Genomic DNA, 72,089 nt, shown 5'->3' on the forward strand with positions numbered 1-72,089 from the left:
CAATACAAATAGATGTTTTAATTTCATTTATGGGGAGGCCCACGTTTTACTGATGACTGATTAAATGTGGTGGTAAAAGGTACAGTCTTGTGGATCTCAGTACACTCATAACATCCTTTTGAGCAGAGAGCACTTGCAGGGTGGAAGTGATGCATTTAGGGAGAAGCTTGGTACAGGCTGATTCCCTTTCTATCTGCTCCCCTGCAATAACTCAGTTTGCTATTATTTAGAAGAAAAAATAAAAATCAGCTTATGTGTTCTGTTCTATAAGGAGAGATTTTTTTTTCCTGTAATGCAAATACACTTTAATGTCAACAGGAAAATTACATGCAGGGGGAGAAGGGCCAGAACAGTCATCGACTAATTCTATGGCATGGTGGGCCTCCCAGCTCCCATTGGTCTGCCCTTCTCCCTGTTGCACCTTGGAAGCTTTAATTGAAGTGAGTGTAGTTTATTGATTTTTAGCATAAGGTAATGTGTTAATAGTCAGAGGAGGTCAAACTAACTTTACACCAGTCTAGAGAGGATGTAATGAGACATTAAGGATGTGTAGCAGATTAAAGATCTGATTGTGTTTTCAGTGAAATCAGAAGCTCCTTTGATTTTAGCATCAAATGTCCTAGCCTTAAGAAGGGAAAAGTGGACTATTTCTTTATCTAAAGACAAAATTATTGTCTTTAAAAAAGAAAAAGCAAGGATTTGAAAAGTCAGCACATTAAAGTATTATCAAACTCTGGTTTTATGAGATAGTAATTTTTTTGTCTTATATAATTGCATTTGGCTCAATTAAGCCATAAAGGCACAACTTCAGTGGGATGCTGAAGGAGCAATTGTATTCTAAAGCAAAGTTTGAAGGACTTCAGTCCATGGAAAATAATAGGCTTGATTTGGCTTTTTTTTTTTTCTTTTAGCCTTTTTAGATCCAGTAAAAATGAAGACTACAAGGCGATCACAAAGTTTATAACAAGAAGTGTTCCTGTAGCCTGTAGAGACGTCTGAGAGCCGCTCCTGCTATAGTCCAGCGAGCAAAATATTTTCTGTATGATTCCTTAGTTCTCCTGTGAGGGGTAGTACCACAATCCCACTGTCTAGCATCTTCATAATTTTCTTGTTGTTGCAGGTGACGCTTATGTGAGTCTGAACTGGCAAGAGATCAAACTGTTCAACTGAATTTAGCTACATTTAACATACTCATTTACAGCAGATCTGATGCTACATAGCACTATGTGCTGTGGTCAAAATGGGTATTTAGAGCAGTTATTCCAGAGGCTGGCTCCTCTCCTGTGTTCAATCTGTAGTTATATTCTAAGATTACACTATTTTATGTAAAATACCAATACTATATAGTATTATGATGTCCTGTTGGCTGTAAGGATTCCTAACAGCTTTCTGTTGCAATGAAATTCTATAAAACAAAGATGAAAAATTATGCTGTATTTACAATCAATAGAACATATGAATGCTTGCTGTTTGGTAGCATAATGAAACTGCTAACTCAGGGTCTAAATTTGCCATTCCAAACAGAGTGAATGTACTATTACTGTGTGATAATAATGCAAGATATAGCTTGTTCTTGGCTGAACTTGGCTGTACTGTCTGCACATTTTTTTTCTATTTTTTTCTGAAAAGAAGACAGATATTTTTGCTATGCGTATTCATAGTTATGTGCTTAAATATTTTATTGAAAACAGCTTAGTCTTTAATATTTCCAAGCCCTTATAGTCCATCCTGTCTGTCCTCCCTCCCTCTTTCTTCTTCAGAGACAAAGAAATACATCTTTGTGTGTACTGCACATATATGTATGAAAAATAAACTTCCTCGCTAGCAAGTTAACCCAAGAACAATGTTGGTAGCAGCTGTTGTGCTTAAAGCCCAGTTGAGAACACTGTTCCATTATGAGCTCCCAATGCTCTCCTCAACATCAGTAATCAACATGCCAGGACAATGTATTGTAAACCCAAATGCCCAGGCCAGGAGACCACAAAAGCCCCTCTGTCTTTTGCAAGGGAACTGAAAAGAGGCTTTCACAGTGCTGCAGAATATGCTGGCAGACTGTGTCAGTTCAGAGCCCTCAGTGTTATGGAAGATGATTATGTACGAGGAGGGCAAATCTTGTCTATTCCTTGATTAAGAAGTTACTATAACTGTTATTTTTTAAAAAATGAGAAGAATCATATGTATGTGTTGAAGACAACCATAATTACAGGCTGCTCAGCAGCTGCATGAAGTGCAGTAGCTGAGAAACTGAAAAGGTCTTTGTGCTCCTTCCAGTAGGAAAAGGACATCTCCTTATCTACTCTCACCAATAAAAAGCAAGGCCTATCCTTTCAAAACAAACATACAACTTTATCCTCCTATTTTATAAAATAATCATTTGTATAGTCAATCATTTTTACAAGCAGAAAGTTAAAAGCCAAAGAGTTTGATAACAACAATGGTAGTTTTTCGAGAAGATTAAATCACAAGCTAATAAGCACCCAGTTCTTTGATTTTTCACTTAGGTTTGTAACTTTCCAGTTGTGGGGAAGAGGTGATCCTCCACTGGGTAAAATGGCACCAAAGTAAAAACAAATAACTTCACAATGCAGTGTTCATCTAAAAAGGAAGGTATCTGTAGGGTTTTTTAGGATGTTTTGCTCGACATCAGCAGAAGCACAGAGCAGCAATATGTCAGAGAGAGGAAGATCAGCTCAGCATATAGAATACTGTTTTTTGTAATTTTATTTTAAATGAAATGACATTCAGATACAGCCCAGTCATATTAGCAGAGATTTAAGCAAATGTTTAAAGCTAACAAACTCCTATAATTAATCTCTTAGCTTCACAATTCTTTTGTCATTGATATTGATTATGAGCTCAGACTAAATTAGCTCTTTTGCATTACCCAGATTCAAAATCACAATCATGTTAAAAAAATACAAAAATTTCTGAAATTTCGCTTTCCAACCTAACTGATAAGAACAAAAAAACCATTGAAATGCCTTCATTAAAAAGCCACACTGACATGATTTACAGCTGTACAAATTGTTGTTTAAAACAAGCATTATAGGGCAAGTCATCAAAGCAGTGCTAAAGATACGAAGCAGAGTTTTTCCCACTGCCCTTACGTAGACTTTTCTGGCTAAATTACAAATAAAAACCACTTTGAAAATGTACTCTAAATTCACCAGAATAAAAAAAGCCTAAATAAGTGTGTCTGAGAGAAAAGAAAAGGCCATATTCTATGGTGTGTACTCACACTCCGAATTCCCAGGATGTAGAATGCTACTAAAACGAGGCATTTACTTGCACTTGATGTACTTGATATTTGACTAAGACCTGCATAGAAAATGAGCAGAAACACATCCTGCACCTGACAAGGTGAGCTGTCTGCACGCTGGAAAAGCACTGCGTACTGCTGAGTAAGGCAACCAAGACAAAGTATGGCTTAAGTGCAGTCTGGTTAAGGCACAGTATGTATTTTTGAAGCTGTTACTTCTGCCTCCACTTAAAAGCACTAGTGCACTAGAATGTCTTTAAGAGCTTTGGTTAAAAACACCTGGTGGAGCTGGAGGTGGTTCATGGAGATAAATCTAAAGAAATTCATTACAATGAGCTAGACAGTCCCTCAAAAAAATCTTTGTCGAATTAATACTCTTACAGCCATTCATTCTAAAGCTCCTATGTACTAACAAGACAAGCAAGCACGTTAGGCACAGCTTTCTCAAAGTACCCATCCTTTGTTTGCCCCCTGCAAGACACTGGATCAGGCATCGTCTGAAATTTTGCATGAGTGAGTGTGGCAGTATTTCGGCCTAGTAAGTAAATCATGTCCAGTCCTACCCTTGCAACAGATGCAGAATTAGTCCTTTATCAGGCCAAATTCTGCACAATATTACACTGACCTTGATCTAAAGGAGTTTCTATGGCATTATTTTGGGTTTTTAAGTGCAGGCAGAAACTGGCCCATTTTAGCACATTCAAAGAAACTGGTCCACAGCTTCTGTTTGAAGAATCAGCAGATTAAACAAAGTATTGGTAGCACTTTCCATATTTACTATCTGAAAAGCCCCACATACCCCATTTGACCAGTTTACAGTTATCATTTATCCTTTCCAGTGCTAAGAACGTCTAGGCTATTTGCAGAAATATACCAAAGCTCAGGAAACTGTAACAACAGATACATCATATTGTTGCATAAGCCTATCCTTAAAATACTAGAAAGTAGGTGGGCTCTGGTCATTCTTTGGCTTGAAGCTGAAGTCTCCCTGGATAGATCAGTTCTTCCATTTGTTGGAGTCCCAAGCCAGGAACCAGCCTGTGAATGTCGGGGGTTCGTGCCCCTGCTTTACAATTACAATGGGGGTCCCCTTATCTCTGCCAGAAGGATCTGTTTCAATATAGCGTTTGGCTAAAAACAGGAAGGAAATAAAACATGTAATATATTAGTTCATTCCTTTGGTATTAAAAAATATGCTAAAAGCCCCAGTGAAAGAACCCAGGGCTACTATAATACAGTTTTCAATTAAATTACTTCAAAGGCAATGAAATGCTCAGGTAATTGCTGATTTTCCCAGCTGCCAGTGAAGGAATTTTTGGGGAGGTTAGAACAGCGGGATTGTTGCTCTGATCAGTTCATTGCCATACAGCTGGGTTTTCGCTGTTGAACAGGAGAAAGAATTTGCTGGTGCTATGCAGGTGTGCATATGTAAAAGCCAGTATACTTTCCCTTGACGTCGCAACATGACATCAGTACCTATTGGAAACACAGCTAGGTAACCCCAGCTGCTCCAGGGAAATATCTGCAAGCTTTTTTAGCACGAACTTTGTCAGAACGGCTCAGCTATGTGAAATCACACCAGAGATGACACATGATTTTGCAAGGAGGTGCACTCTACGTGATTTGTCTTGATTTGTTCTGCAACTGGAATTACCTCCTCTGAATTTAACTCAGTGAAGTATGGCAGTGTAAGATTTGTTGGCATTCCTTTGACTATATACATTAGCGTGGGGTCCAGTTCAGTAGGTATCTCCTTTTAAATTCTTTCTCTTTTCAGTGCAGTTTCTTTTCATGGAGCTCTCCTATACATTCTTTAAGAAGCTCTGCAGCCTACTAATGCTATCTTGATTAATTTTACCCTTCATAAACTTACAGATAAGAAAGATACAATGAGTTTTAAAGCACATTTAAAGGAGAAGATAATCTTCTCCAGGATTAAATCCCAATAAGCTCGGTAACCCTTTTAAACACTGTAAACATAACTAGATTTTTTCTATGTCATCTTTTTCACTTCTTTAAATAATATTGATGCTACTTCACTCAGAATTCTGCCAGATTTATTTGATATACCAGATTTAATGGATTCCTGTCGCTCAGTTTCATTAGCATCCTTCCCAATCCAGACAAAAACCTGCAAACAGAAAAGAGAAAGATATAGCTCCCATGTTGTTACAAGGATGTTGTGTACAGCAGGTAGAGTACAAAATAGATGATTCCACTAGGAGAAAGAATATACGCTATGAGAAGACTGCAGAGGTACCACAACTGATGATTTTTTTTTTTCCCGTGCAAGAGACTGTAGTTCTATGCTCTGAAATCTCACCACTCTCTTGACACTGGAAGGCCAGGCCTTTATGTATTCTGATGAAAGGAACTCTAATTGCCTTTTCCATGCATATATTTTACAGTTTGCCAAGGAAATTGCTCTTTTGGTGCAGGTAGAAACACTGAACAGGAGCTGCCTCTGGTTTGAGCTCTGCGTGCACATCAGCGCTTGTGCCCTCTGATCAGTGCTACCCTGGGTAACTGCTAGGTGACGCACTGAATACCCAAACACCAGAGCCTCCATCTGCAATCCCCGCATTTTTTTTTTCTTTCAAGGATCTTTTTGGAAACCAGCTACACGTCCCGGACTTCCTTCCTTCTTACCTGAGTCAGTATGTCCCAACTACTTTCTATCCAGCTTCTCCACCCACCTTCCCCCCATCGGTCTTTCCCACATGGACCTTGGATGTTTCTTCTTGTTTCCAAAACCTCAGCCTTTTTTTCCTGAAGGGTTAGGCTGAAGAAGACAAATGAAGTGTAGGAACTGTGGCCTTCTTCCCCTGTCCCTCCAAGGGGAGAGGAAGGGTAGAGATAATACACTGTGAGAAACAGATATGCCCTCGGCACCTGCAGTAAGTTTGCCTGTCATCCAAAAATCTCTCAATATTTTTAGTTTTCAGTGAACCTGGGAAGATGATGGAGATTGTTTCTGCCACCCTTCACCCAGTTCTTCTGAAGAAATCTGTATAAGGGTCTAGTGTTTTTCCCCTTCTCTAGCAAGGCTTTTTTAGGTGCTGCTGCTGCTATGTGGATTTTGTGGCTTCTGAATACCTTTTATGCAATAACTTTATTTTTTGAAATTAATAAATTGTAGTGATAACGTCAAGAATATTATTGATAGCCTTTCAGAACACTGCCAGGGCTTGCAGCCTCCATTGGTTTTAATGGGAAGTGCCTGACGTGGTCTCACATTATGCTTGGAAATTCAGTTGTGTATGTTCACACTAGCACATCATATAGCTCAAAAAATATAGCTCCCACTGGTATAATTTAAATAAAACAAAACCTCTTTCATTCTCGCAAAGATGATTTCTTATCTTATCTGAAATCTTATTATTTCAGTGGTTAAGAATAAATTAGCCTTGTTACCACAAAAGGCAGTGGTCAAATACACAGCTTACCTGCTCCCAAGCATCCAGCAACATGACATCATCTTCAGCCAAATCGTCCTGAGTGAATTCTCCTGGGACCTCCTCAATCTAAAACGGATATTAGGGTTTGGGTTTTGGGGGGTTTTAATGATATTTTAAGATACTCTGATTTTGCACAGACCTAAGATATTTTAAAAAGGGTAAGTCCAGAAGCTGGTGTGCAATTCTTTGTGCTCCTAAAGGGTCAAGACCTAAACTAATTTGATGAATGTGTCAAGGGTGTTTCAACTGAAAGGAAACAAATCACATAGTTGCATGTCCTATAAAAAGAGCTCTCAGTTTGTCAGAATTGATAGGATATCCTCAGGAGAGGCAGAGGTTTACATTGTAATTGTGACTGTTGTTACGTTGGGACCGAGGTCTGCCAGTAGAAGGGTACAGGGAAATTTCCATAGAGCACCTTATACCAAGCAAACTAAATCAATCTGCTGTACCAGCTGATATATTCATGCAGCTGACATTCATTAATAAGGAAAAGAAACTGCTTTGGCTTGCAGTATGTGAGCTCAGCTATGAAATACACACCCAAGCAAGCTTTCCAGTCACTTGTCAATGGGGCATTACAGTCGACTAACCCATCAAGGATTAGTCACCAAAGGAAAGGCAGACTGCTTCCTTCTTCCAAGGACGTGCAGGCAGATAGAAAAGCAGTTTAATGCTATTCTGTATGAGGTGGAGAGATAATAATGTAGCTAGTGGTCAGCCCTCTACTTCTAAAGGACTGTCAAGGGTTTGGCTGTGCTTGTTCATGTAGGAGTGCTAAAGGGATGGTAAGCAGATGGTGCAAAAGACATTCCTTTTCCCCACCCTGTGTTGGAAGCCAGAAGGTCTGAGTGATTTGACCTTCCTCTTCTGGAGAGCTCTACCAGTGGTGATTCTGTTACTAGAGAAATGCTGCAGGAAAGAGGGGATTTCACAGAATTTGGAAGGAATTTAAAACAAAAACCAAACAGTTACATAGCTCCCAGCAGACTGTTATAGAGAGGCTGGCTCCTATTACTGTATTTCACAGAAGTGTTTTAGAAACTTTTTAGAATAATAAATTTTGCTACTCTTCTAAGATTTTAAAGTCCATATGAAAGGATCCTATTTGTTTTATCCCTCTCCACATGAAGGGGCTGTGCCTTAAGGAGACCACAGAGATGGTAGACAACTATGTCCCCTAGCTAAGAATTAGTGCGTCCTTGCCAAACAGTGACACAGCGTTGCGCTCCCAGAATACGATAAGTAATTAAGCCTGAATCACAGGCTTAATACCCAGCACACAGCTCTGGGTATTTCTGGAAATAGGTCTTCCTACCTCCTTGAGCACAGGCCAATACCTTAAAGGCATAATTACATGTCTTAAATCTCTATGGAAAATTTCAGACTGCTAGGGCTTTTTGGCAAGGGGCATTTCTTTTCCTCACCACCACTATCAAACATGTAAGGGGCAAGGCACTGACCTGCACCTTCTCAGCAAAATGACAGCAGCCTGGCAATGCTCTGCAAGTACACAATTGCTTTTGACTGGGCAAACACCTTATCTTTTTGCATCTGCAAGCCTCGAGTCCCAGGCTGGAGCAGGCTCTGTGTGCAGACATCTGCAGTATTAATTCTTCTGTCCATCCTTTGCATTTAAAGCACCAAACTTCAACTCTCTAGTTCTTGCCAAGCATGGCTAATTAAGCCAGATCCCCAAACTCATTTAATGTCTGATGATTCCCAAGGCAAAATATACCAGAAAATATGTAATTAAACAGAGAGGAAAGTATGCTTCGTATACTCACAAGAAATCTGCCAGTCTTATTAGAACAACCATACAGGCGAGGAGGATGATCTTCAGCCTTTGTCAAGAGCTGTGGTGAAGTCTGATATTTTTTTTTACCTCCAAGTGCTTTCCAGAATTCCTCTGAAATACACAATATATAATTCATTCAGCAGCGGATTTAACATTTGATGTTTTAGCTTGTTAGATACTGTTTCAAGAATCCCCAAACAATATCTTCTTTTCTGTCTCAAAGATGGGTGCATTTTCTTACAGTTCTTCCTGCAGTTTGTCAAAATAACAATAAAGATATCACTTGCAGACCTAGAAGGAGCAATGTGCTATGTCTTTCTCCCCTCCTAGGTACTCATGGTAAAGAAAGGACCACATTCCTCTGCAGCTCCCGCTACTCTCCTACAGGCTTCCAGGGCATCGCACTGCTTGTGCGTCAGCCAGTTCTGGATAGATCTCCATAGTAAAAAGTCAGGTTGGCTTTTCAAGGGGAGAGAGTGAGCATATGCTTCTGCCTACAAAATATATGATTGCAAAAACCATTTAGGCTATATTTCCATGCAGTGCTGTGTATTCTCAGCTGTGTATTAGCAAGCACATGGCCTCATACTAACCTGGTTCCTGGCCTTCATTAATCTTAGCAGTCTGGCATTTGAGAACATTGGCAATGTATTGAGCTCCTTGTTCCTCCTCTTTGTTTGCTCCTTTTCCTACCCAGGTGTAGCCAGAGTTGTTTGGCAGTTTCAGAACAAAGACATCATTAGAGTTCAGTGACATTGTGTCAGCATCAACCTAGATCAAGAAAGAAATTGTTTTATTCTTCAGATTTTCAAATAGTGTGATCACTGTTTTGCACATTTATATAAAACGTGTAGATAGATGTTAATCAGCTATGCTTTTTTTTTTTTTTCAATTTTTCCCTGGAGTTATACAGATATAAATTAGAGAACTTAACTTGAGACAGGGAACTGACTTGCAGGGCAAAGTTAGGACTACTCGGCAGTAGGAAAGACCGTCTCTTAAGGGTTGCTGATTTCTTGTCTGTTCTTTGTCAGCTGTTTACTGTGTGTTTTCTTACAGTATCCTCTGAAAGATGTATATTGGTTGCAGCCAGTTATGGCATATTCTCTGTGATTTATTAGATGGGTTGGTCACATAGAGCAGTGGATATGATTTGGAGTTCTGTGTTCCTAGCAGATGTGACTACCCAACAAAATTAGTCGGAGAGGCTCACGGCAGCTATACCATTTCCCATAGGGAATAGTTGCTAATACTTAGCAGGTGACCTTACCTCTGCAATCCTGGTAATGGCTGCCAAGTTCCTGCGGATTTGGAAGAGTCGTGTGGGAGGAGGAGGTTTCTGACCTCCCTTCTTGGATGTGCCATCCTTGTAGACAATAAGTGGTTTGTTTTTGAACAAGCTTAGCAAATGTGCAGGCTCTTTGCCTTGGCTGACTCGGATCTGTACATATGTAAAGAAATGCAATAAAAGAAGTGGAAGGACAGAAGTAGTTATTTTTGGTCTTTGTTGAACAGCATAGGGGATGTTAGCCAATAATGCTAAGTGTGTTAGCAAGAATGAGAAGTGGCAAGCTGAGAAGATCTAAAAATATAGTTCCAGACACATTAAATTTAGAGCATTTGTGAGATTTTTTTGTCAATCACGCTGACACAAAGACAAGATTCAAACTTCTAACATATTGTTTAGCTGATTAAAATGGCTGCTATCTACTTTAATAAGAAAATTACTCTTTTTCAAAAGAACTGTCATTTCATAGAGTTTTATAGAGCGACTTAATTCCCCGAAAAAACTATCTTGGAAGTTTAGGTGCCTGGTATTTAAGCAGAAGAGAATGGTTATTCATCCTGTTCATTATATCTATGTGTACTTTACTTGCAAGCTGATGATAAAGATAAGCATAGATCTATCTTGCAGAGGATAACATGGATGACAAAAATGAACTTCCATTACGGATGCGAAAGATGTTACTGCAATCTCAGAAAAACATTGAGCTATGAAGAACGACTGTTTTTAGGTTAATGTATGATAAAAGTTATTTGTATACAACCGTTTGTTCTTCCTTTATAACAGTACCACCCGCCAAGGTGGAAGGCTGCGACTTTCACTCCCAAAAAGAAAGGGAAAAAAAGGGAGTGAGGCATGCTGCGCAGCCAGCAGAGGAGAAGCGGAGAGCCCCAGCCCTTTAGCCCTGCCCGGTGAGGCGCGGGGCAGGTGGGAGCCAGGATGCCGAGGAGGTGCGGTGGCAGCCGGGCAGGTGTTTTGACTTATCTCACAGCTGGATAGACTGGCACAGTTGCCTAATAACGATACCCTAGGACACCTATATGGGTGCCAAACTGCGGCAGGATTTTACGTATGCACATATGTGATTTTACATACGTACAGGGGAACGACTTTTTAGTAGTAATTTGTATTGTAGTGCCATCTAGTGACCGCAAAATAGTATATTTAAACCTTTCAAAAAATGCTAATACAGACGTTAAGCACAGGTAGTATATTCTAGGTAGCCGTGTATATGCATACAAATGCACACATGCATAGAATCATAGACTATCCTGAGATATGAGTGTGTATATATATTCCTAAATTCGTTGCAGGATAAAAGTACTTTTAAGTACTATGTCCACTGCAGTGAGATGGATCTCCTTCAGCTTTAATAAAAAGGGTTTTTATTATTGCAGCTGTTAGTAGTAGTATTATTATTACTCTAGTATTAGTATTGGCTTTAGTTATGAGGCAGGACCATATGGTGTTGAACTCTGTCCATATGTAGAACACGCATTAGGAATATTTCAAGGATATTACCTAGAATTTATTACAAGAATATTACCTAGAAGTGTTCTAATCCTTCCTTAATGCCATTTCAATCATAAATCATAACTGATTAATAGCTAAAAGTGTGGTCTGCCATCTAAATTAACTGTACCTTAGTGAGTGGGGGAAGCCCTTTACTTTGTAATTAAGAAATGGGAAACACAGAATTATGTCCTACTACCTAGAAGATCTCTCCCTGTCCCTAGTCATCTTCTAGCTCTAGCCTTTCTGTGAAAAGAGACCTTTCACCTCTCCACCTACCCACGGCTCTGCACGAGCGATAAAAGGAGAGCACACATTCTAGTCATGCTAGGACCAGCTCATCTTGTCGCACTTTTCAGTTGCCGGTGTCCTGCACCCTGCCCCGCACACCCCATTTCTGCAAGTGAGGCTGTGTATCCTGCTTTCACACAGCTGCAAGCACTATGGAATGTGAGAACCCCAATTAAGTTCCTTACTGCGGCAGGGACAAGGCAGACCCTGCGGCACAGTTCCTACAGGCTCTCCCCTTCTGGCTGTCATGTGGCTTTCATGTCTCCCAGTTTTGGCCCTCTAAAAGTCAGATGTCATGTCTGGACTAAACATCACAGCTTCCTACGCAACCAAAAGGAGACAGCGGAGCTCACGCAGGGCTATCACCCTGTCAGACGCTTGCTTCAGAGTGAGTTGCCCTGGGTGGGTCTTATCCTTCGGTCTCCACTGACCATGTACAGAGTTTGCAAGGCTAGGCAGGACTAAAACCTAATTTTTAGACAGCGAAAGTTGAAGGAAAGACCAGGCATGTTTAGGTTGTGCAATATCTGTGGTTTTTTGGACATCTACATTTAGAAAGGATGATTCAAATGGGAAATCTCCAGTGACTCTAAAAAGGCCCATGGTGCTTGGCTCGATACAGACCATGAGCAGTTGATATTCCCAGTCTTCAAATGCTACCTCCTCCTTTCAGTTCTCACTGACATTTGCATATACTGCATGCTCTGTTGAATTTTATCCAAAAGACACTAACCTGCACAGCCTGACCGTTCAATAACTGATCCAGCTGAACAGTCAGAAATGCAGATGCAGTCAGTTCGTCTTTTGTAGCATGGGCTCCTTGCCTGAGGAAGACAAGGAGAAAGACAATGGTTAAGTCCAGTTTCAAAATAATCCAGACCTTACACTGCATGACAAATGCACAATAAACAACCTTGCATTTACACGTGGTTCTACTCAAAAGGACATGAAGTTAGCATAAAATAATATCTACATGCTGGAGGTCTGTGCAAAGCCAACCAAACATACCATGTGTAGATGATCTGCCCTTTAGGGTAAGTGTAGAGGATAATGTAGCAGTCACCACCATAAAACTGCCCATATGTCTCGGGTCCCACAGGAACTCTGCCGCTGCTTTCCACACGCCAGATCTGGGGAAACAGAGAAATCACTGGAGAATGCTGAACTTCATCCTGAGACTCTTCAAGAAGCAATTTATTGTGTCATCCCATGAGTGACCTGTGTTTCTGTTCCCAGTGTTATGGAACAAAACCAGGAAGAATTCTTCATTAAGTAGATACACCCTGCACTCACTAAATGAATGAATAATGACCATCAACAAGCCATTGCAGTACACTTTGCTTTGTCTTGATGCTTTAATGCCACATGATGACCTCATAATGCTATGTTGAACTTACTGTCTTAATGTCGTAAGATGATAACGTGATATGAATGCCACAACATTATGATTCATCATAGAACTATCATATTATTTGGGAGAGGCACACTGTAGTCAGGTAACACACTGTTAGGCAGATTTCTTCCTATTTGATTCACTACAGCCCAGTTCAATTAACAACTGCTCTCCAAAAGCATACTGCTACAATTATACAGCAAAAAATGCTTCTGATCTAAGCTGTTTTGGCTCAAGCCGACAGACCATCCCAAGCATGAGGGTAGAAACCTAGAAAATATACCAATGAGACTGTAGGTATTTATATTTTTCTTCCAGAATCCCAACATGCAGACCTGTATTCAACAGGCTGTGTTGGTACAATGCCAGACCAGCCCTGTGTAGTCCAAAGATATTCCTGAAGTGGGATTTGGATAGATCTAGAAAGTCTGTACAGTCAGGCATCTTTTTCTCTCTAAATCCAGGCTACCGGAGACACACACTGAGGACAAAGAAGGTTCCTCTAGAAAGCAGATTGGATACATACATAATGACATGGAACGAATTTCTGACTCCAAGGGCAAGTTCTCCCATTCCAGATTTCAAGCTGATGTGAGATAGAAGTTTTCCTTTAGGCTAAGGATCACATTTAAAGTATATCTTTAAGAAGTATTGTGTAGAAGGGGAAATGTTTCTGCTGTTTGATTTCTATTGATGACTGGTACAACATCTTTCATAAGCACCAAAAAGACATGACAGCTGACAAAGAGATTCACTTTCTGCCTCAGAGTACCTTTTCTGATGGCAGAAGTAACACTGCCGCTAATGTGGTGTTACTCTACACAACAGTCTAAGTCACAAAACATAGAATAGCAGCTTATCCCATAACAGAATAAGCTAGGTAGGTAGAATACAATTTAATACAACAGAAAAATTACCTCTACTTTCCCTGAACCATCATCTACCATGTTATGCTGGGCAGCCATTTGTGGAGACTCATGTAACTTGGTAGCATCAAATTCAATCTGCTCAATTTTAGCCACTCTCTCTGTGACATATACTTTGCCAAATCCATCACTTTGATCTTTATCCTTCCAGTCTTTAAAAAATTGTTTGAAAATTGGTGTTTCACCTCCTTCGGGAAGGACTTGAATCTGAAACGAAGCAAGACACATGAAATGGAAGGAACACAAAACTGACACAGTTACTCGAACAAAAACTTTTCTGAATTATCTGTTAGTGGAACATTGCCCTTATGTCTTATAAGCCCTTAAAAATATTTTTTTGCTTATTTACAAACAAAGTTTTTAACAGAGCTCATGCCCTTCTGGTGTCATCTCATAAATAGATCGCACCTGTGTGTTGGCAGGATAATTCATCTGCTGTATGAATTGTTCAGCATTCTTCATGGCAGCTTTTCTCTCCTGTGGGTTAGCATCTTTGCCTGGTTAAAACAGAAGGATAGCAATACATGGGAAAGGACAATAAGCTCACAGATCCTGCAAAAACAAGATGTCCTTGAGCCAGGTTCTCTTCAACATTGCTCTTGCCTCAGTCTTGAACAAACACAAATGCTGGACATAGCACAAGCAATAAGATTCGCACAAAGTTGAGTGGCCAAAACAGCACCTCAGTGTCTTTGAAAACAGTTAAAATAAAAGAAAATTAAAATAAGGGGGGGTGGGGCATTGGTTTTTGCTTAGTGTGTGTGTTTCTGTCAAAAAATGCTGTTCATAATATCTGCTTGGTTCAAGGTAAAGAACACCCTGGCTCCTTCTCTGAATCTTCCCTTGCTGGGCTGCAATGTGCTAAATAAAGCTCCTGTGCAGAACTGCCTTCACTTCTTCAGGCAGTGCCACAGTCAGAGTAAAAGAAACTCCCATTTTGTCTGGCTGGGTTGTGCAATTTACCACCACCCTTCCCCATCCATTGCTCCTTGTTCAGCCTTGCTCAGTCTTAGACATCTCTGAAAGTCCCTGTGGGATGACATTGTGTATCAGATCTGTGTCCCAGCTGGCTGTCAATGACTATATTCCAAAGACCTCTTAGTCTAATAAGATGCTCTGATAAGCTATTCATTGTATTCCATTTTGAATGAGACTATTCGCGAAGTAATTCACACTCCTCAGCTTAGTGGTGTGAAGATTTCCAGCAGAGATGATAACTGCAGCCTCCGGGTACAAGGGTGGGACTCACAGACTAAAGGGATTTTTCCACAAATTATTCATACCAACAGTAGCAGAGTGAGGATGCACTGAGGAGCACACAGGGCCACGTTCAAAGGACCTAAATTGTATTTTATTTGTTTTATAAATCCTGATCCTATTGGCTTGGTTCTTCTAGGACCTGCTAGGTAGAGAGTGCAAACCAGGAATCAGGTGGTCAGGTAGACCTTAGCCCGTCTGAGCACAATGCTTCAAAAACGCTCTTTTTTAAAGGATGCAGTTGCACCCTTTAAAACTGCAAATGAAGTTTTCAAGCAAAATGCTTAGAGTGCTTCCTGGACTGACTTCAGCAGTTTGACAACTGCATCGATTAATTATTTCTATTGCATACAGTAAAAATAATATGCAAATGCCACAGAATAATTAATACACTGCCTCAGACAAAAAAGGGGCAATACTCAGCACTGGATGCAATGGCAGCACCACAACAATCCAGGTGCAAGGTGTCCAGGCCTAATTCCCCAGTTGTCGTCTTCTCCTCGGAAACTCTCAGTCAAAGCAATTGCAGACACTCCTACAACCACTGATGATACCACAGAGTAATATTCACAAGAAAAAAAAAAGCGTCAAAGTATTTGCAAGCTTATGCTTTTAGTTGATGCCTGGAACACTCACCTTTCAATTTCAAACCTCTGTGGAGCAGTGTATGGAAATATAATATCTACGTATTATCAAACTTCCAGTGTCCAGACTTTTGTCCCAGACAATAGGGATCTGATGACAATATACAGAACTTGTAGAATTCTTTATGTTTGCTTTGTAATTGCCACTTAGATAAGCATTTAAACACCCAAGCTTACAGATACCCCAAAAATATCCAGGATCCGTAGACAAGGTTTGGTCTCGAGCCCCTTACCCTGGTGAGCCATCCGTGTCCACTGACCACACCAAGGAAGAACTGTGTGCAGGGTACTGCATCCAGCCAGTATTAAATTCTTGTTAGTGTCCCGAGGGTGTTGTGTCAACTCCTTAGCTATATCTGTGTAGCTTCTGCATTTGCAACAGAAGTGATCTCTTACCTTTCCACACAAAGATCTTCCTTGCAGCACCGTTGTCCAAAATGAAGCACTCCTCAGACAAAAGCATAGCCATGGAGAAGGGGTTTTCCTCTGCTACCACAGACACCTTCATGGATCCACTTGCATCTGACACCTAAGAAAGCAATAATTCCAAATTTAGATCAGCTCTGGCTTTTATAACCAAATGAATTTCTACTCTCAAAATTACTATAAAAATCAGTTACCATTCCTATATAAATGGCTGTAAAGTAAGATATGCTAATGACTAATTTTTTGTTTCATTTCATTTTACATCCATTAGAGGGAGATGTAGTGTTAATTTTAGTGAGTTTGCTGGATCTGTGTCTCACAACTTAAATCGGTTTCTCTTCCACTTTCAATTCAACTTCTCATTCAGCGAACACCTCACAATTAAAAATCTGTATTTTCTTCAGCTCTTCCGATATGCTCAGCTGAACTGGTGGAGACCCTAGGTGTCATCTTCTGCTACCAAGCAACCCACACTGAAGCCAAAGGTATACATACATGCTGAACAAAAGCATTTGAAATGATAATAAAATAGTCCTCCACTGATATTAACAAGTGAAATACCTACATTTATAACCTACAGTTCTTAAACTGGAAACTGTAATACAAGACCTGTTGCAGAATCTGCTTTGTAACCTCTACCACCACTGTAAGTTCATGTAAACCTTTAAAACTTTCTAAAATTCACTCCTACATGGCTGAAAGACCAGTTATTACTACTGAAAATAAGTTATTACTATTGTAATAACTTTTCTAGTAGTCTTTATTTCCTTTCCTATAATTAAATATTAATTTTAAATACACCATTATATCTTCTATTGTATATTATGGAAGCAGAAGATGGAAATTACCACTGCATATAAAAAATAAAAATCAGCTATTATACTTACTGTGAGGGCTCACCGTAGACCTGTCTCCTGACTCTGACACTCACTGTTACATTGCAGCATGTTTAAATGTAGCTAACAGAGCTCTGTTAGCAGGACCCGTGTACTTAGAGAAATTTATTAGATATCCACAGGATTTTCTGAGAGTCCTTAGGATTCCAAAATTCACTGGAAGCACTTTTCTCTAGTATTGTCTTACTACAATGGTCCTGCTCATACACGCAGGCCTTCTTTTTTCTTCCTTTTGTTTTTTCCTTCTTTTTGTTTTTTTGTTTTTTTGTTTTTTTTTTTCCCCTAAAACCCTGCTATAAAGATAAACGTGTGCAAGATTTTTTGGCAAGAATGGCATGATTAATGGGAACTAAACACAGCCTTGTAACAATGATTACCTCATACAGTCTTCTTGTAAACCCCAGCCACACATACGGGTAGGGGAGGAATCACGTAACAAGCTGTAGTCTGTGGGATGCGGGAGCTGTGGAGGGAGTGACCCACCCTCTCTCATACGTCACAGCAGCTTTGATGCTACTATAGATGGCACCTAGAAGGTAACACGCGTGGGGATCCAGTAGCACTTAGTGCTGTCAGAGTGTCACTTGTTGACCAAACCCTTCTTATTAAGTGGCAACAGGGAAGGGAAGAAAGTACATTATATGCCACTGACAGATTCTTTTGTGTCACACAAGGCAACCTCATTGCATGAGCCAGAGCACAAAGTGCTGGAGATAAAGGTCCAGATCTCAATGCTAATGAGAGCTTGTAAAAAAAAGTACGCTTCTTGCAGTCTTCAGGAGAAAATAATCTCTTTTTTTTTGTTGGGAAGGGGAAGGATAAAGTCTTTTCTAGATTTCATTAAAAACATCCCCCTTTTCCAAATATTTTCGCACTTCTTGTCTCACATGGGAGAATATGAAAGAAGGGGGAGCGGGGAGGGGGGAAGAAACAAAATACAGGCCTAGAAATAGTTGGGGTGTTTTTTCAGAAAAAGAAATAGTTGTGTAGCCATGTACATAGGTAAGGTACTGTATTGTTAGTTCGAAGAATCAGTCCCATGCCTCTTCTAGGAAAGACCAGTATGCCTAGCATGATGTGAGGAAAAATCATAACTTTACTGAACTTAATCATAAAACTCCTACTGATTTAAATGGAGTAAATATTTAATTCATTTTTTTTTATAGGTAATTTTCCTGGCAGTGGCATGTCCGAGTCAGTGTTAAGCCATCGCAGGCGAGGAAGGAGGGAAAGCACGTTGCAAAAGAAAGGAGTTCTGCATTCAAATTCCTTTGAATTTTTATATAAAATATAACATAACTGTCCATATCTCAAACTCTGCTAAGAGTATCTAAATCATATATAACTACTAAAACTGTCACTGTTAAAATCAAGAAGGCAGGAAATATAATTTGGTTTAAGACCAATTAATCCTTCTTTGACCTGCACTGGCCATGCTTAACTTGTTTCCTGAGTAAACAGGACTGTAATCCATTTTTTAACCCTCAAATTACCTGGGCTGTCTTGATTGACATCCTTTGAGAAACTTCTCCATTGGCTGCAAATCAACTAGCACAACTGCAGTCCTGTAACTGAAGCCAGAACTCCATATATGAGGGATGAATGAATGCATGAATACTGTCGAGCATACCTAATTAAAATAAATAAATAAATAACTTACCATATATAGCTTAGCGCTTCTCCTGTTTGCAATATCAGCCTGCTCATCATCACCATCATCATCACACTCGGGAAGCACTGGCTTTCTCCCTAAAACCTGTACAACAAGAGAATAACAAATTCAATGCAGAGAGAGAGTAGGTGCTATAGTATAAATACCTAAACGCTGTAATGTGTTGTCCCAGTAATGGATTAATTGTGATCATCTTTACATATAATCCAATGTAAACCCAAACGGATGAGTGACTTGTTTATAAACACGTGGATAATTTTAAATAACTGTGTCAGATCTCCAGCAGCTTTAGATCTTCATGCTGTCTTCCCTGCAGGCCAACTTGCCGGTCGTCTATAACTAGGACAGGAAATGTTATGTAGAGAAAAGCTTCAAAGGATACACACACACACAAATACACAGAACAGAAAGGTTTACGTGATCGTATTCCATGTGTGTGTTTATACGTCTGTCTTCCCCTTTTCCTCCCAGTAACTTCTAAACTGTCCACAAGCACATCTTAGAATTTTTGGAATTACATTACTCTCAAAACATTTAACAGCACTAAAATTCAAGCAAAGTGAAATATAAGAGTTGAAATTATCTTTTAAAATATTTCAACTGACAATATAAAAGATCAGATTATGAGTTCAAAAATCTTAAAAATTACAGATTCTTAATCCCATTTTAAGGGGGGAAATTTAGTTAAGGTCTTGAAAAAAATTTATGGGGTGAGAAAATAATTTTCTTGCTCCACCACCAGAACACCAATTTTAACACTGTGATTGTTTTACATCAGAGTAGTTTCACACCATGGGTAATGTTATAGCAACTATCCCTACAAGAAATTTACAGAAGTTCATCAAGAACATGTTATGGTCAGGTAGTCATTATTAGATCCTAGTCACTCTTTCTTAATCATCTTTACTTAATGATTAATATATGACCAGATCCAAATGTTACATACAGAGTATTGTGGATTTCTATAAAATTACATCCCAGAGTGAAGGTACTAGTAATTGATACATCTGAGTAACTAAGTATTACCATCAAGTACTAGGGCAGTCCCAGCCTTCCTATTGACACAGTGCATTTGCACATAACATGGAGTCACATGCAATAAGACTGTAAATATTTGGTTACAGGGAAGCCTGACTAAGCATACAGCTGCAAAGAATTTGGCAAAAAAACAATATAGCTTAAATATTTAATACAAATTTACCATCTGTGGAGCTTCCTGACCTGGTAAAACCAGTTATACGGTTAAAAAAAAAAAAAAGCGCCTTGTTAAGTGTGATTGCTGCAGTTTAAGCTAGAATATTTCACTTGTGACTTGTTGAAGGCAAGAAAGTAATGCCCTGAGTGCTTAAGAAAGACGTTACCAGTAGCTCTTCAGTAGCTATTGGTCAGCATTTCCTGAATTTATGCTACATGGCTACAGATTTACTAATGTATAGGTCAAGTAGGGCTACTTGTTCATAGCACAGTGCCACCATGCTGGTGAATGGCTAAAAACAGTGGGCATATGTGGCATATCGACACAAGGTTTCTGAAAATGTTTCCCATCCTAGATTTTCACACTAACCAGCAGCCTGCACACAAGCCATAGAGCACCAAGAATAATGTTGTCTTTGTAATGCAAGGGGCAAAAAATTGCCAAATAACAGGAATGTATTTTACCTGAACAGACACTGAATAGGTTTGAGGATTTTACAACATTTGACTTTCAGTAACAATTAAGAAGGTACAAGTTTTATTAATAAAACTTCCAGAAGTCCATATTCACCTGCTTCATTAGGTATTTCCAGCAAAAAATAGACAAAAAAAAAACTACAAAAATTGTGATTCCTGGTACAGTTAAAGTCACCATTTTCCCTTGCTATGCATATAGAAAACCTGTGGCACCACAATTATTTTGCAGCTTTGTTTTAAGTTGCTAAAAGTGATATAAAATAAACTGCTTGCCCAGGGGTCTTTGAAAACTGCGCAAGTACCACTCTGACTATTTTCAAACAATGCTAAATAGTGCCTGTTGGTGTTTGTGAAAGCATCTTGACAGAAGCAGCCTCTCTATTCACAGCACAGTCTAGGCGCTCCACTCTGGTGGCAATTAAACAAAGCAACCTCTATAGTTTAAAAACTGGGCTTTAAAATTGGCCCCAGCACAGTTTAGATTGCTGGCCTGTTGGAGTCTTAAAACCGCATGTAGAAATGCTTTCCTGAACTAGACAGAGAATTACTGTCAGACTCCCTAAGTCTTACCTTGGGAAATCTCAGTTCATCAGTACTGGCACACAGAGGGGTCAAAACCTCCTTTGCACAGGTGCAGTTACAGGTATGAGATGAAAAGCCCTGGAAAGGGCAGAGACATTCTGGTTCTGGGGAAATCCATTTGCAATTCACTAAACAGCACCTTACACAGTAGCTTCTCCGGCTAAAGCTAGCCCTGTGCTTCAGCACAGACGAGCAGAAAAGGAACATTACTGATTTTTGCAGTTCTTCTGCAGTTTCTCAGAGGAGCCCAAAAATAAATGGAGAAGGGTCTTGAGGGTTCTCCCTTCTCCTGCATTTGAAATCACAGTTGCTTGTAGATCCTGGCATTTTGGTGGCCCTTGTTAAGAAGGGACAAGATGTGCTTCTCCTCCCACCAGCTAACAAAATCCAGGACTTGTGAGGAGGGCTGTGCAGCCAACACAGCTGTTAAAAGAAGCCTTGAGCTGAATCACTAATGGGTACGTAACCTCTGTGTGTTGGTATCAAAACCAGAAGATGATACTAGGCTAAAATGACCTAAGGCATGTGAAGACACCAGTTGTGAAGAGATGCAGTGTGCACTATGTATACTCAACATAAGAAGTGATACAGTATGAAATGCATACAGTCAATACTCTTGTATTGCTAGGAACAACTTACATCATTGCCAACATGCATTAATTTCAGCCAGTTGTCATATAGATTGGAGGATGAGAGAGATCACGGAAGGAAAAATTCTGTGCATAAACAGAAAGCAATTTATGCTGAAAAAAAATGTTCTGTCCCAAAGAAATCCCTTCCAGAGAAGTTGTCTTTCTTCCTTCTAAGGTAAACTCCAGTGCTACAGCTGAGTCCACAGGCGGCCACACATATGCCTGGATGTTATCATAACTGATAACTTTATCAATAAGATTATGAAGTGTGTATTGAACAACAGCTAACTGCTATGCTGGAATTGGGTGGTATTGTTACCTAAGCATATGGCTGGCTGAGTTGGGGCTCTCCAGGACACCTCACCTTTATACAGATAATTGTCATGTGATGCATCAGAAAGAAGACCACAGAACCATAGAATCATAGAATCATTAAGGTTGGAAAAGACCTCTAGGATCATCAAGTCCAACCTTCAACCTAACACTACCGTGTCTCCTAAACCATGTCCCAAAGTGCCATGTCCATGCATCTTTTAAATACCTCCAGTGGTGGTGACTCTACCACCTCTCTGGGCAGCCTGCTCCAGTGCCTGACCACTCTATCAGTAAAGAAATTTTTCCTAATACCCAATCTAAACCTCCCCTGATGCAGTTTGAAGCTGTTTCCTCTCATTCTATCACTAGTGACATGGGAAAAGAGACCAACACGCACCCCACTACAACCTCCTTACACAGGTAGTTGTAGGGAGCAATAAGGTCTCCCCTCAGCCTCCTCTTCTCTAGACTAAAAAAACCCAGTTCCCTCAACCTCTCCTCATAAGACCTGCTCTCCAGACCCTTCACCAGCTTCATTGCCCTTCTTTGGACACGCTCCAGCAACTCAATATCCTTCAAATCATGCCAGCTGAGGCTACTGTCAAAGGCTCCCGAAGCTTTTCAGTAAGCTTCCCCAATAAAATTACTTAAACCAACTGACAGTTTAAAGGGCATTGACTCTTCTGATTCTTATCTACACATACTCTTAGTTTCACACAGATCCTGTGGTAGCTATATACACAGGACCTTGCTCATATAATTCTCCCTGTAGAGATAGTCAGGCTGCTCCACTGGGTCTTAACATCTTATGATCCAGTGTACTGACAGCGCTAGGCTGGCTCTTCTGGGCTTCTCTGAGCTTCAGGACCCTGACTCACAAACCTGCCAAGAATTCAAACCCACAAACTCACCCTACACACCTGAAAATAGCAATGCTCTCCTGGGAATGCAAAAGAGCCTAGCCATACCTTTCCCCGGATGTCCAACCGTATTGGCAAGTTCAGACCATGCCTCTGATAAATACACAGGTGCACACACAGGTTTTGAAGCCACTTTTAAAATCATTACTATTATTATGCTTTACTGCAGTGGAAATAATCTAAAGAATAATTAGTGGCCCTGAAAGCATACCCATGGCCCAACTTCTTCTTTCTTTGCAGCTACTGATTTCAAGACCACAGAGACTCTTCATATCCCTTCACCTAACCTGCCTTTGACAGATTAAGGCATCAAACCACCCCTCACTCTCTGTTGCTCTGCCACGGAATGATGCTTATTGTCTCCCCACCATTGCTTCCTGTGTGCAGGTTTATCAGAGTCCTGGAGAAAAGCATGAGCAACTCTGGCCTCAGTGAAGGTGCACTCAGACGTAGTGCCACTATTCTGCAGTGACCGCTGGTGTGCACAGTCTAACCACACAATATACGTGAGGTTGTTTAACCGCTTGAGGCTTAGGCTGCTTCACATCTATCTCAGAAGATGTGCCCATAGCTGGCTACAGCAGAGCCTACCTTGCTTTACATGGCTATAGCCTAATGCTGGCTTATCTCTCAATGACAGCATCGCACTGCCGAGTTAGCATTGTTTTAGTGAAAATATTCATTAACTCCACACCTTTAGATCTTGTCTATGGGTGGTATAACAGGAAGTCAAACTGCATTAATTTTAAAAGTTTTGGGTTTTTTGAGTTCTGTTAAACCTTTGTGTTGACACTCTTAGGTTAGCGCAAGAATATCGTAGTAGAAACCAACAGAACATCAGTTCCTCTACAACTGCACAAGTTCACCGTTATCTTGTGGTAAACGCAATGTAGCTTACCCTGCCTGCAAAACCATAATCCCTGTTCATTCCCTCATGTGCACGAGCTCTTTTCTGTAAATATCTGCACCCCCTCAGAGAAGTGCAAAATAAAGAGCCAAACCTTTTACTGACAAGTGAAATTCTGCTCTGTTGCCCTTAAAAAAGAATAGAAGATATCAGAGACAAAAGGTTTCTAATCTGTCTGAATGTGACAAAGTAAATAACTTAAAATAAACTCATCAAAAGAAATTCAGCAAACATTGTCTTCCTAACTAGAGAAAACAGCTCTGTATCATAAAATAGTTGATATTGATGAATGGAAGCAAGAAGCTTGAAGAGTTCAGTGAGGCTGAAAATCCAACTAGGAAAACAATACTTGAAGAACACGTAAGGTGAAGGTTAATTAAGACAGAAAACCAGTTTTGTACAGTTTAACATGTGTACACTAGCACTGTGTTTGTGTTTCTTCTTACCATACACAGTTTGGGTTAGGTTTCTGGGTCTGAAACTGAACCATTTGTTGTGGCTGTGATCCCAAGCGTCAGGTCTCAAAACCACTCAAATTCCCTTCTTTTTATGCTAAGAGCAATAGAGAGAAAAGCAAGACATTCACATACCTTTAAGCTGTCTTGTGGGCCTGACATTTTATTACTAAATACTTCTGGAAAACAATCAGGATTAGTAGCTCATCATTTACTTTCTTGTACTCTCTGACATAAGCAAGTATATCCTGCTCCCGCAAACTCAAGGTACATGTGTAGGCTGTGACAGAGAATAAATCCTCCGTGCAGGACAATAGGTCTGAACTACAGGCACAGCATGAATTCATTGGTAAAGGCTTAGATTTTATTAACCTTCAAAGCAGAGAAAAACATTACAAGGAATGTGTCTCTCAAATAAATATTGCTTCAAATATCACTCTGGTAGCCAGTAAAAGGAAAAAATCCGGCAGAGAGAGAAAAGGATGAACATGTTGCAGGCTAGTAACCACCTGGCCGACCCTGGGTACCAGTGCAGACATACGCCCAGAGGATCATCAGGCAAAGGTAGCTTCAGGGCTTCACTGCTGAAGTAACCAGCCACAGTTTCACTTCTAATCATTTTGGCTTACTGGTTCTCCTGACAGAGCACAACCACGGCAGAGGAAATTCTGGTCCAGACAAAAACAACTTTTGACATTGGTCAGACTATGAATAGCTGAATATGCTTATTTCACTGGTCATTGCAACCTAGAACTCTTTCCATCAATCTGAGCAAACGTTCAGAGTCTTACAAAAAATTACACTCCCAACAGGCAAAAAAAAAAAAAAATTCTTTCACAAAACTGCTTCCAGGTTGCTAGCAGGACTTTTGCCTAAAAATGCCTCTCACTAGCAATTCCAGCAACAACAGACGTCACTACATGCTCACCTTGAGCAGACGACCTCCCACCTGCCTGAACAGAGACTGAAAATAAGGTGGAGACAGCCATAATGTAGTGAGAAGCAGGCACGAGGATGTTTTACCCTAACAAACAGTTCTGGCACGTTGTTAATTTGTTTTGGTTTTACCATGTAATTTATCAAAAGGACTTTCCGGTACTAAGGTCTAAACCTGATGTGTATGCATTCGGCTTGCTATAAAATAGCAAAACGCATCAGTTGCTCATGGCACTTTTGATGCATAAATTATGGCCCACATTTTTAGCCAGTTTCTGTCGTCTCAGGAATTTCAAATGCAAAACATAATTTTATTCATAGCTCTATGCTTAACTTACTAAAAAAAGGGCATTAGGCTTTGGCGTTTTTTCATACAATATTTGCAACTTTGCATACCTGTCTGGGATAATTTGAATATAAAGCCTTTAACTGGTACAATAATAATATTCTAACATTAACTTTCCTCTCTGTGAAACAGGCCACAGATAACATGTTCACAAAAAAAAGTATCTAGATCAGTCCCGAGAGTACAAATTCAATGTTTTTCAATAGTTTGCCTCCAAGGTAAAAGAAGATACCTTCTGTCCTGCTGGGACTGCACAGCTGGCAGTATCTAAGCTAGCTATTTACACTGAGATCGAGTATGCACAAAAGGTGTTGAGGAAACCCCCAGCCTATTAGTTATCTTCAAATGTCTGGCTTTTAGGATGCTTCCAAGATGAACAGTGATCCCACACTAAAGAAACCAGGAGGGTTGATGGCAGTAACTGTGCAAAAACAGCAGGCTTTTTGTAACCATTACTACTGCTGAATATTGAGAATTGAGCTGTTCAGCAACCTGCCTACCTGCAGCACAATTAAAAATACAATAAGTAATCACGCCTATATTTTTTTTACATTTTTACTCATCCTTTCTACCCAATTTTTAAATCTTATTCCTTTATTACATCCTCCTCTGATACCAGTAGAAGCATTAGAAATGAGACCCAAATCCTGCAGACCCTTGCACATGTGCCTGAGATGCCTGTTTTATCTGCTTTATTGAGACATAAAGTTAGGCACATACTGAAGTCTTTGTAGCTTTGCAGGTCTTGGTTTGAAAGCCTTGTGGATAAAAAAACTTATGTGCTGCATCACAGTGCATGCTTAAGTGTTGGAAAATAATGGAAATAAATCAGTAATTAATGCCAACAGGGAGCCTCAGTCCAAAGAATATGTATCTGCTAAAACCCACAAAACTCCCAGGTTTTTGTTCCTTAAAACACGTCCACTTTTGCAGCAGAGCATTTGCAGTGCCACCACACAGGCTGGTCCTGAGGCTGTGGCAGGCTAGACCATATCAATATTGGGGTAAAAAGAGGAGTATTGCAAATATTCTGTGAAGCTTGAAGCGGCAGGGAATGAGCTGGAGGCAGCCGCAGGTGATGGGCAGCCAGCGAAACCACTAGAAAACCAGTGTTCCCGGGGGACCTATAGTGGCTGGAGGGAGAGGCAGGCAGCCGTGATACATAGCAGCGCTGGGGCAAGCAGAGGGAGCTGTAGCAAGGTGTTTCCGCATTCAGTCCATGAGATGGGAAGGTGGAAAAAGGTACCCAGGGCACTGAAGCATTCTCCCAGTGCACCACTGGCTCAGAATTTCCAGTCCATACAGCCCAATAGATCAGGTATGCCAGGGGACCCTCTCTGGTATGACATCCAAACTCTGGCATCCAAGTCAGAGCATAGATTTGGACTCTAATGTCTAAGAAAGCAAGTCAGCGAGTATTTTGATAGATTTTTCCCTAATGCCTCCAGCTGAATCTTGAAATAAATATTTATTAGGACAGAAAAAGAGACAGAGCAAGAATGTTTCTTTCTCCTGGTTGTATAAGAGGTACATCCTGCTTAGTTCTTTGAAAATCATTTCGTCCTGCTATTTTAGGTGCCCTCCACTAACTGATTTCTGTTTTTAAGTTCCTACGTATCTCCTCAAATTTTGTGTAAAGGAGCCAAAATGTTCAACAAAGGGACTACGATTTACAGCTCTTAAAAATTAGAAGTTGCAGCATGGATTACTGCAATATTTAAATCCATCTTATGTAATTTTATCTACCTCTTATTTTACAAACAAAGCCAGATAGTATCAAAGTCACAGGCAGTTATGTAAGCAAAAGACCTGGCCCTTATAACCTGCTTTGCTGTAAATACAGTAATTATATTTACATATTTCTTCAGCATTACACGCTCGGTGGTGCTGGAAATACTGAACTGATCCCACAACACATAGTACAGTTTCTTCTATGTAGCTGTTCTTCGCCCTTGCCCAGATGTGAGAGGTCTTTTAGTCCAGTGTTACGTGGCCTGGATAGGAAACGGTAATCTCTGCATATGCAAACTCCTCTGAAAATAACCTACAAAGTTTTCCTCCCTGAGCCCTTCCTGCGCTGCAGAACTTTCACTAAAGAAAAGTCAAAGGCAACCTTGAGGAGAGATCCCTTGAGAGTTGCTCTGTACAGGGGTTGGGATGAGGCAGACCTGGTGAAAAAAAAAAGGGGGGGAGGGGGAATTCTTTTCAAGGTGTATTTGTCTTGGGGAGATGTAGGATTCCAGGAACAGCATATCTCTGAGATTTTTATACAACAAGGAAACTCTGCCTTTCAGTTCTTCTCCATGAAATGCCCCTGTTGCTAGAAAGTACATGGAAATAACTGCTAACAACTCCATGTGGAGATAACTGCTAACAACTCTTTCCTCTGGCCTTGTCTTCTTAATTATGCTCATTTAATAACTGAAAATTATAGTGGTTTTTCATCAATAGATTTCTTGATAGTCTAGCACAGAAAGGAAAAAAGCCATTACAAACTCCATTAATGTTCTAACATGTAATTATACAATTATAATTGACTCACGTGGTAACCCTGCAAGCACTACAGCTGAAGAAGAAAACAGAACAAAGATATGTGGTTTTCTCACTCACAAGAATGCAAACGAGACATGTTATGATTTAATTGCAAGCACTTCCAGAAAATCATTACAATTTTAGAAATTCACTAAAATATCTAGTATAGAAGCATCTTTCCTAGCATAAGAAATTGGGTTTTCAACCATCTAATATTAGAGCTGTTCATAAATGATTTAGTTCATGCCATGCAGTACAATATATCTGAACATCTTCCAAAGTAAATTTCTAATGCAGGTGCTGAAATTTGTATGTGGAGACTTAATTAAAAGCCTGAGTTTAAGATGTACTTGGCACCTGCAGCTCCTGTTCAGTTCACTGTCATTTAAGTACCTGGCTTCAGGCAGCCAAGATTGAAAACTGCAGCCTGAAGAACATTATGGGTAACTCGCAACATTGCTGAAGAGTCCTCCTACTACCCTCTGCCATTCTTGGGCAAATCCCTGCTGATTTTCTACCTGGGCCTGGGGAAAACACTGGGCCAAATGCTCAGCTGGTGTAAAGCAGCTAAGCTATACTGAAATCCAAGCCATGTGTTTTTTCTCTGGGTACAGGTCACATAATTAAGTCCTTTAAATGGAAGTTTGCATCAAGAAAAAGGATGGTCCTTAATGAAGGAGATACAGTCAGTAATTAGAAAGAAAACAGGACGCCTGGTTTTGACAGCTTGAAACCAGCTCCCTGCAGAGCAAGGGGTTTGTACTTTGTATCCACATTCATAGCCCATCAAAAATTTTAATTAAACAGTGTAATGATTAATAAACTTCCACTCCTCAGATTGGACAGATGTTGCTGTGAAATGCACATAAGCACGTGTTGTATTTTTCCCCCTGGACTATTTTGAGTTCATACCCTACAAACTCTTACTGTTGAAAATGTAAAGACCCAGATTGTGTTCTTGCCAACACCTGCATATATCCAAAACCATTCCAGTGAAGAAGTGTATTTATTTTCCTCAGGGGTAAATTTGACCCATAGTTTCAATGCAGCCTGAGAAAGCTGTCTGTTCGTCTGAATATCTTATGCAACTACACCTAGTAATTACAGCTAATAGTTTTGCTATTTTCTGCCCATTAACTTTCTTAAGTCTTTGTGTTCTCATGAAAATATAGTTACCTTCTCTGTGCATGTCTGACTGCATAGTTGATACTTTGCGTTGGGAACTGGTACAATTTCCATTGTCCTCATCCCTCTCAGTGCATTCATTTTTCTTTTTATGTGACTGTTAAATACTGCCTCTGCCCTGGGACTGAAATCCATTTCTAGTATTTATTTCACAAAACTCCCTGGAAGCTTGTCCATTTTCTGCAACTGTCTCAATTTAGATAATAAAAGATACTACCTTGGCTTACATATTCCCAAAGCTATGCATATTGTGGCCCAATGTGACTTATTAGTATATTTTCTTATTGGGCATTTTCTTGCTAGTGAACAGGTCAGGCTGGACCATAAGAGTTACACGCAGTTCACAGCATATGAATTCATAACATGTAAAACTGTAAGAAAACATGTAAAAGCAGAATAAAACTGTGTACAATCTACATGATTAAACAATTGTTTAATCCCTAACAAATGCCTGGAATTTGATTACCTCTCCTCCTCTTCCTGCTGCGTCGCCCTCACCCCCACTGTCCTCCACTCCTCTGTATACAAAACAAATAAACTTCTCCTTAACATGACTTGAAGTCATAATACAACCAAAAGCACGGGAATGAGAAGAAATGCAAATGTTACGAGAGCAGCAATAGCAATTTTTGCTTTTACGGAGTTGTGAAGGCAGATCCTACTCTTGCTGGCTCTGGGAAGGGAGCAGGGATGAATCTGGTGGGGCATGCGCTGCTCTTCAAGCCTTATGCAACGATCCATGTGACAGGACCAGAGACCGCAGGAACCTGCCTAGCTCCTTCAGAGAAGCATGCCCTTGCACTGTCAAACCCATTTATGCTAGTCACAAGTCAGAGCAAGCCTTCATTTTCCCCAGCTACCTCACTGTGCTCTGTGCTTCCCTTGGAAATTATCCGTGTTCTATTAATTTTTAGGGGCTTGAATTGAACAAGAAAGGAGAGGGTGGTCCTTCTCTCCTGTCCACGTGCCCAGACACTTATCCAGCTAATTTAAGGTTTACCGGAGCTTGACATTGTGGTGATGTTTGCATTATTTAGGTCTCTAGAGAAGCAGCCTCAGTAACTTTCATTTGGGATGGGCTCTCCTTATTTTCTGTGCTCTTGAGATTTTATCCACGTGCCTGAGTTTGCACTGTGTACTGCTACTGGTCTCTTTCCAGTGACAGAGGTGGAAAGGTGTGACTGGCTGGAATGTGATAAAACCATTCCCAGTCCTCCGTGCGTAGTATCTATTTACACCACAGGCAAAAACAACCATCACTGAACACAATGGCATTCAGGAATTCTCAGTATTAAGCTTTTCTTAGGAGCTTGAAAGAAAAAGGACGGAGGAGAAAGGCTGTGTCATTGCGAAGGAGGAAGAGGTTCCCTCTGTTGCTCAATATTTAAACTAAGTGAATATTTACACAAGTATTTTATGATAAGTGAATTTGCATTCACCTGTTGTAAGGCCACTAGAATGCTAACAAACCCAGGCACACGACAGCTACAAATGCTGAGTAAACAAAAGTCGTGGCATTTTTTGCTTAAAAGCAGAAGAGTAATTTCAAAGATGTGTACTAACACGATACTTCATTTTCTTGCGGTTTTAGACCTCAGCAGTCATGTGTCTCAGGTTTCGTTGTTTCAGCCATGACATCAAAAACCTTTACAGAAATGAAACAAAAGCCAAAAGCCTCACCGTAAAAACTGCAGCAATCACAGGCTACCAAGAGATGAAGTTTTAAGGGAGTCATTTGTGGGGAAACAATGAAACAGTCCTAAGAGTCAGACTGTTTCGTCTGCATAGACAAGAAGAACCTTCCTGAAAAGCGTTAGCTGAACACTTCACGATTAAGTAGAAGGGACAGATGCAGGCTCAATAATTAGTTTAGTTAAAACTCAGTTTATCTTAGGTTGTCATTGGATCTTATACCCTGCAGACAGACTGCACAGCTGCCTGAGATACTCAAAATCAACCATGGGGAGATGAGTCTGGAGTCAGAATAGTACTGACTATTTTGACTATTTTGACTGACTAAAAGATCTATAAATCTTTTAGGGTATCTAAATATTTCAAATTACACAAATACAATAAAAACAAATAGACTAAGACTTTACCTTCCTCTTCTGCTTTATCTCTAGAGGTATGATACCAGATCAAGGTGTTGGTGCACTACACATGGAGGATTGGATGCTTTGCATTTTCCCCTTGGGTGACTCAGAACTGAATTTCTGTCTCCTCAATTACTGCAATTAGCTTCATCTTCCCAAACAACTAGAAAACTTCACAAAACCAGGCAAGATACCTTGTTTCTCCAATCTACCATTACTCTGAAAGCCGAGGCATAGCTTACATGCTCGCTTGCCAAACAGTGGACAATAACTTCACTGGAGAAAGGGAACAGGGTACCTCAGTCATTCACTCATCCCACTCAGCATTTCCCACAATGCTGAATAATGGGTTATGGAAAATTATTTTTAAAATTTAGCTTCCCTGATGTGGTCCTCTCTTTAGAATTGGAGCAGAGGTTCCAACTACAATTAGAAAATTGTCCATCTGGAGCATGGCTACCTGTTACTGTGGCTGCTCTCTCAGACCCCAGCAATATCAGTTTATCTCTTGGGTATACAAACAGGGTGCTGTGAGATCTCTGCTTCCCATTGCAAGCAGTCGGAAGGACAAGCGTCAGTGTCGGTGCGGTCGGCCCAAGGGGGTTTCTGACCGGGCTAACAACTGCCCATAGAAGATTTTGCTCCTACGTTAGCTTTGAAACCATATATTTAGTGTTCCTTTTGGTTAAAGGAACAAAAAGAAGTGTAGTTAGCTCTAACCCTAATGTGGTCACTCTAAAGCGACCAAACTGACTCAAGCATTGCTAAGACCTATTTTTGGATTGGTCCCATGCAGATTAAAAACTTCCTGCAACACAATTTGAACATTCAGGCCTAAGATTCAGCTGAATGAGTAACTCTATTCAGCTGCTAACCTGTGAAAACCAGTCAGTTACCGAGCAGCAACAGCAGCAATTTGTCCATGGTAGTCAGTTTATTTTTTAAATTTCCAAGGCAGCACTGCTTATTGAAACCTGCCAGTCAGTACCTCATCTAAAGTGCAAACACGGAGGTGAAACTAGGTAGATTAAATACCTTTGACGTGCTTGCACAGGAAGTTTCTGCCTTGTCTTTGCAGTTGATGAGTTCTAGTGATTCCTGCAGCATCCTATGAGACCTTCTGTACACCCACTGCAGGCCTGAGCTTTCCAGACACGCTGTGCTTCTGGACCGTGAGCACAGGACAGTCACTGTTTGTTCCCAAGTTGCCCCTGGTCACTACAGCAGATGGAAAAAGGGCTTGCCACTGTCAGAACCACTCACGCACCCAGCTTCTAGCCACTCTCCTTTCCTAGGGCGAGTAAGCTGTGTCATGCTGGCCTGCCACACCAATTCATCCAGCCCTACAGCATGCTCCAGACAGCTCTCTCCCAGGGGCAGATTGTTCAAGCAGTGCCATCCTGTTCCCAGGTCTTTGCTAAAAATGGTAGTTGGGAGCAGGCAATCACTCTTGTCAGACTAGTTCACCTCACCCGCAGCTCCCCAGCTCCCAAGGGGAAAGCAGGCTGGCCAGGAAACACCAGCCGCAGCAGGAGAGAAGTCTGGCAGGGTTTGTTGAATCAGGCTGCGTGTCTTGCCTCGGTGGTGGGGTGTAGGCACACAGCAGTCTTGCTTTACTGGCTGAGAGCCACAACTCTGTGCTTACAGAGCAGGGATAAGATCGGTTTCCTCTTTATGTTGGTACTCATGGTGGGCACGTCAGCCCCTGCCTGGTGAACACTTTTCTAGCAGTGCAGCATGAGCAAGTTAAGCCACTAATACTAAAGTAGGTGTATTTCTAGTTCATGAGAGAGGAATTAACTCCTTTTTCAGAGGAGATAATTTTAGGAAATCACATTCTGATTTCAGTGATATACCAGGTGACAAAATGAATATTAAAAGTACATACTTCTTTTTGCTAGAGAATAAATCTAAGAAAGCTGGAGATGGCAAAAATCCATCCTTCCTGATGTGGAGGGAAGAAACAAGCACAGTGCTAGTTTCAGAGCAGTCAGCCTCAGCAAGTGGTACAGCAAGAGACAATTTTGTAGCAGCAAGGAGAGATCAAAATGAAGAACACGAGAAACTGGACACAATTTGAACAGGAATAGGGATTAACAGTTTTTATATGTTTGTGAGGTAACTACCCTCCTGGTTTATTAGCAGCACATTTCAGAGCTTGGACTGGGACAACTACAGCTGAGCTGCAGACCCCATTGCATGAGCAGCACTTCCAAAAGCAAGGCTAGAAGGTAAGCCCTGGCTGCTGACAAACTCACTCAAATCAGGCTTATTACAGTGGTGGCAATAAAAGCCATGATTCTACTTGCATTAACTACCCATTTTTCTTCTTTCTATATTCACAGTCCAAAAGGAAAAGCTTCTTTACTTCTTTATACACTGCTGAACAAGTGAAGAAAAGATTTATTCCCTGATACAGTAACAATGCACTACCGGATCAAAATGCAGCCTTGGCATTTTTCCTGCTCTTAATCATGTATCAAGGTTGCTACAAAACAACAGTTGCACACAGCTGAAATAGTCTGGCAAACAAATGCAGGGGCGAGGCCAGCATCTCCCTGCCACTCATAGCCTGTCAGGAGGAGGAGGCAGCCGGCTTCCTGATGGCCATCCCGGTGGTGGGCCTGCGTCCTTGCTGCGGTGGCACAGGAGTCTGACTTCGCATCTGCACCTTAGTCAGATAAGAGGTGCAAAGTGCAGCTGTTCCCAACTCACACGTGAGCTTATCGGAAACCCCGTGCAGAGCCTCGAGCAGTAACCCTGGAATGGGCTTGGCAGTAGGAGGCTGCTGCCACGGGACCCTGCCATCAGGTTCCCACGGTGCCACCCAGCCGCGGCCCGCAGCAGGCTGCAACCCAACACCGTGATTCAAATAAGGAGCAGGAGGTTGGTCTGTGATTGTCAGCCTGTACTCTTTCCATAGAAGTTATAGGTGTGAAATACATGCCACATCAGAGCTGGTGTGAGAAGTCTGTACTTGGAAGTAAAAGGCCAGGGATTGGTTTTTTTTTTTTCCTTCAAAAATCTCCAGTGCACTGGGTGCCACCTCCCCTACTCCTGAGCACAGCCACATCTGTACTCACACCCGCGGCCAAAAAGTCTTTGCAAACAGATGGACAAATCACCCAAAGGCATCACCACTGCTAGCATGGCCAAGGGCTGGTGGCTCAGCACCTGGCACGATTTGATGCTTAGGCAATAATTAGTTATACTCCATGTGACAAAACCAAATGTGAGCACCATCAAAAATAATGGCATATCTGCATGCACCATTAGCATTACTTCCTGAAGTTTATCTGAAGTACAAGTTAATATTCTAATTGTACAATTCCCCATTTTTCTGAAGCACTGCTTATAACCCTGCTTCCCTCTTCCTTCTTTTTAGAGAATGAATGGAAAAAGCTTAATTTCGCACGCAAATGCCAAGTGACAATGCTTTTATTAGTATGTGGCCTCCAATGACTCAGTGCTCGATAATTTTTTTTCGAGATATGAAAACTCCATAAATTGGGAATTTTTTTTTTTGCACTCTGATCAGCTCAGTTCTGAAATCTGAATTCTGTTTTTTGAATAAATGGTCAAACTTTCTAAACATATGAGGAAGGGTCTCACTAGGGTTACTAGAGACTAGGTGCGTAAGAGTTTGTAGTAGAAGTGGTGATGCAAAGCAGGGTGTTTGGTCCCATGCATCTCCATGCACTTTGCTACGTTTGTTGATATCACAGACACGGTAATTCTACACACTTCCTCTTGTTCAGTGCTGTCCCACCTTGATGCTGCTCTTCCCTCATACAGAACTGCAGATAGTGTGGTTAATTCAGTCACCCTACAGCTAATTCAAAAAAAGTAAACATTTAGTTCTTAAAAAAGTATTCTCAGATGATTGATTATCTCAGATTTTACTTCCCAATAAACGTACTACTGCTTGGATAAGGAGGGAAAACAAGTATAAACTGGCCTACCCTAACCTAAATCTGATTTACTGGAGTCCCTGAAGAACATAAAGTTTGAGCCCAATCCTATTTAGTTCCTGAGGTATAAATGCATTTTGTTCACAGCTATGTCAGTAACTGCTGCACATATTACAATACCTCTATGAGCTGGTGTGGTTCACTCCCATCTTCCACGGTAATTAATTGAGACCTCCCATTTCGTTCATTGTCCCGAATGCCAACAGCAACTTGAGTAGCCTTCAGACGTTCATATTTATTGCATGATGAGCCACACCACTGATAGATTTCCTAAAATAATTAAAAGCACACACATTAGCAATAAGATTCAACAATGAACAAAATTATGAAATTATTATTTTAGTAATAATTGTTTTTGCACTTAAACCACCAGAACATCAGTGAAGTTACATCTTTCAGAAATACTTTTCAGAAGAGATTTGCTGCATCACCTAGATATTTGTAATATGCAAGATATTTATGTAATGTAATTTAGCATCCACATATTAGCAGATAGCTCCATCTCAGAATAGTCAGAGTTTCGGTTTGACTGAGTTTTATCCCAAATACAGATATATCTTCAGCTAAGGAACCTGAAACGCCTCAATTTCCTACTGCAAATTGTTTTTATTTTTTATCTGCCAGTTGCTCTCCTATGCTACTTCAGCAGTGCTGGTTCTCATTTGTGGCAAGAAACAAAGTAATTTCAAAATCTCAGGGAAAACCCTGACTGTATCTGCTACTAAAAGGTAATGTTAGATCTTTCAATCCAGTTTTCATTTTGGTGACTTTTTGCTGTATAATGATATTGTCACGCACTCTGCTGCAGCAAACAAAACCAGCTCGAGTGCAAACAGATGACGTAGGCATTTATAATAAAAACTCTTCTTCACTGGAAGATTCTTCCTCAGTGTAGAGCTGATCCAATGCTCATAAAAGTTTATTAACCTCTGATTAATGCAAGCCCTTCCAACTGTAGTTAGTACAAATGTCTTTATAAATTACTTCTAAAGATTTACAGATCAGGAATACGCAGTTTTTCTGGTCAGTTAAACCACCAAGTTTCTCTCCAGCAGACGATGAACATGTACCTGGTGCTGCTTCCTGCCGCAGTAACTGACTAAAATTTATACAGGCAAGAGACACATCTGTAAAAGATGCCTCCATTCAAGAAACACAGCAGTTAGGAGTAAGCAGCTGCTGCAGGGGCTATCCACCCGGCAGTGGTTGCCACCTTTACAAAGAGTTCCTCGGACAGCACAGTAGCAGCTCTTCATGTAGATGAGCAAGCACTCTGGTGGCAGTAGCCCACTCCTAGATATCATCTTACAGGCCGTCAAGGCCTTCCTCTCATCTGGCTGAATGGTAGTGATTGCGTATGCCCTGCACATGTTGGGGAAAGCACAGTTCAACAAGAACGGAGCCTGTTCCCAAGGAACTTCTGAGGAAGGAGCGCCACCAGAACCAGCCTAAGACAGGTCACCTAATCCAATCACACCACAGACCAAGGACCCCCAGTTTTGGCAAGTCGCATTATTCATCCTGAATGCACAGCATTTCAGAATAAAAAATGTCTTGACAAGAGCGTTGATGAGAATTACTAAAAAGAGGCAGAACATAAGCTGCAGAGCCACTAGAGGCTGAGCTGGAAGGAGCTACTCAAAGGAAATTAGTCAGCTTGGCTGGCTAATTGCTTTTTTCTCTCCCTCCCTTCTTCTGGAGCAAAGTAATTTGATTCTGCCTCACATGATTCTATCAAATAGCCCAAATAGTACAGCAATAAAGGTACACAGTAATTTTCAACTTCAAAAGAAGTTGAACTGGTTTGTGTTCATCTACAATGCAAATGACAAGGATTTAATCAGAGCCCTCCCTGAGTAAACTACAGGGGTCTTATTTTTACAATGTATATACAACTGTATAAAACTTAGATTTTGGATGAGAACATGTTTCGTTCAAAAAAGCTTTTTAAGCCTTTTCTGCTGACCACTATTGTTATTTAATAGTACAGGAAATGGTGGCTTGAGACAAGTGAGAGATGAAGTACAGTTTCTCAGCACTAGCAGATGCAGACTTTCAGAAGGCAGCTAACGATGCCGTCGGCATGTGGAACAGTGCTAGGTAACCTGATACTTTTCACCAGCTTGGACAGAAAAAAACCCCAAACTCAGTGGTCTCACAGCCAAGTTCCCTTCTCTTTGGAAGCATCCTTCAAAGACAGATTTTTAAGCTTACATCAGGATTACACAGATTCCCAGACCTGGATCCCTTTCAACTTGCATATGTCATGCAGTGAAAGCTGTGAGGTTTTCAGCTTGCCTTTAGCAACTTGACTGTAGGCTTAAGACAATTAAAAAACAAATCTGCTTCCAAGTTCTGGTTTAAATACTGTCGGCTTCCTAAGTATCCAGACTCTGGAGACATACTTGGCTTCAGGTCTGAACCTTATCTTAAATTTGACTTTCAACATTTCCACAGGAAAAGAAAATATCTGTGCATACTCAGGGAAACAGAATTTTCTAAAGAATTAAGAAAGACTGCCTTGAGTTTGTAGAAAGTAAAAACTTTCAATTTGAGCTGATTTTTGAATACAGTTATAGCCATGCACTGCTTCAGCCACCCTCTCCCAGGTTTGGGGAGACTTCCCAAAACACAAACTCCTCTAATTTCTGAGAATTTTAGCACTCAAACTTACCCATTCTCATATTGTCCTACCTCCTATTGAGCTTATTTGAAATTATGTGAGAAAGCAGGCATCACTAGAGATACAGCAGCAATAAATTGGAATTCTTCATTTCCCACAGCCTATAGAAGCAGAAAGGAAGAGGAAGAAGACACTTATAGAGAATTAGCTGAACAGGTTGGCAGCTATTGCCTTATCTCAGTATGTATGCTGCTGTCGTAGTTTAAAGCCAGCAGGCAGCTAAATGCCACACAGCCGCTCGCTCACTCCCTGCCAGCGGGATGGGGGAGAGAATCGGAAAAAGAGGTAAAACTCATGGGTTGAGATAAAGAGAGTTTAATAGAACATAAAAGGAAGGGAAAGTAGTAATAATGATAAAAGAATATACAAAACAAGCGATGCACAATGCAATTGCTCACCACCTGCTGACTGATGCCCAGCCAGTTCCTGGGCAGCAGCCCTGCCCTCCCAGCCAACCTCCCCGTTTTTTTTCTACAGCATGATGTCATATGACATGGAATATCCCTTTGGCCAGTTTGGGTCAGCTGTCCTGGCTGTATCCCCTTCCAGCTTCTTGTGCACCCCAGCCTCCTTGCTGGCAGGGCAGTATGAGAAGCTGAAAACTCCTGACAGTAAGCACTGCTCAGCAACAACTAAAAAATCAGTGTGTTATCAACATTATTCTCATCCTAAATCCAAAACACAGCACTATACTGCCTACTAGGAAGAAAATTAACTCTATCCCAGCCAAAACTAGGACAATATGATGATCTCCAGAGGTCCCTTGTAACCCCTACCATTCTGTGACTCTGATTCTGTAATATCCACTTCTTATTCTATACCATCTACGTCATGCCCAGGTCGCACACTTTCCAATACATCCCCATTAATCACCACCACCTTTCCTGTCTGTTGATATATACACACAGATATCATTCCCTAAGTCTATGGGCCATCCCTCTAAAATGTCTGTTAATTCAGTCCATGACTTTGGGCTCCATCTGTCATAACAGTCCTTCAGGGCAGGAGAGATGGTGTGCAGCGTTGGACTGTTGCGTACTGAAGCTAGTTCTGGTTCCATCACCACTGCAGTTTTCTGGGTTTCATCAAAATTCGTCATTATTTGGGTGAGTCTTACTGTGATACCATTGATATGGCATATAGCAACCATGGTAGTGATGACATACAGTATTATATAGCCATTAACAAAATACAGTTCAAATCATTGGCTATTCTTACCCAAAATCAAATGCTTTTGAGGTACACATCAGAATTTCACATCCTTCCACGTTATCTACCAAGTGCACCCAGGTCCTTGAGCAAAAGCACAGATGGGTTTGCCTTTGCCCGAGGCAGGAATAACCCAGACTGTCTTCCCCAGCATATTTTTTATGTGCACTACAGTGACTTATCCCCTTCCGCAGTACATAAAAGTTTTGACTGGGCAGGGCCAGCTCAGTTGGCAGATCCCCTAGTGTTGACTAACCAGGAGGTTAGGCTGGAGTTGGCCAGCCAATTCATCCACCACTTGTCCATCTCCATCTTTCCAGGTCATTACTGCCAGTGAGTCGGCATATGACGATGGTGCACTCCGTACAAACTTCCACCACGTCGGTTGTGTGCACTTGACTTCAGCTGATCTTTAGATAACTGCTTGATGTCCAGATCATCATAAATCACCTCCAGCATGGCCAGTTCCTTTAGGTAGTGGATACCTCTCTCCACAGTAGTCCTCTTGGCTGGGTGACATATAACACCTACCTTGAAGGGATACCTTTCCTTCACATCTTACAGGAGTCTCCTCCAGAGGCTGAGGGCTTGTGCCCTTTTTCCAATCACTTGCTAATGCCCCCTTCCCTAGAAAGAGATCCCAGCTGCTTGGCTTCCCTATCTAATTCCAGGCCACTCGCTCCGTTATCCCAGCACCGGAGCAGCCAGGTGACAATGTGCTTGCTGGGATGATGGCTGAAATCTTTTCGCCTGTCTCACAGCTCACTCAGGGATAGGGATCACAGAATAGAATCATAGAATTTTTTAAGTTGGAAAAGACCCTTAAGATCATCAAGTCCAACCTAGCACTTCCAAGTCCACCGCTAAACCACATCGCTAGGCACCACATGTATACATCTTTTAAATACCTCCAGAGATGGTGATTCAACCACTCTGCTGGGCAGCCTGTTCCAATGTTTGACAACCCTTTCAGAGAAATTTTTCCTCATATCCAATCTAAACCTCCCCTGCTGCAACTTGAGTCTATTTCCTCTCATCCTATTGCTTGCTACGGACACCCACTTCACTGAGGTGGTTACTGCATCATTTGAAATCTGCCTCTTCCTCCTCCTCTTGTGATGGCCCTGCTTCAGAGTAGCCTGCCTTGTCCACTCCTTCCCCCTTCCTGTTCTTAGTAGGAGTTTCTTCCTTTACTAAACAAACTGACTTTGGCTTCCAGAATTTCTTCCTGTGTATAGGGCAATGGATTCCAGCACGGGTTGGTTCTCTGGTTCCGCTGCAGTGCCTGTCTCTGGGGTTGGAGTAGCCACAGTGCCTGTCATTTTGTCACCAGATCCAGACACCTTCTCTTCCCCTCAAGGGTTCTGAATAGTGTTGAGCAGGGCTTAGTAGGCGGCGGCCAGGCCCCAGCACATTGCAGTGATTTGTGTCTCTCTGGAATCGCCAAGGTGACAGCATACTTTTCCCAAATATTTTACTAGTTTTTCCAGGATTCTGCACTTGTTCAGGGGTGAAGTTCCAAAACACTGGGGGTGCCCACTGCCCTAGGTACTTGCCCATAGTATCCCACACTCCGTGCCGCTCATAACTATTCAGCCTGATGGCAGATCTCTGGGTGTTGTTGTTAAATAGTTGTTTAAACTTAAACAAGACCTGAAATACATTCAGGAGACATAGAAATAGGAACATACTGGTTTGAACATCCCAAGGTTATTCAGAATTCTCAAGAGCTGTTGTAACTAGCCTGGAGGAGAAGGGAAGCAGAGAAAGTGTCCCCCGCTTTCCTCTCCTATAGATTGGTTCTCCAAGGAGAAAAGGTAAACAGCGTAATTATGGTTCTTATGGTACGGAAATGACTGCAATGCTGAGTACAAATACCAGATTACTCTCACGACCAGTAATTTTATCATATCATAAACCAGCGTTAGTGTTACACAGCAAAATGCTAACCTTAATCCAGCTCCCAGAGATGATAAACAGCACAACGGGGAACATATCCAGCAAGTAAGGTGTTACCTAACAACTCTGAGAACAAGCACAACTCTGGCAGCAAATAAATCAACATTGCAACCAGCGACTACCAAACTAATAAGGAGTGCTTGGAACAAATTTGATTTAACATGCTCTGGTCAGATCTGCCGTTATCTCAAGCCTTTAAGCCCCTTGTTGAGTGCCAAAAAAGGACTGTCATGATTCAACCCAGCAGGCAGTTAAACACCACACAGCCACTCGCTCATTCCCCACCAGAGGGCTGGTGGAAGAGAATTAGAAAAGTGAGACAACTGGTGGGTTGGGATAAAGACAGTTTAATAGGACAGAAAAGGAAGGGAAAGTCGTAATAATGATAAAAGAATACACAAAAGAAGTGATGCACAATGCAATTGCTCACCACCCACTGACCAGCGCCCAGCCAGTTCCTGAGCAGCGGCCCTGTCTCCCCAGCCAACCTCCCCAGAGGGAGTTCAGTTTCAGCTGTACGTGTCAGCCTTCTCTCGGTCTTTTGGTAACTGGCCATGCAACCTCAAACAAGTATTCTCATCTACAAAATTAATAGTGTTTACTGTACTGACCATAAAGGATATTGTGAGACTTAAATTGTCACTGCAAGTCACAAATGCCTTTACTTCTCAGACAATAAACTCACATTTTCTTTTCTTAGCATCTCCTAAAGGTCCCATTGCACATTGCACCCTAGCTACCCTATGTTCACAGAATACTGTCCCAGTTTGCCTTCAGTCAGCAAGTGACTAAACTGAGCTTTCCTACAGCTTACTGGCTCTAGTCTTCAAATGAGCCTGAGGAAGAATGACAACCTTTAAAAATCTACAGTATTGGATTTCAGATTTCTTGATTTGCAGACTTCATTATTTTCCTTATGGAGTCCACAGTCCTAAACTTCTGAAACGTTCCCATAATACAATGTGGCCTAAATTAAAATTTTTTTTAAAAATGACATTTTGTTAGCTGTAACATTGAGAAACTTTGTGTGGTAAGGTTTTCTCCTGCCATATAACAAAACTTCAATCAACAAGCAGTGTCTGAAAACATCCTTGATCTGGAGTTCACATGGATAAGCCGTACCATTGCTATAAGCTCCATCTTCGCTGGTTATTTTAAAAAAATACTGATTTTAAAAGCTAGAGAAACAAGAATCTGACTCTTTTCAGCACTGGAGAATAAAGACAGTATTCTTTATTAAAACCCTGAAAGCTAAACTTCATGTACTGTATAATCTAATAGAAGGAGGTGAGCAGCCACAAGTCATGAAAGTGTCCCAAAGTATATATATTTTGCTGCATTTACTATGAGCACTAAACAAATACCTTAAGTATTCAGTGCTACAAGCTTTCAGGAGCTTAGGTTTAGTTTATTTTATCTTCTGAAGTAAAATAATCTCAATTATTTTTAACTGTATCTAACTTAGAGGCCAAATGGTAGAAGTTTAGCTGGATATTTACAAGTTTGTCTTCCTGACATAACTTACCCATTTCAATCTCTAGGCAGATTGGATTTTTAACAATTTAAAGCCAGAAAATGAGATTTTTAAAAGTTAAAGCCACTTCTTGACAGGGCTAATATTTAGAACTGAATTTACCTGAAATATAGTCAGCTAGTTATCCAACCATGTCCAACAGACCATTGAGCTTTTGGCTTGTTTTTTATTATTCATGTTTATTTTTAGAGACACACACACACATATATATATATATAAAAAAGTGCTCAACTAGGGCCATAATCTGGTGTTTAGCTTTAGCTCACTCAGTGCTTTCACAATTTCTTAGCTGTACTACACCTTCACTATTTTTAGGCTTGTTTTGCTAAACTTATTTTGAATTGGCGGGCTGACAAAAAAATGTTTCCATTAAAATGAAAACAGGCTTCAAGTGTTCACTCCCCTCAAAAGGAACTTCATTCATCAGTAATTCCTGTGCCAAACCCAGTTTATTTTCAGAAGTTTGTACTAGCAGCATTTTTTTTTATTACTTCTTTAACAGAGTTTGAGAGGTGTGCTATGGAAGAGAGCAATTCTGCTACCTGATATTAATGGTTGTTGATATCAATATATTTGTTGGATCACAGTGGGACAATTAGCAGCTGAGGGTGAGCAAATGGTATCATGAATAATCACAATGACCACCCTGAAGGGAGTCAGGCAGGCAAACAGGGTCTGTGCCACGCACACTGCGGTCATAGCAAGGTCTCTCCTCATCTGCACATTTTTAGGGCACGGTTTGGTCTTCTAGTTATAGAGTAGCAGGATTCACTACTTTCATTCCTGATAGCCTCTGGCCTGCAAATTGACCTTGAGCAAGTCACATGAGATTTCTACAGCACATTAAAAATGACTCAATGTTTAGCTTCTATGCAGAAATGTGCAGCAGGATGATTATGCACGGCTCGTGTAACTCTGAGTAAGAGTACCTTGGCACTTTTCCTTGTAAGGAGGGGGATTGTGAAAGCACGCCTCCTGCCTTCCTGCTCCAGACCCTGATGGCACATAGAGCAAGAAAAGGAAAAACAAACAAAAATTGCTTATTTCAGAAGTGACATAATAACAAATTTTCCCTTCTAACACAGCCACCTCTGTATCCAACTGGCAGCCTGCTCTGTTTGGAGACAAATGAAAATATACTCCGCATCCTGGTGCAGAGTTCACAAATTTTGTGTGAATATTAGCCAGGACAATGAAGTCAAAAGCCAAGAAACTTAAATCTGTGGAGAACTCAGTTTTGTTCTAGTTACAAACCTGTACTGAGCATACAAGTGTTTTAACCCTGTATCTTTGTTGAATTACCTAGTAATTTCCAGGCCCGTACTGTAATGGCCAATTTGCATTCTCTTACATGAAGAGACATTAAAAAGCTAAACAAATTAAATAGGTTGTGCAACTCTTTGAACATTTCAAAATGAAATTCATCAATCTGAAGCAAATGTGTCGTGAAACTTCAAGTCTGGTAGAAAATAGCAGTGAAATATTTAAGAGGTTAAGTCTCACCAATCTTAAAATATTGAAATAAAAATTTAAGCTCTCATTAAGGAAAGACTTTAAGCCAAGTATCACAAGCTGGTGTACCTCCATTCTTTGTTGGCAGGTCCTGATGTACCCTAAACCCGTCCACCTTTGCCCACACCTACACCAGAACATGCTCCCAGAATGTAACTGCACCTCAATTTAAAAAAATGTTACCACTTTTAGTTGAGAGTCAGCTAAATCTATAGTGTGCATCCTGTCACATCAACATGATGTAACTTACGCTGACTTAATGTATGTCAGTTAGGACATGTTGCCTTCTGTTCCTACAAACCACGTTAGCTACAGAGGCACAGCTATGAGGCAGAGGGGCTTAGCACAAAAAGAAGTCCTTCAGCTAAATTTCCTCACTCTTGTGAAACACCATACTACATTCTCTTTACTCCCCCAACTCATACAAAAGGGCTAAATGCAAGAAAAGGTTTGTAAAGTTATTACTGCCTTAATTCCCCTCTTCTCTTAGGCTTAGCTGCTTCCATTTATTAGAAAGAAGCTGATCAGAACTTGGGCAAATAACAACATCACAGAAAGCCACTGGAGTGGTTTCACAGTGGGTGCGTAGAAGAAAGGCTGTTGAGGCTTGGACAGAATGGTGGGTTAGGAGAAGAGCAGCTGTGATATAGAGCGCCCAAGGGAGCCTGCATTCCTAATGCTCATGTGTGAATGAATCTAAGATACCACTTCTTGAGGGAAGTAGAAAAAAAACAGCAAAGCTAGAGGCAGACAGAACATGCACGAATATGGGGAAAGCTTTTATACTTATCATGCTACTATCAAAATAATTGGCATGCACTCAGCTGAGACTCCATTCATTCTCTTCATGGTCATTAATAAACAGCTGTTCTGATAAGGCAAGAGTTCATTTTAGCTGAAACTGTTCTTTGCTGAAGTCTAGTCTCTTCAATTAAAGTTAAGCAGACTTAAAAGAAAAATGCCAATACAAAACAAATAGACTTGGAAAAAAAGTTTTTATATTAACTGCAAACAACAGAAATGCTTCCAATGCCTTCAGTTCTCGGTAGAAGTGTTTGCAAAACAAATGTACATCATTACTTTGATGTTTGTAATTCAAGCACCAAGTTTTTGGTGAGCCCTAAAACAAGAGTGTGCAGCTTGCTTTTTTTTTTTAAGTAAAAAAAGGAGGGATAAATCAAGAAAACAAAGTCCAAACAGTGGAGAAAATAACTGAAGAATAAAACTGAATAAAAGTGACTAGGTTACCGCACTTTTTGTCAGTTCACTGACATCCAGTTGTTTTAGGAACTGACATATATATTAAGAAGAATGTTTGGATTGAACCAGGTTAATACAGGCTTCCAGAGACATTTTTCTCATTAAAGTATTCAATTTTTTTTTCCTGCCTTGACTGTTGAGTTCTTGATACAGGTAGGGAAAAGAATTTAAAAAAATATAATTTCACATATTCATCAGATCTGCCTTCTACATTTGTGGAAACTGTAATACAGTGAATCATTGAAAGTAGTGCAGTTTTGATAATCCAGAACAAACTCTGAATTCATTCAGCCAGAGTGCTGCTGAGGCCACCACGAGCCTGGCCTGGTGTAATTACAGTAGTGTCTTTGTAACCAGTCTTGGAGTCTCACATGTGATTCAACTGGAACAAATTGTCAGAATAAAAATAAGTCAGATGTACCACAGTCATACACTTACTACATTCAATTTTTCCTCTCACACCTGTTTTGCTAGTATATTCTAGGAATAGTTGTTGCTATACCACAGTGCATTAAGGGGTGAGTACCAGGACAATATTAATTCTAAACAACAGCAGCTCAAACAGCAAAACATCTGGATTCCCTACAGCGTCAGGGAAAAAAGTAACCTAACTGAATCCTTGTGAATACATTTATGTCCTGCCCACCTGAAGCTTTAAAGATGGTCTCTCTTTCAGCCACTTTTCTGCATACAGGTTGGGGCGAGGGGAAGCCTTCCAGCCCATATAGAAGGGCGGGCCGGGAGGTGGGGGGGAAGGCTTAATATTTATTTTTCCTCCATCTGATGACTTTAGGACTATAACAATTTCCAGGATGCTGGATTTTACGCTACTGGAGCTGTAAAAATAACTGATTCACAGATTTACAGAAAAGTGAGATGCATGCTTGCTTACTAAGACACACTGTGCATAAATATAACCACATTTTGAAGCTGTTAATAAGTCCATAAAGTTAAAGTAAAGCAGTTTAGTTCTTTAAGCTCTGCTACTGGTTTGGCAACTCCCTGCTATAGCACAAGTTATAGTTTAACTCCCAGCTGGGGGAAACTGGAGAAGAGGTTCATTGTAGGAGAAACATGTGAATGAAAAACATGGGAAAAGGACATGACTCGTGGGTTGTTAGTGCCAGAGAAAACAACTTGAAGGAGAAGCTTACAGTGAGGAACTCAAGCTTTGATTGAATTTGATTCAAACTGAATTGAATCATGAAACATGCATTGAACATGCAAGAATCTGCTCTTCCAGTCCTATTTATACCCACACAGTGACTTTAATAAAGCAACTAATATGCTGATTGTGAACTGGTTTCTCTAAAGGAAGAGAAGCAAAGCCACCTAGAAGAGATAGTGCATGCAAGCGTGCAGGGAGATTGCAGAAGCAAACAAAACTACAGCTGTGCTTAAGGTTGAAATGTGATGCTGAATCATACTTGCTTTATGATTATGACTATGGGGTATCTGTCCTTTTGGCCTTTTGCTGTTAAAAAGCAGAAGTTAATATTCTTTTCTGTAAACATAATTTAATCTATAGTAAGTTAACAGGTTTTATGAAAAACAGCTGTCAAAAAAGCCAGACTTTCTGCTTGAATTTTTTTTCTAGCTTCTTTGTGCAAGATAGTAGTGTTTTTCCTTTTGACATATCTATTACATCAGAAGGTGAAATAGGAGCATGCTGACAGATACATGATCACAACAGCTTTATTGTGTCTCATACTTTTGAGTTCTAATATTGTAATTTTCATTTGTGATTCACGGAGCTCTTGAGAAGTACATACATTGCTGAATGGCACAACAAGTTGTTTTTAAGCACACCACAGGCTCTTAAATTTCAAACCAGCAACCTCTTGGCTGTTTATAACTCAGTTTATAAGCATCACTATAGGAATGGGAAGGATGGACAACTGAGTGCAGTTTACCTTCAGTCATCACTTGAGACATAATTATCACCTCACCATCTGCATTCTTCCTTTGGGAAGAAGGGTAACATTTCATTAGCAGAACCTTGATTGTGCTGACAAAACTTTCCACTCTCAATCAGGCCCAAGCTCAGAACTGCTTGGTATTTATCATACATCCCATCCCCACCCCCTTATTTTAACAACCATCTCCTCATTTCTTCCAGGAGGCAGAATGGTACACAGCCCTCTCCCTGCCCTCTGAAGTCACTTGGCTTATAGCACTGCTGCTGCCTCCCATCAAGAGGGAAGTCAGCCAGAGAAAACCAAGTCTTAGAGTTACAAAGCTCTAACTGAACAAATGCGTAGAGGATATTTTTGCTGGTCACTAAGTACACAACTTTAGACACCCTTCATACAGCAGAGCTTCCCAAACCGAGTTGAGCAGCTTTCAATAAAACCAGCGGATCACTTCATGTAGTTTTACTACTTCTGTTACTGATGCTCCATGTTTTGATAACTACCCAGATTATCAACGCATCTCAACTCCACATTTTGTATAACACCAATGTACATAGGGTGAACTTCACAATACTGGTAAGCTTCCTTCCCACTTTAAACCAATCACTAAGAAAACTGACAAGAGATGAAAGTCTTTAGCACATCTTATCAGAAATATACAGATATAAGCTATATTAACGTATGCATCTGGATAATACTAAAATAGCCTGGGAAACAGTGTGTCTGTCACTCTGTGAATGGCACAGTGATTAATCTTTTTCCTTCCCTTCCATGGTCATTTTCCGTGCCCTCTCGTGCCCCTTGCTGTTTTGAGGATTTGTCTTGGTGATGGAGGAAGAAAGAGGGATGTGGCTATGAAGAGGTGGCTGGAGGATGAGGTGATGCAAGGAGAGCTGTATCTGGAGGTAAAAGGGACAGCACAGAGCAAGGCCAGACAAGTTTATGGCCACCAAAAACTGCCAAACCCGTCCTGGTGCCTCTCAGGTGGGACACCAGGCAGAGCTCAGCACCCTCCAGCCAAAATGACGGGGTGGTAAGTGTGGCAGAAGACCATGGCTTTTGGAAGGGCTTGAGCACAGCTATGCAGGACATGATGTGCTGTGCAGCACCTGACAAGGTAAGGTGTGCTTCACTCCAGGCCTATGTAAATCCTTCTCAGCAACTGCCTTGTACTTGTCTTGCCTGATCTGTCCCAAAGGCTTCCTTACAGGGAGATTCCCAGATTTATGAAGGAGATGTGATGGAAATCCTTTGTAGAAAAAAAAAAATCATAAATCAGGGTCTGGCACCCCAGGCACCCTCCTGGATCACTCACTGCACTGGAACGTAAGTCTTGTGGTCACAGTGCTCATGACATGGTCTTACAGAAGATTGACTAAAAGGTCTTTGCACAATACCTACAGCTAATATACTCCCCTCATATCAAAGACAGTGTTTGCTCTGCCACCTGCAGCTATTTTCTGTTCCAACCTAGAGAGTTCAAAGGAGGCAAGGTGAGACCTGGGCAGGATCTCTGGAGTGCTGCAAATGTGGTTTAGTAACAGATATCGGTATGAGGTAACCATCAGAACCTGAACTGTAAATATGCGAACCTAGCTGGAAATGCTTTTTACTTAAGGTGTTATCACCAGGAGGGAAACCTTAGTGACTAATGATTTTATTCCTGATAATTATTATCTTTCTTAATTTTCCCTTATCTGTTCAAATCACATGTTTAAAATACTGCTGTAAATTGAGCTCAGTGGGAAAACTGAAATGATTTTTTTATTATCAGTTAAGTGGCTTGATAAAATGTAACAGGAAATGGACTGCACAAGCAGTTTTGCAGTAACATGGAGACCATCCTTCTAGTTAGCTAAGAGACTGGGGAAAGTAAGTCTTGGAAAATCATCTTATCTGACATGCTAGAATAATTTGAAATTAAAAGCACTGACCATAGGCTCATTATTTTATGCAGTTACTGCCCATTATTCTCAGACAATGATTCAGTAGTACCTTGCAATAAATCCCACTACTCAAGAGCAACCCTACTTAAGATTCATTTTACTTCAATTAAGTAAAAGAATCTACTGGAGCCAAAATCTTTTTTTTTTCCTTCTTTGAAAGGACCCCTAAATTCAATTAAGAGGTCCTGTAAAAACTCACCTATTTACAAAGGGCCGGCCTCTAATCATGGAAAATTTGAATCTGAAATACAGTTATTGCAGCTTGAAATATAGTTCTTATAAAACTTGCTCAAGGTTCCGCTCTGACACATGTATTTTCTACCACACCTATTTCTCTATAGGTACTTCACTAGACTTACATATATTCATCTTGAAGTATTTTACACATTCCCTTTTCATCTCCCACAAGAAAGGTCTGGTTTACATAATAACCTATGATGAAATTACTACAGGTGTCTAGATGCTGAAACCCTTTTTTCTTTAACTTGTCAATACATCCAGGAAAGCCCATCCCTCGTATACCACTGATGTGGCAAGACCAAGAACTGTTATTAGTCATGTGATTTGACTGACATTTCCCATAGCGTGGAAAAAAGCAGTTCTAGTTGTTGTTCATATCTAATCTTTCTTCCTACAAAGACACAGGGCTGCATTGCTACTTGACCTCTATCTTGTCAAACAGGAAATCAGAAACCAGAAACTAAAAAAGGCTCACAATGTATGTTCAGTATTAGAAATCAAGACTCTAAAGCCAAATTACATTTAAATTGCTTAGTAACAGTGCTCTCCTCTCAACACATCTCATCAAAAGGGATGTACCCCAACCTATACACATAACACCACTACATACCCATAGTGCGTTTCATCAGTGTCACTGCCATGTCTGCAGCGTGACCTAATTAATTACTTTAGGTGAACTGGGTAACTGTCACAATAAGGGTCAGGACAAGTCAAACTCATGGAGTACACCCAGTTCCACAGGCTGTCCATGGGAGGTTAACTCCAAACCAGAAAACTCAAGGCCTGTGACAGCCTGACTGCAAAAGCAGCACTTGCTATCGATGTTTAGTTCCAACTTTCCAATCTCCCATTGGTTAACTCGGAAAGGGAATAGATGATTTAAACCTTCTATGCATCCTAAATACAAAGTGACATCGAAAGGTAGCTGTTTGGTACTGATCACTTGGGTGCTTCAGATGATTAGACCACAGTGTCACAAGAGGGATGGTATAATGTTAGGAAAACACTGACTGTTGCTTTACCTGAAGACTGGTAGGCATGATAAAATTCTAACAGACAATCAGTATAACTCTTTGATACCAATATCTTCAATTATCATATCAGGGGATGCTTTTCAGAAGAAGCAGCCACACCTATAACATGAGTTCAGAATAGCTCCTCTTAAACAGATCAGGGAACTCTTCTCTGAAATCTTGCTGAAGTCGCTGACCACTTCCTTGTAAAGCACGCCAGTTAAGACCAACTGCAGTTTCTGCCTTGCAGATAAACGATTTTCTATCATATGCTCTTAATTTTATAAGTGTCAGGATATGAGGCATGGGAATAATTCCAAACTAATAACTAGCCTCTAACTGGCATGGGCTACATGTCAGCTGCTGTTTTTAGAATTCATTTTAAGACCTTTTGATACTAAGGTGACAGTACTATACTGTAAGTCATCTAAAGCAAGCAAAATTATCATATCTGTCCATATGCTTCTGTGCTAAGTCTCTCTACTTGCTTTCAGCAGAAGGCCTTGAAGTATAGGATTGTTCTTGAAATACTTAAGTAGTTTTATAACATATTGTTACGACAAGTTTATTATGACAAATTCTTTTGCAGCTATTCCTTTAGGGTGAATTGTCATGATCAAAGCTTTATGAATATGAAGAAGTGTCCTTAAGAGAAAGGTCCAATCTATGTTCTGCTCTGAACCCTAGCACTGATCCCATTCAGCTGGAAGTGTCAAAGCCAGACAGGACTTACTGTGAACAGCTTCAGGTTCAAACATCAGCAGTAAGAAACCCCAATGCCTTGAGTGAGAAAGAGAACTGTTTCCTGAATGATAATCTGCGCATACTTCAGAAAACATTTAGGGCAGTTTTGAACCTTCAAAGTGTCATGACACTAAAACCAATTTTCTAAAGCAGATTCTTTCTGTCAGTTTGGGTGAGTGACAAGATCAGTTGTGCACTTTAGGGGGTGACTCAGACCTTAGAAGGGATGCTGCATCTCTTACTTTTCAGTGCATTTTGCTCTAGGAAAGACTTACAGCTCCAAGGTCAATAATGAAACAGTCTCCTCTGTTGAAGCTGGTCCAAGCCAGGGGGACTTCTGTGGCTCTTACAACTCTCCGGCCCTTGATATGCAGAAGCCTCCGAGCACTCAGATCATTAGTAACAACATGATTAAATCCAGAGGCAACACCACCTGCCTGAATAAAACAAAACAAAGCAGCAAGCTTTATTTCAGTTTAATTTCTGCAAATTTACCTTTTTGCTACAGCTGAGGAGCTAGCAGGGGAAAAAATAGTTTATGCAGTGAGAGGTAAGTCAAAATAATATACTGTTTAACCGTGCTGACCACAGACCAGATGGACTTGGGGAACACTGCTGCTGCTGAACTCTCAGGTGTAAGTCTTTATCTGAGGGAGCAGATATCACCCTGCTTCAAAGAGTTTTCAGATGAATGGGGAAAGGGAAAGCACAGGATTTACTGCACTTTCCTGCATCATCCAGAGGATAAGGTAATGCTGAAGTACTCTGTTACGGCAAAAATCAGTAGGTTATCGAATGAGGACTAAGGGAAAGCAGAGGAGTGTGCAGCTCCTGTACAAGTTTTCACAGCTTCCTCAAATTCAGAGGTCTAGGTGGTTTTGGTGCCTGGTTATGTGTAGAGGGAGGAGTCATTCCACAGCAGCTCTATAATTTTCTGAGAGTAATATTTGCAGCTTAGGAGGCAACCTAGCAAAGAGCATCAAACTGGGGGAAGCAAGATCAAACTACTGATTTACAATCTGTAAAGTGTAAGTTTAAGCCTAACTTATTCCTGCAAACTGGCCTGGTTGTCTGCCTCAGTGAGGCAGTATTCCCCACTCCTTCAGGAGACCCAGATCTTGGGTTGGAATAGAAAGTGTCTCTTGAAATTACAAAGCAGGGTTAAAAAAAATGAAGATCACTGTCAAGCTCTCTTACGCAAGCAGAGTTAAAAGCTTTGAATTGGTTCTGTAGACTGTGACAAGTTACAAACCTCCATAATGGAAGAAAGACTGATTGAGCAATGGCTCCCAGAGCTCCTACTACAGGGGGATTCTCAGGAGACACATGACTTTATTCTTAAAAGACACAGATGTCTCAGAAAATTTCCTTCCAAAGATTCCACTTCTGGAAGTGACACAACAAGGAGGCTGACACTACAGCTTTTTAAAACATAATATTTTCTTGAAAAGTATTTTGGAGGGTTTTTTTATCTACCTCAAAGATAAAAACTGCAGTAGACTGCAAAAGTACCATTTTTAGACTAAAGTGAGGTTTTGGTCTTTTCCACTCTGCTCGTGTTTTTAACCACTTAAGCACATTGGGTTCTACACTTGAACAAAATAATTCAGTCTACAACATAAAAATGGTTTCTGTGAAATTTACTGTGTCCCAAATACAGAGTCCCTACTGTGAGCACCCTTAGACACACAAGTGTGAAATCTCAGGATAGCTTCATTTGCGGGGGGAGCGGGGGGTGGGGAGGGAATGACTGGGACAGGTTTTCTGTTATCAGAAGAGACCCTGGTAAACAAGCTGCTGCTTTCTGTACAAGGACTTATTGGGACCCCTATAGTTTAGGACAGGTAGTTCAGATCTAAAACCACTCACATTAAGAAACAATTTTCAAAATTTCAGTAACAGATACAAAGCAAAATATTTTATTTTACTTGGGGGAAAATGTTACATGTATTTTTAGGATACATTTTGACAGTTGCTCTTTACCTTATATTTAATTCCTCCTTTGAAGTAGCTCACAAACTCAGTAGACTCATATCCTTGAATTTCTCTACTCTGCACAGGCTTTCCTCCTAAATAATCATCCATTTGAACAGCAAAGATAGCTGCAGCTGTGCTTTCATCCTGCGTACATTCTTTCCCTGAAATAAGATGAAATATTATGTCTATAAAGCACTAATAATTCTGTTGGGGAAATTGTTTCTGTGACAATTAGGCATTGCCTCAGCAGGTTATACTGCCCATGTATATGTTGCAACCAAGCACTACATCATAACCTTGTTCACCACCAAATGCATGACCATCCAGACAATTTCTTAACTATTTGTAGAACTGCATTAATAAGAAACAGTGAAAAATAGCCAAGTTTGTCTTCTTCCAGCCTCTTTGAGCAATAGGAAATCTGAAGTGACTTTAGCATGACAAGTGTCTACAGTAGTGATTTTTGGACCTTGAGTTGGCATGCAAAGACCCAAGGAAGGTCATGTCAAAGGGAAGATTAGATGGTAAACCATATATTTATGCTAAGAGCAACCTGCCAAGCCATGACGTTAAAATAACACAAGAGCAGTCCTATTGACACTATAACACAAGCAAAGGGTATTTTGCTTGGATATCTTTTATTAGGTTGCCTGGTACAGCTGGGAGAAAGAAAAGCAGCTTTGGGGCTCAGATATTTGCTTCATTAGGTCACAGTTTTGTACCTTTCACAGATTAGCCTCTTCTGAGGACTGTGGCAAAATGGCCTCCTTAACTAGTATATTGATGGCCTAATCACACTGCAAAGTAGGCTACATATTAAAACAAAACTTTTAGCACAGGTCCATACATTTTTGATTAACATTTTCAGCACTTTTGATTGTTTCAGGAAGAGCACAAGTAGGATCAAGTCTCAAAAAACTTGCTTCTCAAGAACTTTTGAAGAGTAAGGAAAGGTGAAGTTTCCCATTGAGTTTTTATATTTTCTTTCTAAGTAAGAGGGAGATGCTGGTACACAAGCACAGTTCTCAAGAGCAGCTTCTCACTTATATTAACCATTTCCTTGCTTCTAGGTGACTGAGTGGAAAACTACCATAGAGCTCCAGACAGTCCAGAGATACCTCTCACAGGCTGTGGGAGAAGGGGAAGTGTGTAGTGAGGTCTTGGTGTCACCTCATGTTGTAGCGAGTCACTTATATCACAGGAAGCCTGTCAGTAAGGTATTAGGAAAGAATGAAGCATGGCAGAGGGGGGACAGGGTTACCTAACGGCATCACAGACCTAGCTCCTCTCTTAGGGAGAGCGAGTGCCCTATTCATGGCCCAGCAGTGCAAATGCCACAAGACAACTCCCCTCTACCCCCAAAAATCGGGGCTTCTCCAAGGAGGAGTGTTACCACTGCTCCCACCACAGCTTTTGTGGTGACACAGCTGCAATAGAAGCCTCCAGAAAGCAGCAGAGATGAAACAGGGAAAAGATCCAAAGAATAATGGGGGCACAGGAAAAAGAACAACATAAGGCTTGCCCCAGAAAAGATAAAAAAACATTGCTGAAAGCAGGACATAACACAAGAACCTCTGAAAAAAAAAATACCCATCTCTCAGTGACAGAAAAACTTGCTATATGGCAATATGTTTTCTCAGACCTGGGTACCACCTTAAAGTTGATGGTAAAGCTTGGGGTTTGGTTTTTTTTTGTTGTTTTTATTTGTTTGTTTTTAAAATAGGGTTATTCATGTCTGTTAGGACTAGACCCTTCAGATCTGTTGCTTGCAATTACACAACAGGGTTCAGGGCTGAAGAAGAATGGTTTTGGAACAGTGTTAGAGATATGAACCACTACCAGGCTCAGTCTCACAACTCCTATGTGATAAAATACTCAGTGAAATCCTGTTAAAGAAGTGAACATCAATCCAAGTACAGGTTATTCAAGCTTGTAGGAAAAACAGATTTACCTTATAGTCTGAGGCACAACCAGCTATAAATAAGCCAGGGTATATAGGAAAAACCAAAATTTTTTACCAGATTAGATACTGGTACATATGAATAGGTCTTATCACTTAATCTCTGAGGACAAGGGTTAAAAAAAAATTTAAAAAATACCATGCATGGTTTTGTTAAAGATACTATATGGGGTAGAGTCAGTCTTACTCCCACAAGTAGCCTCATACTGGCATAGTACACATTGTTTCCATTAGTGATAGTTTCAAGTAAAGGATTAGTAGTTTAGCTACTAAGACATCCCCCTCAACTGTGCCAGCATCTCTGAGCAAAAGTTAAAAATGGATCCAGCTACCATGTGACACAGATCCACACTGAGTGCTTGGCCATGCCAACATCATCGCAGCACCTGAATTAGCTTGTTCAGAAATTACCTGACCTGGACAGCACTTCACCATAGGCAAGATATTTGGTAAAACTGGCTGACGCATAGGAAGCTTCAGCCTGGAGGAACAAATGTTTGGTCACTTTAACCCTAGGATGCCAGTCACAGCACAAGCCTGTCTGCACATCAAGGTCACAGACCATCCCCCCATGGTCTAAACCTCCTTCTAACCCCTTGGGTATGCCCAAGCAAGGTATTAGGAAGAAGTTTGCCACTATATGAAAATTCAATCCTCTGCTTTTATTCTGAATTTGGGGTCTTTTTTGGGTGAAGTCAGAATCTGTTCAGGCTCAAAGCCACCATATGAGGCTCACACAATAACACATGCCACAGATGACAGGCAGGAATAGGACCATGTCAAACGGCAAGGCCTTTGTAAGTATCTCAGCCCAAAGTCTATAGGGTTTCCACCAGTCTAATTTCACATTCCTTTCCATCCCAAAGTATGACTGATAATGACTGCTGTAACTGTTCAGAGACTGTTTATGGGAATTCTTCAGAAAGACCCTACTGAGGTCTTCCTGGCACACAGGTTATTCAGCCTTTGCTCACAAGGGAAAAGTTTGGTGTACACAACAGTGGTGAGAATCAGTCAGCAAAAACACCAAAGTGATTCCCACTCTTGCCCTGGGTCTGGCTGCCCTTCCCCATACGCCTTGTATGAGGCTCTCGTCTCCTGTTGCTATGAAACTTGCAGCAGTGTTTAAGCATCTCCACCCCACTCCTGGAGCATCTTGCAAGCAGAAAGGGATTTCCCAGCAGCTAGCCAGGCTGCTGCCAACCTGCCAGCTGCACAAGAACAACATGTGCCCAGATTACCTGAAGCTATTTACAATATCTGGATATTACCACATCAGCACGAGATGTGCTTCAGCGTGTACAAGGGAAGATCTTTAGCACAGAGAAGTTTTAATTAGTGCAAGTGTCAGTCACTGTTTTGACTTCACTCCCAGTTGCAGAGAGTCCTTGCATCTTTCCCTGAGAAGTATCTACAATACCTTAACTAGTACAAAAATAGTTCTAGCTTCATTAACAAAGGTCTAAATAGCCAAGCCCTGCTATTAACTAGCAGTGCTGTTGGCATAAGAACATCTGACATAAGTTAATTTACCCTGCCATCTATGATTACACTCTTGTCAAAGACAGACACTATCGCACATGCCAGCTGGATAACTCATAACACACGCAAAACTAAAGCTTCAAACATTTATGCAGAAACAATCCCAGCTTTATTTGCTATTCTTTTTCAATGCATCCAAAAGCACAATGAAAACCACAGCAACTCAAACACATTAATGTTAATACACATTGGTCTTTATGCGCATTCACCGGGATGATTGCCTACAAACAAACCTTGAGATGGTGAAACAAGAACAAAGTACTAGATCTTGGGCAGCTACACAGCAAGCACTGTGGTCAGATGACATGGGGACCTGCCAAGCAAGTCTCAAGAAACAGCCAGTAAATGAGGAAGTCACCTAAAATGCATCCTTACGTCAGACTTCTGTTTTGCTGTAAACACTGTGCTAGTCAAGGTTGAAGGCAAAAGACATCAGCCCAATTCCGGTGTTCCCAGTTACCTCGGGGGGGCTTTACTGGGCTGTCAGACTGATATTAAAGAGAAGAGGTTTTACAGAAAACCTGGTCGCTTTGCCTCCCATCAGAAAGCAAAATTCCTCTAGCTGAAAAAGGCAACATCTGGACACAAAGCAGTGCAACCACGCCACGGGGAGACAGCCGAGATGAAATTTTGGTCCCGGTGGAAAGAGAGGCAAGAAAACTGATGTGAACGAAGGCAGGTTTTCACTTGTTAATGTTGGTCGGATGCGGGCGAGACTTGACTTTAACCCTTCCACACTTTTCACATGGAACATCGCAGAGCAAGCAAACATTCACCTTTCCGTCATACCCCACTTTCTCACCCCCGGAACCCCTCAGCACCGCCGCGGCTTGGCATCACCCCCATCCCTGGCTGTAGCCCTACTGCTGTTACTTAAGCGCCTCCACTGGGAAGCTCCACACATGCAGCCCTCCGAAAACGGAGGGGGAGAAACTCCGGGTCCCGATCCCGCGGAGCGCAGCGAAGGCGCGAGCGGCGCGCGGCCCGCCCCGACCCCCGCGCCCCCGCTGCCTACCGAGCCAGTAGTGGAGGCGGTAGGCGGCGGCGGCGGCGCGGCGGACGGTGCGCAGCACCAGGTACGCGTCCCCCACGAAGAAGTCCCCGTGGCGGCTGGGGGGCACCGGCACCAGCTCCAGCCGCTCCACCCGCCACACCTGCAGCCCGCTCTGCCGCCCGGCCTCGGCGAAGGCCGGCGGGGGCCGGTCGGGAGCCATGGCGGGGAGCGCGCACCGGGCACCGGGCAGGCAGCCCCGCCGGCCGCCCCGCACCGCCTTTATAGGGCCGGGCCCGGGGCCGGCCCCGCGGGTGGGAGCGGCCGGTCCCCGCGGGGCGGCGGCGGGATGCGCCTCCCCCCGCTCCCCGCCCCGGCCCCGCGGCGGCTGGCGCCCTTCTGTTCATCGGGTGGTTTTTAACACGCCTACGAAACTCATACCTTTTCTTCCCATGCCCCAAAGCCGTGGCGGAGGTGTTATGCATAACCGGCACCCCTTGCTGCAAACGGGTAGTTTTTCTCTATTCTAAAATGAGACCAAAAACAAAAAACAAACCCCAAAAAGTCAAGAAAGCAAAGCACAACCGGCCTAACCCAGTAGCTACAGGTGTTAGACCGCTGTGCATTTTCCCTATATAATTGTCACATCTGCTTTCTTTTTGTAAGCCACTCATATCAGAACACAAAGAGTTTTTATAGCTTGCGCTTGCTGCTGGGCCCTTTTTTTTTCACCCCAGGCTGGAATGGGGGAGCACAGCTCTCATTCTCCATCCAGGAATTTAATATTTTTTGTCCAATAATGCCAGGAATCTTTTTGCAGGGGAAAAAGTCTTGTATTTTTTTGAAGATTCCAGATGAAGCCCAGAATTCATATGCATTTCCCTGTTGCAGAAAATGGAAAGCATTGTGCTGGTGTTTTTCCAACACTGTGCAACAACAACCCAATAGGGTTAAACCTTCGTCCTTCTTGCCCTTTATAAATGGTTGGTGCATCATCCTGGCAGGTTGTTACAACATGAAAATTATAGCAAATCACTGCTTTTGTCTGATATTGATGGGATGTAAATTAATCTGGATAGGATACAGATAGGTGCAGCTCAAGCTGTCAGTATATCAAAAGATGTTTCAGAGAGGGTTGTATTTAGGTCCATTATCCACCTGCATTAATTTTGAGGCTCATGATTTCCCTACTAGTTTGTTTTAGCAAGTTAATACAAGCAGAGTGCAAGTATCACCTGCAGGTGGATCGGGGTTACCTCAGTAAGGAGGGAGAGGCACAGCTAAATGCAACAGAGCAGCCAGAGAGCATCTTCTCTGACAAAAAGTTAAAAAAAGCACCATATCTAAGAAATCCTTTTCACTACCTTCCCTGCCTTCTTTTCATACTGTGCAATGTACAGTTTAGTTACTGAGGGAAAAGATGCCGTTGCAAATGTGTACTACTACCACCTTCCATTTTGGTGAGCATCCTGTCATCGGCTTGCCAGACAGGCATACAGGCACCCTAAGCTCTATCCCTACTGTTTAAAAAAAGGAACCTGTGGATGCTTTGTTTTGTCCAAGGTCCAGCTGAACACGTTATAGCTCACCAGCACCAGTTCACGGACAAACTTTTTATCCCTGATTCTGTCAGGGCTGAGGACTTGGTGAGTCTGAGCCTGCCTGATAAAGCACTATGCCTCCCAAATGAAATACTCTTCTCCAGATCATTCACCATGTGAAGAATAAAAAAAACTTTAGGAAGATCAGCCAAAAAATTCCAGCAGTTCCAGTTTCAATACGGTATCAGATGTTTCGAAATATTCGTAAGCGGTTTCTCAGATTTACCCTTCCATCTATGCCAGTTGTTCTTCTTTTCACTTTTACTCACTTAATTACACCAAGCAGTTTTTCTTCTCATTACATGCCTTTTTGCATTCTTGTACATTAGTTAGCTTTAGTCAGTGTGGACAGAACCTACCACATATTCTATAATTGTACGGATTTACTATTTCTTCTGAAGTTGGCAAGTTGCACTCCCTTTGGAAGTGCACTGTGTTTTGCCCATACACGAGCTGAAACCAGCCCAGTGTTGAAAAGCCTCATGTCTCCTACCTGTTGCACCCGTCTTGCCAAGCTAGGATTGTTTGTGCACCAATTGCACAGGCCAGTTGAGTCAAATTTACATCTCCTTATTCTAGCTTTAAATATTTAATCAACAGACCAAATACTACTCTCAGCTGTATCCCTGTTGCTGTCACGAGATGCACGCTAATGCTATTTGTACAGCATTGACCCTGCCCAGTATCACACACCAATGGACAAAGGTTAAAGACACAAGAACTGTTCAATTGTTTTGTCTCGGAGTCTGTGGCACCACTCAGACACAAAAGATGTCAGCACTGCCAGCAGAGTTTTCTCATGCCCAAGTCTGTCTTACTAGGATTACGTGCTATGTAATCACTTACTGGCTGCTAGCAAAGAAAACCCTGAGTTAATGTTTGTAGTGTAAGTTTGTACTCTTCAACATTAATTTTTGTCTTGCTTTTGCAATCTCACTCCTTATGAAAGCTGTAATGTCTTTTGATCAATTTCTATCTATTTTCTGCAGCAAAAATAAGCACTGACATTGTTAACATTACGCAGATTTTCACAGCATTTTAAACAATCAAAAGCTTTCTAACACGTAGTTATTCAAAAGTGAAACCTTGGAAAAAATAAAAAGAAGTATCCTAGGATTTGCACATTCAGAAAGAATATTTAAAATTACTTTTTAGGTGCTTTTGCATGTCTTTTGATGTTGTAATTGAAGTGGAGAGGACTCAGAAGTCCCAGGTCAAATTTTAATTACTACACTCATTTGAAATTGCACTAGAATGGAATTTCAGACTACCTTAACATTTCAAAGAATTCTGCTCTAATTTCCTAGAGATTATAGCTTACTGGTAAACTATGGCTTTCTCAGAAGGATGGCGAAGGCCTAGCAGTGTTTTAGATTTGGAATAAGAAAAGGAAATAATTTTGCCTCACACCCTTTCCTCAGTGGGAGGGGGAATATAGCAATTGGCTGCTGTTGCAGACCAGGAGCACAGTCATGGAGTAAAGATGCACAGATTTCTACCTGCTTGACTGCAGCATTTGAGATATGGCCATCTTTAAATGCCTGCTTTTTTCCCAAGTCCTTAGTGCAATCCTCTAATAAGTCACACCGGAGTGTCAGAAAGTGTTCCTGCTCCTCTAGTCCTTAAAACAGCAGAGATTCAAACTTGTAGTGAGTTTAAAGCTTTGGTATGACTCAGAGAATTCAAGGACTTACGCAAAACTTTGCCATTTCATTTTGCTAATTTACTTTCAACGCCTCTTGCTATATTGATTAAGGGATCTTTTTCCCTTTAAGTATTGTCATCATATACCACATATATGCAGGGTGTGGGTGTGTATACATATACGAAAAACCAGAATGCAATGCACAGAGTTCTGGTTTTATACCTATCAGGATTGCAACAAAACAAGGTGGTCGTTCCAGGTGATGCACACAAGGACCCCGAAAGGCCTCCCAGAAGCTAAGCTCCAGCATTTTTCCCAGTAGGAATAACTTTCAGTATAGATTGTTTAAGTCTAAGGCTTAAGTCCTTTTACAAGGCTGATGCCCTGCCTTGAATTACAGTTCCAGGAACTAACAATGGAAGGAACTAAAAGGAAATGCGAGGAGAGAATATTTTCAAATGTCATGAGCGTTTCCTTCTACAAAACTTATTCCTTCTTCACCACATATGCCAAATACCCTCATGACCTCTCTGATCCTACCTCAAAAATGGGATTACAGATGTTTAGTTTTTCCTCCAGTTTCACATTAAAGTTTGCTATACAAACAGTATGTGTATCAAAAGCACACTCTTGTCCAAACAGTCACAGAAGTCAACCTGTTCTCCTCTGTTCTGTTGCTGAATTATAAATCAATAGTTATTTCAGATTTACCCCAAATACAGTAAGCCAGTTCACAGATCTGAGCTAAATTCTTATTTCCAATATACTGCTAAAGAAAATAATCACTGGTACTGTATGAGCAGAGAAGAATTAGGTGATACAGCTTTAAAAGCCAAGTTATCAGTAGAATAGAATAAAATAGAAATATGTTACTGCTTGCTCATTCTTTCTGTTCTCTCATCATCCCTCAGAGCATCCTGCTCAGTGGCCCAGCTTCAACAGGACAGGCTTTAGCAAAGCAAGAACATGCTAAAGAAAAACTGAAAACTAGCTTTCCTCCTTACTGGCAGAGTTTGAGTCATGAGCCTACTGGATGAGAGATGTGCAGAATCCCAAGCAGTCTCCTGACATAAAAGTAGTAAGTCCTCCTTTGCCTTCAAGAGAGGAGTCTGGTTTTAATCCTCCAAGTCTAGAGCAAGTAAAGGGCCTTAGTGTGTAGCTTTGAGGCAGGTATCTAAAGCATAGAGAGGGAAGGATCACAGCCACACTATGTGCTCCACTTGGCAGCTGGTTGGCTCCTACCTATGTCCTGCTCTGCTTGCGTGAGCACTCTCTATGGCAATGTCTGTGATCCTTGGACAGGCAATGAGGGATTCTCCAGCAGCACCCGCCACCCTCAGCTCTGCAGGTAAGGACACTGCATGCCCAGCAGCTGAGGAGCTCTGACTCTCCAAATTCATTCTTCAGCAGTGGTGCTGCCTATGTAGGGCATGCAGGCGAAGCAATCTGAATGCTGGCTTCAAAGAATCTAGGAAAACATTTCTGACTCTGGGTTACTGAGAAGTGAAGTATTAATTATTAAGTGTGTTATAGCTCCCTGCGTTTTTCTGATGTTCTTCTCTTGAAATATTCAATGAGCAGCATAAAAGTTTAATCAAGAAATTCTGATTGTATCTCCATCCCAAGGCACAATATATTACATCTCAAGGAGTCAGAGAGAGGGAATTGAAGCACTCCTTCAGCAATCCCCTATCTTCCAAGAGACAGAAGGTCTCCTTTATGTTTATATGACATGGCATTTCATTGCATGGTCATGAGAGTAGACAAGTTTCAGCAAAACATTCTCAGACTCATAATTTTATCCACCTTTCCTATCTAGACAAAGAAATACTGTCATTATTCACAGCAACGATTTATCAGCCTGTCCATGTTTCCTGCTCATTTGGTCCACCACAGGAATAAATCATGCTGTTCTGTACAGATACGCAGCTCAGCAAGTTTCACCAAAATCATCCCACTGATCCTTAAGTTTGCTTCCTTATATTTAGATATAGTGGTCTCAAGTCTGATGGGGAAAATCTCCAGCTCTTTGCAAAGAGTTCAGGTTCAGGTTTTCAATGAATCGCTGTATCTTGGTTGGAAATAGAAAAATGGGAAGGGCATTCTTTATTAAGAAAGATTCAGAGGTATTGGCCAAAAATTATTACACAAAAAGTTTAATTAACGCAAGGCTACTTTATATCAATTGATAATGTTGCTTATTGTTACAAAACCTCTTTCACTCTTTTATCAATTTCCATAGTATTGCTGGGATTCAACTGCACACTGCTTTGTGAAACAAAGTGCTCCATGAGAAACGGTTGGCTCATGTCATTCGCATGGTGCACCAAAGGTCATAAGGCACAAGCTAGTATCAGCTGATTGCTCCAGCTCAGGCCTTTTGTTTTCCATAAGTGGAAGTGGCAATGTGTCAGACTGGTAAGTGAAGTTCCTTATTTGTATGATGGTTTAAGTTATTTTTGAATTTGGAAAGAGGGCCAAGAAAATTGCCATACTCCCATTTACCATCAGTGCAATAATTACAGTTAAAAGCGTCTAAGTAAAACTGAGGAAAAGAAGTTTACCCAAACAGAAGAAATCAGCAACATTTTGAAGAAAGCGCTATCATCTTCTGGACCCATTAATTAAATATGCAACATCCATTAAGCTCATAGATCAAGTCTCTGACAAGATATCCTTAAATCTGAGGCAGGAAGGCCTGAAGTATTGGATATGGCAAGCAAGGGAGTGGAGAGCACCCAGGGAAAACATCCTTCTCCACTTGCATAAACCACTGTCTCTTCTAGACTTCGACTCACAAAGCAGAAAGGAGGAACAATCATATCTGTAGAAAAGTGGTAAAAAGCAAAGCTGCTGGTAGTTATCTAAACTGAGGTAGGATTTCAGTTTAATTTATTTCATTGCATTCTTCAAATGGTGAATGTTTCCTTCAGTAATTCCTTGATAATAATTCTTCTGAGAGGGTTTCTAAACTTAATATAAAAAGGACAGCCTTTGTGAGACATTAAACTAAGATCGTAAGGAAAAGATATTTTTGCCAAGATTTTAATAGCAAGTGTATTTTGAAATACAGTTATTCTGAGAGCTTTTTCTCTTGAATGAAGATTATAAGTCAATGCCTTTATGCATTTAAATGCAGTGTGTGAAAAGCAGAGTACTCAAATCATGTGCATCTCCTACCCTTATTTAGCAAGTAGTGCCTCTGGATTCTCAGAGAAGGAATGAACTCATTCATTCATTCCAGGAGCCAAGGTCCGAGACGTTGCTGAGAGGGTGCCACAACTCATCAGGAAAACAGGCTACTATCCACTATTACTATTTCATGTAGGCATGAACGACACTGAGAGCCATAACCTGCATAAAATCAAGGAAGACTTTTGAGCCCTGGGGGAGCAAGTGAGAAACACTGGCACCCAGGTGATCTTCTCTTCCATTTTGCCAGTTCGAGGGAAGGGAGCAGCCAGAAACAGGTGCGTAATGTATATCAACTCCTGGCTACATGGCTGGTGCCACCGTGAGGGGTTTGGCTTTTATGACAATGGGGTGTTCTTCAATGACGGCAACATGCTAGGGAGGGATGGAATCCATCTGTCTAAAAGGGGTAAGGGAATCTTCAGCAGTAGGCTGGCTAATTTGGTGAGGTGGGCTTTAAACTGAAGGACTTGGGGGGTGGGATCAGTTGCAAAAATGCTCACACCAGCACATCCAACAGGGGAGTAAGTCAGGCCAAGCAGTGTGGTGATAAAGGTTCCTTATCTGTCTCCCAAGAGGTGAAACAGAAGAGTAATCGCCTCAAGTATATGTATACAAATGCCCACAGTCTAGGTAACAGACAGGAGGAACTGGAGCTCCGTGCCCACTCAGAAGGGTATGGCATCATAGGAGTAACTGAAACATGGTGGGACAACTCAAATGACTGGGGGATCGCAATGGACGGTTACAGGCTCTTTCGTAAGGACAGGCAGGATAGAAGAGGTGGAGGAGTTGCACTCTACATCAAGGAACACCTTGAATGTATCAAAGTCAACTATGGTGATTGCGACTGCTCTATCGAATGCCTCTGTGTTAAAGTCAAAGGGGTCATCTCCAAGCAGGACCTCACAGTGGGCATCTGCTATCGACCTCCTAACCACGGTGATGAAGCCGATGAAGTGATATTTGGGGCACTAAAGCAGGCTTCTGGCCAACAGAACCTGGTCTTGATGGGTGACTTCAACTACCCAGACATCTGCTGGAAGAACAATATGGAAGCTTGCATGTCATCCACCAAGATCCTGGAATGTATAGAGGATTGTTTCCTGATACAAATGTTAGATGTGCCAACCAGGAAGGAGGCGCTGCTGGACTTGCTATTCACAAACCGAGAAAGCCTGCTTTGTAATATCTCGGTTAGTGACAGCCTTGGCTGCAGTGACCACAATATTGTGGAGTTCGGGATCCTGCTGAGCATGCTGAAGGTCAGTACTATGACAAGGGTTCTGGATTTTAGAAGAGCAAACTTCAGTGCACTCAGGGCTCAATTGGGAGGGATTCAATGGGAAGCTTCCATGGAAGGCAAAGGAGCTAGTGAATGCTGGGAATTCTTCAAGAACTCTCTCTTGGAAGCACAAAACCAGATTATCACCTATAAAGGAAAGGGAAGTAAGCGGAACAAGAGGCCCCCATGGCTCAACCATGACCTCCTGGGTCTATTCAAATCCAAAAGGGAAGCACACCAAAAATGGAGAAGTGGAGAATTATCCACCAAGAACTACAAGGGCATAGCCAGAGAGTGCAGAGACGTGGTTAGAAAAGCAAAAGCCCAATTTGAATTGAAACTGGCTGTAGACATAAAAAATAACAAGAAAGGTTTCTTCAGACATGTCAACCATAAGCAGAAAAAGAAGAAAAACATAGGCCCACTGTTAAATGGAAAAGGAGAGTCAATCACCAACGATGCAGAAAAGGCAGAAGTCCTCAACACCTTCTTCACCTCCATCTTTACCAGCACTGTAGGGTCCCAGGCTTTGGGAACAAAATTGCCGATTGATCCAAATACCAACCCACCACCAGTGAAGGAAGAGTTAGTACATTAATTACTACAGGAGCTTGACCCCTACAAATCAATGGGCCCTGACGCCATCCACCCGAGGGTGTTGAGATAGCTGGCTGACATCATTGCAAGGCCACTCTCCATAATCTTCGAGAAGTCATGGAGAACGGGGGATGTCCCAGAGGACTGGAGGAAGGCAAATGTTACCCCTATCTACAAGAAGGGCTCGAGGGAGGATCCGGGTAACTATAGGCCCATCAGCCTTGCTTCAGTCCCTGGGAAAGTTATAGAACGAATCCTCCTGAGGGCCATCACAAGTCAAATGAAGCACATGATTGGGAAAAGCCAACATGGCTTCACTAAGGGCAGATCGTGCTTGACAAACCTGGTGACCTCCTATGACAAAATGACTTGCCTGGTTGACATGGGGCTGGTGGTGGACATTGTATACCTGGATTTCTCCAAGGCCTTTGATACAGTCCCCCACAGCCTCCTCTGGGAGAAGTTAATGCGTTATGGCCTAGGCAAGTGGTCTGTGCAGTGGGTGGGGAACTGGCTGACAGGCTGCACCCAAAGGGTGGTGGTAAATAGCTCTTTCTCAAACTGGCAACCTGTCACTAGTGGAGTCCCCCAGGGGTCGATATTGGGCTCAATGTTATTCAATATCTTTATAAGTCATCTGGATACCAGCATCAAGTGTAGCCTAATAAAGTTTGCTGATGACACCAAGTTGAGTGGGGAAGTAGACACTCCAGAAGGGAGAGCTGCTCTGCAGGGAGATCTGGATAGGCTGGAGGAGTGGGCCAGCAAGAACCTTACGAAGTTCAACAAGGAAAAGTGTAAGATCACGCACCTGGGAAAACATAATCCAGGGGTGCAGCACAGACTGGGATCCACCTGGCTGGAGAGCAGCTCTGTGGAAAGGGACCTGGGGGTCTTGGACAGAAAGCTCAATATGAGTGAACAGTGTGCTGCTGCAGCCAAGAAGGCCAACAGGATGCTGGGCTGCATCAAAAAGGACATCACCAGCAGAGATAAAGAAGTCATTATCCCACTCTACTCAGCGCTTGCCAGGCCACACCTGGAGTACTGTGTGCAGTTCTGGTCCCCTCTATACAAAAAGGATGTGGACAGGCTGGAAGGGGTGCAGAGAAGGGCCACCAGGATGATCAAAGGACTGGGAAGCCTGCCATATGAGGATAGGCTGGGAGAACTGGGTTTGTTCAGCCTTGAGAAAAGGAGGCTTAGAGGGGATCTCACCACCATGTACCAGTACTTAAGGGGCAGCTACAAAGAAGATGGAGACTCCCTTTTTACACGGAGTCACATGGAGAGGACAAGGGGGAATGGACACAAGTTGCTCTTGGGGAGATTCCGATTGGACACGAGAGGAAAATTTTTCACAGTGAGGACAGTCAATCATTGGAATAATCTCCGCAGAGAAGTGGTTGACTTGGCCACGTTGGACACCTTTAAAAGTCACCTGGACAGGGTGCGGGGTCATCTTGTTTAGACTGTGCTCTTCCCAGAAAGGTTGGACTACATGATCCCTGAGGTCCCTTCCAACCTGGGATTCTGTGATTCTGTGTGACTGTAGCTGATATTAGTGGTAGATATCCATGGAGCAGGCCAGATTCTCTATTTCAGGCAAAACAGTTGTAAGATTAATATAACTATGAATAAAAATAGGATTTAAGCTTCTTTAAATTTTCAGAATAACACAGATCACTGTAGTAGTATGGCTGCTTTTTAAATACAGAGTAGCTCCTCACTAATATGTATCTGCAAGTATTGAGCTGAGTACTCAAAATTACATTTTTCATCAAATCCCACATATGAACTTATTCTGGATTTGGAAACCATGTATTGAAAATATTCCTTTCAAAACATTCATTGACCTTCGCATAAAATTTGAAACGCCTTCTAACAATTTTTTTTCAGTTTTTAATTCACTGACCCTGAACACTTACTTAAATCACTCAAATATCTGAAACAGAAAAGAAGGGGAGGGAAATGTGGGAAAGAAGGGAAAGACTTTCTGTTTTCTGACTTTGTGAAAGAAGTCTGTTTGAAGGTTTCATGAATTTGGTACACCAACATGGGAAAGTAACATTTTCTAGATTGTTCATAACATCTAGTTCTTACCAAGCTCATATAGGAGAATATTTATGCCTCCCACTTGCCTCCTGAAGCACAAGTTTATGCTTATACTTCAGCTAATGAAAGGCTAAGGTGGTTTCAAACCCTCTGAGAATAAGACATTTGAGAATTATGAATTTTGTAACTGTGTATCAGCTTTTATCTATTAGCCAAGTTTAATTATACCAGCACAGAACACTAAGATCAATAACAAGTGTCCTGTCACAGCATTTTAAAATTAATAGTCTCAGCGTTGATTCAGCTTGAAGAGGGCAGGAAAGTTGCCTTGATCAGATTTCCCAGATTAAGTGAGTAGTTTCTAAGATCACTGACATTTATTGGGCATCTGCCCATTGAGTTTAGCAGATCTAAAAGCAAAGCTATCTGAAGGAGAACAGAGGCATCCAAAAATCTTTTTCTACATCAGGGTCACCAGATTTATAAAATTAACTACTTCCTTTTCTCTGAAATATTGAAAGTATACTGATTCACTAAAAAACTGCTGAGATCTGCTAACCTGCTGGAGGAAGCTTCTAAAATAGTTACCTTTTGGTAGCGCATGTTCAAGATGGGGTCTTGATGTTGCTCAAGATCTTTCTACAGAAAGTTCTATTTCTACCGAAAGATCTATTTTAAATCAAAGCCTGTGACTGGTTCCCGTTTCAAGAGTCTGAGGCATATTACTGGAAAAGGGCCCAACCTTTCTGTTTTCTCATTAGAAATATGCATAGAAAGCATGGACGTTCCTCAGTGTTAGAAGTTGTACTGTCAACATAACATTTATTTCAAGGTTGATTTCATAAATCTAAATGACAAGAAAAGACACGGAGCAATATTTTGTTAGGTTTTTTTGCCACTCACCAGGAACAAGTGTTTTTCATGAGAAAGTCTGAAGAACAAACTTTTCCTATCAAATCAAGTCAGATTAACAAATCATGCAACTCCCTCAGCCCTAGACTCCAAGGCAAAAATTAATCTTATGGGAAAAAATACATTTCCTTAATGTCTTGTTTTAAGGAGCCTATTACTCTGGAGAAGGCATGTCCTCAGGGACACAAGTGTAAAATCTTTGCAGATCCTGTTCTCCGGACTCCTTTTCCAATTTGATTGTCCACTGACAAAGGGCAGATACCAGGTAAAATAAAGTGTGAGGAAAAATGCATAACTGATGTGAGACAGTGAAGTGCGCAGATTATTTACACACCCTCAATCCTAGCTAGCATTAGGCATAATTCCCAGAACAAGTGAATTATTTGACTGTAAAAAAAAGAGCTAATGTCTCCAATATTTATGCTTCCCTCATTTCCTTTGTGTCAATAATACTGTGTATACCTGTGCTCCCAAACAGAGCTACAGCATTCACTCCTTCCAGAATAAAACAGTTGAATAGCTACAGAACACCCTTTAGCTTCTCCCCCAAATCAGTAGTTTAGGTACCTCTCTTCCCTGGGTCTCCAGTTTATCCTGCTATGGTAAATCCCATCCCACCATCCTGGTACAATGCTTTGAGGTCTCTGGCACTCTCCTGTCCCATGTTTCCAAGCTTTGCTCCTGAGCCATCTTGACTAGACCCGTCTAGAAGCCAAACATAAATGTTATCTCTATCCCAACCATTGCTGCTTCCTTACTTTATATATATGACTTCTGGTAGTATATTTCTCAAACTTCTACTTTTAAAAATAAAATCCTGAACAGCACCACAAAAGACTGGGGGATGCCCACTCTTACGGGACCTACGATGTTGTGAAACTGATAAACTGTGTGGTCCTAGAAAAAAGAAAATAATAATTAAAAAAAAAAACGTAGCTCAATAAAGTAAATAAATAAATTGGATACATTTTGTGCTCTTTTTTCTTCAATGACAGAGCGACACAGCAACACAGCACCATGCACATGGACTGTGTGCTTGAAATTCCAGATCTAAAAGTCACTTAAGGCTTTGTCCAATTCTTCCCGGATTCAAGGGAAACTTTTTCCTTACTCAATGCAAGGTAGCCAGCATTATGGGATTGCATAGCCCCTGTGTGCTTGGGCTCGTGTTTCACACAGGGCATGCCAGCCAGCTTTGAGAGAAATGATCACTGAGAAGGGTGTATATTGATACATTATTTTAAAAAACACCAGGCCATTATACTCCCTTTCCTTCCTTGCCTTTTTCACAAGGCCAGAAAATTTCCTCTGCCAGGAAAAGAAAAATCCCTTTGGTGTCCTTGGACTTTCTCTGTTTCTAATTATTTTCACGAGTAACACTGTTATTTACTTTCAAAGGTACATAACCATCAACAAGAACATTTATCCTCTCAGGAAAGCACGTACAGGAATGCATCTGTTTATGGTTCCACATTTTGACTTCCCATTGGCTGCCAGGTGATTGCTGTTTTCTTGTCCATCTCTTGAGATGAACATTCAAGGAACATCACAACTACTTGGCTATTACCTTCTTCAACTGTGTAGGAAGCAAGTGAAAATAAACTGTTTCTCTTTGCAAAGTAAAAGATGATAGGTAAAGAGTTGGCCGAGAAACATGCTGTTACAGATAAGTTTATTGTGCTAAGTATAATTTTAGTACAACCTACATGGCAGGCATCATGTTTTATTGTTTTATTGTTTTATTTTTCCAGCTATGAAAAGGCCTCTGTGGAGGAAAAGTAGCACTTTGATGTTTGTAAAACTGTTTTAAACAGAACAGACCTTGTGTGTTTCACACACTGCCAGTTGGTTTGTAACCTGAGGAAATCCCATGATATTAAAACTAAACTGGCTCTTTCAAGCCACAGGCATCCTGCTGCCTCCTCCGAGGCCCTCTCCCCACCGCTCCCTACCCCCTTCTCCCCAGTCTCCTCTCTGCTAGTTGCCCATTGCCACGGTGCGTGCAAAATTCGGCCAGAATGTTCCTTTATTTAGTATTAGAATCATAGAATCATAGAATTATTAAGGTTGGAAAAGACCTCTAAGATCATGAAGTCAAACTGACCTGCACAGCTCTCCTATGTGTCTTTTTGTATGCAGTTAGTGCCTTTTTAAAAACAGTCCCTTATTTAAAACAAATCAATATTTTTCTTCCTTATATGATCTAAACAGCACATGTCTGTATAGTGTTAGCTAACTGTAATTGTGTTATTAAGGTAATAAAATTACCCTGCTGCTCTCACTGTAACAAGATAAGGTATAATGCAGTGCTAGAAGCAATGTTTAATGGAGCAGAGAAGTATCTGGCAGAAAATGATTCTTTACATTTTTTCCAGTACGTTAATTTTAATTATGGTCCATACGAGATTTTTTTTTTATTGCAAACAAATCTGCTATGTTTATCAGTTTTTGTAGATCAGGTCCCAGAAAGATATTAATAAATTAATAATAATTCTTTAAACTTTAGACTGTTAGTCTTTTGTGAGTCAGGTTGATTGTTTCATGTCTTTTTCTGGTTTTGTTTTACAGGAAAGGCATCAAATTTGGTATTTCAAAGGCTTAGTGTTACAAGGATATTAAAACTTTCAGCATGACCAGTCTGATCCTGGGACCATTTACAGTACCTAAAATGTGCTGACCACCTGAGTAGTCCATGTGTACATGCTTAATTTTTCAAATGTACAGGTCTGTGATGGAGGTAGGATATGGAGAAGTGTCTTTAGCTGAACTTGGGCATAAATTAATGGGAAATGAATTATAAACAAAGTTATAGAAATGTTGACAGAGCTTCGATTAGAATTAGGAATTGTGTGTATAATTCAAACACAGATTTTAATCTGCATGGTCATCATTCACATGAGTAGGATCTTAGTTCAGGAAATCACAGGACACATGGCTAATCTGGCCCAAAGTACAAC

General features: G+C 41.2%; 1 protein-coding gene across 1 annotated transcript; it reads right to left on the reverse strand.

Annotated features, from left to right (window-relative positions):
* Positions 1 to 2,711: 2,711 nt before the first annotated feature.
* SCIN (scinderin) lies at positions 2,712 to 58,173 on the reverse strand. Its single transcript, XM_064444517.1, has 16 exons — positions 57,870 to 58,173; positions 53,359 to 53,513; positions 51,651 to 51,812; positions 35,483 to 35,632; positions 18,806 to 18,901; positions 16,220 to 16,352; positions 14,331 to 14,419; positions 13,914 to 14,129; positions 12,612 to 12,733; positions 12,337 to 12,427; positions 9,786 to 9,956; positions 9,109 to 9,286; positions 8,505 to 8,626; positions 6,706 to 6,783; positions 5,330 to 5,390; positions 2,712 to 4,390 (listed from the first exon to the last, which is right to left on the reverse strand). Exons 1-16 carry the CDS (start codon positions 58,066 to 58,068, stop codon positions 4,257 to 4,259), a joined length of 2,157 nt encoding a protein of 718 aa, XP_064300587.1. The 5' UTR covers positions 58,069 to 58,173; the 3' UTR covers positions 2,712 to 4,256.
* Positions 58,174 to 72,089: the final 13,916 nt, after the last annotated feature.

Source organism: Phalacrocorax carbo, chromosome 2, assembly GCF_963921805.1.
Source record: "Phalacrocorax carbo chromosome 2, bPhaCar2.1, whole genome shotgun sequence".
Lineage (NCBI taxonomy): Eukaryota > Metazoa > Chordata > Aves > Suliformes > Phalacrocoracidae > Phalacrocorax > Phalacrocorax carbo.

Excerpts from the sequence above, each read along its gene's own strand:
- SCIN (XM_064444517.1), bottom strand. The coding sequence starts at position 58,068 with ATGGCTCCCGACCGGCCCCCGCCGGCCTTCGCCGAGGCCGGGCGGCAG. Across the intron at positions 51,813-53,358 it reads AAGGAGGAATTAAATATAAG|GCAGGTGGTGTTGCCTCTGG; the intron begins GTAAAGAGCAAC and ends TGTTTTATTCAG. Across the intron at positions 14,130-14,330 it reads ATTATCCTGCCAACACACAG|ATTCAAGTCCTTCCCGAAGG; the intron begins GTGCGATCTATT and ends GCTTCGTTTCAG.